Source organism: Lygodium microphyllum, chromosome 15, assembly GCF_053477565.2.
Source record: "Lygodium microphyllum isolate KBCC chromosome 15, Lygodium_microphyllum_v1.1.10, whole genome shotgun sequence".
NCBI classification, from domain to species: Eukaryota; Viridiplantae; Streptophyta; class Polypodiopsida; order Schizaeales; family Lygodiaceae; genus Lygodium; species Lygodium microphyllum.
The window spans coordinates 45209105-45281193 of NC_141149.1; the positions used below are offsets into that span (position 1 = coordinate 45209105).

The 72089-nt window shown below is 40.5% G+C and overlaps 1 protein-coding gene across 1 annotated transcript; it reads right to left on the reverse strand.

Annotated features, from left to right (window-relative positions):
• Positions 1–5805: 5805 nt before the first annotated feature.
• On the reverse strand, positions 5806–10902 carry LOC148024475 (SEC12-like protein 1). The gene is made up of 10 exons (XM_087694112.1): positions 10387–10902; positions 10118–10209; positions 9910–10045; positions 9713–9804; positions 9501–9606; positions 9097–9169; positions 8895–9015; positions 8703–8819; positions 6856–6926; positions 5806–6421 (listed from the first exon to the last, which is right to left on the reverse strand). The coding sequence occupies exons 1-10, from the start codon at positions 10594–10596 to the stop codon at positions 6234–6236; spliced, it is 1206 nt and encodes a 401-aa protein (XP_087550238.1). The 5' UTR covers positions 10597–10902; the 3' UTR covers positions 5806–6233.
• Positions 10903–72089: the final 61187 nt, after the last annotated feature.

The window sequence follows — 72089 nt, forward strand, 5'->3', positions numbered from 1 at the left end:
TTCTTAGTGGCTTAATTTGCAATTTCTGTACCAAAACCTGCCATATTTGAGATTTTCAATAGCCATAGTTGGTGCCATCCAACTTGGCAATCAATGTTAAACAAAGCTATATCTTTGAGATGACAAGCCATAATGAGTCAAACAGAGACATACTATGCATAAAACAACTTGATGTAATTAGCAGTAAACATGTCAAAATCACTACCAAAACAAGCTAAAAATAAAAGAAACTACTAGAATAACTAGCTACCCACTAGATAGTACCAAGAGTACATCAAAAGGGCATGATTAAGCTCAATAAATACATCACAATCTGCATAAAACAACTTGTTGTAATAAATGACAACATTGAGTAATTGAAAGCAAACAATGAGCTAATAGAGATCTAATGACAACAGTGATTGCCCAGTCCAATCCTGCATCAAGTAGGCATAACAAAGGCACTATGACAGCCAATGAACATGAGCCAAACACCCAAATGTATCAAGAGAGTTCCTCAATACAACCAATACATCCCCTGAGTAATAAGCAATATGTACACACCACTAGCAAGACCTGACAAATATCGATGTATGCTCAATGAAGACGAATCAAATCAGCTCATAAGCATCCAAGAGCAAACATGGAAGCATCTACCAAGAAAATATCATAGTCAAGGACGTGTAAGAAATCCCAGTCTCAAATCTCAAGTAATAGGTCAAATGCATAATCCACAGGCTCTAGGTAAATCCAAGACCATAAGCATAAAGCTCCCACTAGCACAAAATTTGATAGCAAATGAGCAACCAATCTCAGAGATAGCATGTAAATGCATAAGACATCTCATAGCCAAGATTGTACATCATGAGGACACTAAGAGCATGTAAGTGATCAAGCATTTGATAGCATCCAAGTACATCATGGATGGACCTAAGTCAATCTTTGACAAGCCAAGAAACATCCAAAAGAGATTCCAAAGTATCAAAGTACAAGCCCAACTGAAGCTCCAAGTGACAAAGAAGCTCAAACAATGTAGGTAGCATGCATCACTGACATATCCTTCAAAGCATATACCAACATGTTATGCATAGACCATAGACATAACATAACCTGAGTTAAATAGCTTTAGCCTTGCTTTATTGATGACCGACAACTTTGTGCAAATAAAGAAACAAAAATGTGCTCAACATGGAAACATCTTTTATGAATTGACACTTTGCTTTTGTACTCTCTTGTAAAAAATCAAATATGTAGCAATGTAAAATGTGTAGTCCAAAAGAGACACACTATAAAATATTCCTAGGGAAATGAAAGGTCAATACCTTTTGTCTCATTTTCAAAAATAAAGGGTCTTTAGACCTTAGCCAAGATGTATGCAAATTCAAATTTATAATATCAAGAAAAGGAAGAGGCTTGTCAGGTGATTTGAGGAGGTGGGAGATTGAGGTGGTTACACCTCTCTCTTCCTTACCTTCTCCTCTCATGCTTCATTTCCCTCTCTCCCATTTTGGCACAACTCTCATCTTTCTTGTTCTTGCTTTCCTCTCTTGTGCTTCATGCTCATTTTTAATGGAGAATGAGGAAGAGGAAGAGAGTGAGGATGGTTTGGATCTCTCAATTTCTTGTGTGCCTCTCTCTTGTGTGTTTTCAGGCATGGTTATTGGTGAGAAGAAGAAAGCTTTCTTGCAGGTTTTCATGGCCAACAATATATTTGCAGGCTCTACCAGCCGGTTTGTGGTTGTCTTTGTGCCGTGGCAGGGTGCTGTTCATTTGGTAGACTGGCCGGGAAAGAGGTGGCTATGGAACTTGCAAGAGGTTCAAATGTTTGCAGTCATATTTAGGTCATAGAAAGCTTCATTTGGTGGTTGCATTCTCACAAAGAAGAAATGGATTTGTATTAATGAGAAGATGGAGAAGAAGAGGTCGTTGAGAGCTTCTATTCCTGATGTTCATTCCTCACCAAGTTTGCCTTTAAAAATAGTTATGAAAGAAAAGAAAACCACACCATGTTTGCATCTCCCTCTTTTCTTTCTTCCCCTCCATCCTTCACCCACGGTTAGCAACAACATCTACTCGTCGCTTGACTCCAAATACCTACATCGTCTTCCTTCTTCCTGAGCCTCCATATGCCACCATGACCAACCCAGAGGAGGTGTTCATTGATGAGGTCTGCCATGACCTAGTATATGACAAAAAGGAGGTCGTGTTCGTTGATAATCAGATCTTCATCCCAGAATTCTAGTCCCTCATCAGCGCTGCCAAGACGAACACTATCAATGCCTTCATGTTGAAACAAACTTACTACTAGTTGTGCACGACCTGATCTGACAACCTCTGCAACAGGAAGAAGAAGGGATGCCTCCAGTGTACAGACGACCAGCTCCTTGCCTTTCAGCTAAAGGCGATGACCTCCACCATGCAACTTGCGGTTTGGCGTCTGATGCCAATGAGGCTATAATAGGCATGGCGTTTTCATTCCACTTCACCACAGACCTATCCCATCCCCTCGCCTCACATCATCGACTATATCTTCCTTCTCCCTTCATCATTCGCGTAGCAATAGCAGGCATCGGGATGGAGCACTTTCCTCATCCTCTTATCTTCACGACAATAACGGCGGCCATTCAATCTCCATTTTCTTCTTGTTTTAATCCTTTCAATCTTAAATATGTTAAAGCAAGGATTTTAAACATTACACAATCAAAATCTTCTTTAAGGCTTCTTCAAATACCTTTATTTTTCTATCCTAACATGACCATGACCCTTCATTAAGATCATCCTACTCCAATCACACAATTTTTGGTTCTTTCATTTCTTTGCTTCAATAAAACCTATTATCCTTTCCGTTTATGTAATCCATAAGTCGGGTGGAAGAACTTCAATATTATATCCTTTGCAAGGGATGCACTTCATTTTTATATATTTTTGGGATTTCTTCATGAGCTTCATGGTGTGATTGTTTTTCTGTCTATCTTAAGTGTGGAGTTATTCTTGTGTGCAAGTTGGTTGAAAGCCCTATCTTTTGTGTGCTCGGTGAATTTTTCTTGTGGAGTGTTTGTGACCTAAGCTTTAACGTCCTATATGTGATTTTATTTTTGTGTGTTATTTTCTTCCCTATCCAATGACAATTCAAAGATCATGAAGAAAAGAAATGAAGATTGAAGACAAAGCTAAATATGAAGATTTTTCAAGAGCTGATCGTGGTTCTTTTTCCAATTTGTTCACGAGGACGCTTCACACTTAAGTCTGGGAGGAATGATAACCAACAACTTTGTGCAAATAAAGGCACAAAAATGTGCTCAACATGGAAACATCTTTTATGAATTGACACTTTTCTTTTGTACTCTCTTGTAAAAAATCAAATATAAAACAATGTAAAATGTGTAGTCCAAAAGAGACACACTATAAAATATTCCTAGGGAAATGAAAGGTCAATACCTTTTGTCTCATTTTCAAACAATAAAGGGTCCTTAAACCTTAGCCAAAATGTATGCAAATTCAAATTTATAATATCAAGAAAAGGAAGAGGCTTGTCGGGTGATTTGAGGAGGTGGGAGGTTGAGGTGGTTACCCCTCTCTCTTCCTTTATCTTCTCCTCTCACGCTTCATTTCCCTCTCTCTCATTTTGGCACAACTCTCATCTTTCTTGTTCTGCTTTCCTCACTTGTGCTTCATGCTCATTTTTAATGGAGAGTGAGGAAGAGGAAGAGAGTGAGGATGGTTTGGATCTCTCAATTTCTTGTGTCTCTCTCTTGTGTGTTTTCTGGCATGGTTATTGGTGAGAAGAAAGGTTTCTTGCAGGTTTTCATGGCCAGCAATATATTTGCACCCTTCACATAGCCAGTTTGTGGTTGTCTTTGAGCCGTGGCAAGGTGCTGTTCATTTATTACAATAGTAAATTCATTGTCAAACTGAGCATAAATAAAACCAAAAGCAGCATCAAATCAATGGCGTATCATATGCATAGCTTCTCAGAACATCCGAGACATGATTCAAGTACCAAATGGTATCAATAACTAGTATCAAGCAAGTATAAATATCAAATGCTAATGTAACACTCTTTGGGGCTACCAATGGACTGTTATGACAATCCTGTAGACTGAAGTATATCGAACCCAAATATCAATGCCAAGCTCTAAGCCTTCAATGCCACGGTTGAAGTATAGTCTTATGCCTCAAATGAGACCTTTATGTAGTGCCAATATCCTAAAGAGATGCTGGAGATGGCCACATTTTTAACAGGCTGAGAAAATGGTGTGACTTGCTAAAATCACATTTTTGATGTTATTGAGGGAGTTGCGTACTACTTTGATCATTAGGCAGCTCCCAAAGAAGCTTTCCAAGAGACCTCAATAGGTATAAAAGAGAGAGAGCTCAATTCCAAATCTTCATGGACTGAGCCATGGTTGCCGTGTTCTTCAAACCTTGTGAACTAAGATAAAGAGTAGAATGAGAGCTTCAATACCTATAGATGAATGCCTTGAGCTTATCCAAGAAGGCCCCATGCTTGCACGAGAAGGATGAGACTGACTAAAAGCTCAAAAGGTGTGGCTATGGCTACCAAGAGTGAAAACAAGAATATAAGTATTCAAATGAATTTGAAGGAGTACCTAACCACGTTCAAGTCCTTGAAGAACCAAGCTCTAATACAAATTGAAATGTGAGAAGGATTGAGCAAGAGAGCACAATGGTGAGAGCTATAGTAGATAGAGCAAGAGCAAGAAAGAGAGAGACTCCAAATATGAAAACTCCAACAATCATAATGTATGACCGACCTTCCCTTTTTTCAAATGTTACTGAAGCAATGAATAATGAAGTAACAGTGATAGACGCCCACCACGTGCAATGTGTATGTGCAGATACTATCAATGTAATAACGCACAAGCAGCTAGGCGAAGGCACCTTTACTTCCAATAGAGGTTACTTGTAACCCCCTCCACATGGTTGTTTAACAGTCTTCTCCATAGATAGCTTTAACTTTTTTTTTCTTTTTTTGACAACAATTTTTTTCATTTTGTGTTTTCTTCAAGCAATCCCACATGAAGTGGCTTGCCTTCTTGCAAACATAGCAAGCATCACAAAATGGGAAAAACCTAACTTCACACAATCTCCAATTCTAGTTTATCTTTAATCTCCAACACCCCAAAATTTCATGTTAATCCCAAAGTACATACGCACACATGAAGCACTTTTTCCAAGGTGTTTGCAATTGCACAATTTGTGTCAAACAAGGTATACAAGGCTAAACAAGAAACCAATATTAGGTGCTTAGAGAGCAAGCGGTGGCTTGAAGAGAAACCTATAATCCAAGCATTGTGCGCACAAAGTCTTCTTAACCAATTGAGCAACTACACACCAAATCTTGCTTTCCTTGACCTCAATCCTTTGCTATGTGTAGGATTGAAGAATTTTTATCTTACATTTGGAGGACTTTGTATTAGAGCTTGGTCTACAACTATCTCAATTGTTAAAGGTTTCCTACTCAAGTTCCCACTCTCCACCAATCAACTCACTTGAGTTTGTCGATGAGTGGATTCTCCTAATAGCAATTAAGTGACTGATTTGGGTATACAATTGTGCCAACAATGAAATAATTACCAAGTTGATCTTTAATTGGGTACAATAAGTGAAACAAATTTTAACATCCCATTAGACCTGTGTGGCAATTGGTTCAAGAAACCACAAAATATAATGACATTCTAGTGTGGCAATTGGTTCAAGAAACCACAATATACAATGACATTCTACACCAATTACTATAACGAGAAAGCAATAGCCTATCATTGTCATCCACAATCTGATCAATATATGGGATATTAGGTTAACTTTCAGTGAAGTGCTCTATTATCAAAATTGATAGTTTTGAGTGATAATAAAGGACAAGAGGGTGAGATGCACAAAATGATTAGTAGTCAAGAACCCATCGGCAAAGGTAGTCCATATCTGATTGCTGAAGCAGATAAGCTGTTGAGATGAAATATCAGTACTTCACCTTCAGCCTACTAATGTATAGTCATCCTAACAAATCAATTGTGAATGTATAGTCATCCTACTAATGTATAGTCATCCTACCAAATCAATTGTGAATGTATAGTGTCTCTTTGGACAAACACATTATGTTTTAAGTCCTGCACACTGCTGCTCCCTGTTACGTCAATTGAATGGGCTAAGGCAGCCCAATAATCACAAAAGTTGAATGAAGTTCTTCTATTTGAATGATAATGATTATCAACCATGTCCCAACATGGCTACTATCACAAGAATTCCCCTCCATCAAAATCAGCTGCAGTTTGACTTCCATAAATAGCCTCCAAAGGAGGATTAGCAGGCTGGTTCCGACCTAGAGGGAACTTCCAGAAATTGTCTGAATACTCAAAGAACACATAAAACAGAACAGCTGAACCCAATATCATTGCTATCAACACCATGTAGATTTGCCACTCTGTTGAGAGAAAAAAGTAGTTCATTAAGATAAAGGATGCTGATCAGATCTCCAATTTTCAAACTCTAGATAAACAATGCTAATCAGATCTTTGATTTCCAAAAAAAAAACACACACACATCCAGCAACCCCCACCGACCCACTCACCCACCTATGCATCCAATCCCAAACACCACTACTTTGATTAAGAAGCAAAAGTACCTTTGGATCTCCAATATTCAAACTTCAGATAAACAATGCTGATCAGATCTTCAATTTTCAAACACACACTGACACACCCAACAACCCCCACCGACCCATCCACAGTGCATGCAATCCCAAATACCAACACATTGATCAAGAAGCAAAATACTTTTTGATTACAGCTTTATTAAAGTCTTCCTATCCACAAAAACTAGGTCTGTGAATCCCTTTAGATGTAAGATGAGCTTCACCTTTCCATTCCTTGTGAGAAGCAACTTTGCTTACTCTTGCTGTAGAATCAACAGATGTGGACAATAATGCTCTGCATTGATTGAAGAGGCAACCAATAAGAAACGTCAAAAATTGAAAGCACAATAGCAGTAAACACACACATTAAAAGAAATACAATGAACCGCCAATGTAGTTGACAAGCTACAAGTAAGTGTGCTGATGCAATCCAGATAGAAAAGGCATGAAGTCTTTAGCTGATGCAGTACCAGCAGTTTCTTTAATTAATTTATTAACTGCATTCCAACATCCAGTGTGACTGACAAGTATGGATCTTCCCACTTTTCTGGCAAAAGTTCCTGCTATTTTGTATGGCAGAAACTGTTGCTCTTCTTAAACACCCTTCATTAAGGAAGCTGCAAGGAAGTATGTACCTTCCTCACTGAGGAAGCAATATGGTTAGCAATTGGCATTTTGAACCATCCAAACAATCTCAAGAAGGCAAAGGACCTTGCAGTTTTTTTCAATCTGTGTGAGCTGTTATATGTGCAACAGTCCATGCTGTCTATATATAGGAAACCCTCAAATGTCAGATTACATCTCAATGCATTGTTCATTTCTCTCAAATTTCTCTTTCTTTTATTATGGAGTTGATTCTCTAATGAGCAGAATGATATTAGCGCTCTACAAAGTAGGGGGCGTCAAGTGCCTAGACCTTCGGGTCACTTTGGGCCAATGGTTGGTCAAATCCAGCTTTGGGTCCTTGAAAGACAGTCATAGGGTTTTTGATTATAAGCATATGCAGTGATCCACAGCATATCAATATATTAAAAAACCTCCAATACCTCACATCCCACCTCAATACATTTTTAATTGCCAATCTCAGATCTGGTATCAGGACTGTAGGTCCTATTCCCTTCATTCTATCCTTGGTGGCTGTCACATCCAAGAGTAGCATTACCCTTTCTGGTTGCTGCATTTAGGTACTGTTGTGGAGCTGCTGCTGCTGCTGCCTCAAAGCCTGCTTCTGTGGCACTTCATCTAGGTGCTCTGTTTGGCTGACCATGCTTGGCAAGTGGCTTATGAAGTATCCCCCACAGAAGGAACTTAAACAAACATTTGTCTTCAAAGCTAAGAAAGAAAATCTGTGTATGTTACGTTTCATTTCTTTGAAGATCTGCCAGGCTTTCATTGCTATAAGTGCAAACAGAAAGCAGAAATCCAGGAGGCAGCCTCTACAGTCAAATGACTATTTCATGTGCTCCAGCCATAGCTCTACTGAAAATTGTCGTGATAAGAGTGCTCAGTAGTACCAATTCTGCTTGGATTTGCTTATGGTCTAATCAACGCTTTAATTGAGTTGAGTACGAGATTGCAGTCCACATCTGAAAGCAATGCAACTGAGGAATGCCATAGTTCTAGTGTGAAAGGGTGTAACCCACTCACCTCAATGAAATGAATGTGGTATAGGGTGTATGGGATGCAGGAGGATCGTGTTACACAGGGCTAGAACTTTTCCAGAAAGGTGTCTAGCATGTACTAAACATAGCATCAACCCAATTTCTCTCACACTAATTTGACAAAAAAGATGATACATGCTTCTCACAACCTAAAATTAATCATTGCCATGCTGCTATGGTGTACTATCTAATTTGTAAAGCTCTTTAGAAAAACAAAGTTTCTCAACCAAATGGAGCACATACACACTAACTTGTATAAACATATAATATAATAGCCCTTGTGCAACCCAATATAAGGACAGTCAGTTGAATAAATGCAGATTTAGTTGACACATTCCTGTAGTTAGAGCTGGCTGTTGCATATAAACTGCAACCAAAAGCTGGAAAAATAATGAGAAACAGGGCCCAACCTGCCATTGGGAGAAAATTCTAAAGCTGCAACGGAAGATGGCTGTGCATCTTTCACAAGTTCGACCATTGCCATTTTCTTGGCCTCAATGATGTAAAGATCTCCAACTGCAGTTCCACTGCACCAGACAGAAAACTCTCAGAACAAAACCCCAACAAGCACACTTTTATTATCAGGATGTAGTGCCACGTACAATGCCAAACGCCTGCCATCATGCCGGATGGTAAATGTTGTAATTGGTTCCTTGGAGAATTGTTTAACCCCAATCTTACTCCAGTGCTCCATTTCCCATACACCAATGAAACCTTTGCTAGCTATTTGATCCAAATATAAAAGGGTAAGATTGTTGCCATCATATGTTGACTTATGTTATCTTCAAAACTTCAACGCTTCACCTCTTGTGAAAGCTATGAATAGGAATGGCATAGTTCCATCCTTTGAAAACCTGCATGAGCCAAACACTTCACCCTGTGATGAGTCAGAGGAATGTCAAAATGGTCAATCAACTTAATCAAATTCACACTGCAATCAAAATAAACAGCCATGTTATCACCATTTCATGAATGTGAGGCACACTTCACATGCTATATTATATGCAAGTTTTCATGTGAATGATGAACGGAATCAATTCAAATGCACAGACTGACCAATTCAATGGAATGTGGAGTGCACTTCACAAACTATGGTATATTAAAATTTCTTTGGGAATGAAGACAATCAGTTTATCCAAAGTCTCCATGCAAGGAAAAACAACAGACTTGAGCAACCTAGCCATCTAATGTGAGATGGCTCTACCAACCTTTTCACTTCGTGCTATTGTTGCTAAAACAGTTGACTTCTCAATGTCCCACACTCGACATGAATTTCCATCATCAGGTATGGCGGCCAAGAAAGCCCCATCTAAGCTGCCATTATCAAAAGGAAGTGAATTAGCTTTGAACTTGCAGGTGTGTAAGCTAATCAGCATTGCTCTCACTGTGCTCTAGTAACACAGCTAACTTCGTCAGTCACCTTAAATCAAGGCTCTTCAAGAATTTGCAACCTTGAGGCTGATCAAACTTGATCTTCAAGCTAGGCCACTCGAACACTCGTAAATGTCCATCCTGCAAAAGTGTATTTTGGTACCACTCATAAACAATTATTGTTTTTCTCTAAGAATATAAGTTGCTCCTAGAAAAGTTCAGAAATATACAAGTTTTGAGCTTTACTTTTCCACCAGTTGCCAGAGAGGAGCCATCGACACTGAACAAAAGACTATTTTGGGGCCCAATACCTTGTAAGGGTACAAGGCTCTCTTCAGATGCTCTGATCTCTAAAGGTCCTGTTCCTTGTAGTACATAAAGCCTGCATTCGATAGCATTTTCTTCAATAAGCACAAGTGCAGTCACTGATGCTGCAATCTTAGCAAGGCTTTACCTGCAAGAGTCTTTAAATGAACAAACAATTCCATCTCCACCAGGATGAGCAGCAATACACTCTGGGACTTCTTCTGTGTCGATATTATGAGTCTGCCAGAAATCCATTGTGTATAATCAAACAGTAAAGGCATTACTGCAAGCATGGCTACGAATCATAAGTCCACATACTGCCAAATGCACTTCTGTGTAAACACATGGACCTACTCGCATATGAGAGCATTATAACCAAATAGGCATTTTGCACAAGGATGCAGTAATCGAGCTTACGGATTCATTAAGCAAATCTTGTTCGAATTCATAGCGGGCTAACTCCAAGCTACCCTTGGATGTATTCTGCGCTGCCGCCGCTTTCCCGAATACGACGTGGCCAATCTCTTCTTTCCGCGATCCAGGACCACAGGCCCACACAGCGCAGGACAAGGGGGAGCCCTCTCTCTTAAGACCTCGCAAATGGCTTGCTCTAACTCTTTTGCTCATGGTAGAATGGACCTGGTATTGTGCACGAAACCCTAGCTCGTACCTGGTGCTCGAGTCTTTGGCTGCAGCAGGGACCTCGAATCGGAGGACCTTGATAGAGGAAGCTCTTCGAAGAAAGCAGAAGATATCCTCAGAACCCTAAATTGGTATGGAAGGCGGGCTGAGCGATCGTCGTGTTAATCGATGAACGCCTGCAATCGACTGTGGTTGCCTGTTGGGTGATCGTGATTCCAAAGAGCAAACATTCTCGGTATATTCTCTTCTGGTTCGTTGACTGGCCTCTGAACATCACTATAATCTAGATCCTATACTACCACTATTATATCATAATCGCCATACTATAATGATAATGACCATATAGTATCACCATACTATATATCATTCTGCTATATAACTGATAACTTCCATATAGAAGTATGATGATGATACTACTATCATATGGTAGTATAATATATAGTATCACCATACTCTATATCATATTACTTTTAATCATTGGAAGTATGGTGATTATGATTATCATTTACTAAGAACATACATAGTGCACCATAATCACCATATTGCTATAAAGTAATGATAATCACCATACCTCTCTAATAGACTAGAGCACAAAGGGTAGGAAAACCAAGGGTGCAAAATTGAAATTAGCATCTCTCGATAGCTTTTGCACTCATATACACTTCGTCTCTTAGCGTATGTGCAAGCTAAGAGGCCTTCGGAAGCTCCAATGCAAGAAGGCTCTATATAGCCCAAGGTGAAGAAATAGTATGTAGATGGGTACATGGATGTTGAATAAGATGTTGTTTGGCTAAAAGAGAAAGTTGTGGATGTCCACATTATGGCATAGGCTCTGCTTGTGGACGTGCAAAAAGTCAATCATGACTGGAAGCTAGACTACATATTCATCTCCAAATAGAGTGCATAAGACAGTCATCAAGCTGCCCATGGGTTCCTTTGGCTAGAGGTGTTATGATTTCACAACTATTGGTGTTTGTTTCTCATCATGGGGTTATTTCTTTTTTATGAAGAATTTTTAAAGTGGATTCATGTGTGTTGTAGCTAGCCGTGTTTCAGGTTTGTTGGTAGAGGTTTCTACCGAGTTTTGGTTGAGACTCTTGTAGCTTAGTATATTTCAAGTTCATTGGTAAGTTTTGGTTGGCAAAGGAAAATTAGCTCTATGGGGTTCAAATGGAAATGTTGGGGGTAAAGGTGCCTCCGCCTAGCCGCCCATGTATTACTACACTGACAATACCCGCCACTGCACATTACAGGTGGCGAGCGCCCGTCACAGTCACTTATTCTTTATTCTTTTAGTGACAGTTTGAATAAAGGAAGGCCCAACCACACATTGTGGTTGTTGGAGTTCTCACTTTCGAGTCTCTCTCTCTCTTGGCTCTTGCTATCCATCCGTCATAGCTCTCACTGCCAAGCTTCTTCCGCCTAGGTTCCACTTCCCTTCCAATTGGTATCAGAGCAAAGGCATTGGAGCTTACCTAGCATTCTCTTCAGTCGCCCAGATTTGAAGAGCTTCACCCTGAGCTTCAATGGCAGCCATGGCATCTTCATTTGCAGGTATGTTTTGATCTCCCGCCTCCTCCCCGAGCTTCCGAACCTTCAACGGCTTCTTCCCGGGCTACATCGGACCCCCCTCGACATTGCCAAGTGCCGCCAAGGGCTGTAGAAGATCCCCCAACCCCCAAGAGTAGCTAGCACAAAATGGACGCATTTTTAGGGGGCTGGGTTGATCCCCTCCTGACATTTCCAGCTCCTTCCCTGGCTTCCAAGCATTGTTTGCAACCTTGCTAGTCATCTTCAGACTCCCCGGCATTGGATCTTGGCTCCCAGTGCCAGATTCGAGTGCTTTCCCCTTCAGCCCTTTGCTGTATACATAGTCCCAGGACTGTCAAAACATGGCAACACTTGACATTTATTGTTTAATGCTTCTTGGCATTGCCCGTTTGATGCCTATTGATGCCCAAATGTTATGGGATACTATGTCTATGCTTTGGGACCGATTTGGAATAGATTTGAGCACCATTTGAGCTTCATATAATAGTAAATTGCTTGTTTTAATACAGTGGGCTGAAGCTCATTTACTTGGTGTATGCATTGGTTCATGGATACGGGGTGCTCACTGGAGGTTTGAATGATCATACCGATGTATTTGGAGGTTGTTAAATGCTTCTTCTTGGTTCCAGAATGCTTTTGAGCTTGGATTAGGCTCCAACTCAGTCGTTCTTTACTGGCATTTGGCTTCAGTTGGCATGCTTTGGACCAGTTTAATGCCTATTGTCACTACTTGACATTTAGGCCCCTTGCATTTATGCTTTGGTCAGATATGGATGCCACTTGGTTTGCCCATGCTTGACAGTTACTTGGAGCTTCGTCTTCAGATGTATTTGAGCATTTTGGACCTATTCGCAATTACATTTGGTTGTCGGTTACATGCTCTTTGAATGCTTTCAGGCTTATGCTTTACGGGTCTAAGATAGCTTGGGATTTATGCTCCGGATGTACCCTACTGGGATTTGGCATGTCTGATGCTATGTATTTGATGTATTAGAGCATTGTTTGCTCTCTTTGCATCTGACTTCACTTCCAGTGGGAGCCTCTTGGTATATTCGGATGTACACAGAGTCATATTTACAGATGAGCTTGAGCTTGTGGGATAGTTAGATGCATTTGCTCTCTTGAGAGCTTTATGTCTGCAGTTTGTCTGTAGTGAGCTGATTCGATACGCCTATTGGGGCAGGCACCTATCTCTGTCACATGTTTGTCAGTTTTGTATGCATCTTGGATGGTTATGTATTGAGCTTCTTGCTCTATCAGTTGTGCTTGTGCTTGGTCTCTTCTCTTACCCCAAGACCCATTACATGCATGACTTCTGGACCTATGAGATGTTTCTTGCCTGACAGGTTATTGGTTTGACAGTTCTTGGTACCTTCTTGCCCTTGGAAACTCATTGTTAGATGTATCTTGCTACATGGTAGTTGCAGTGACATATGTATCAGTGATTGCTTCATTTTGGGACAGTTTTACATACCGCTGTCATTTATTATAGCAAGCTGAAATCTGTAGATTTTGAGCACTTCTATGAGGGTAATGCTTACTATTTGATGTCATATTGGTCATATCTAGTGGACAGGTGCTTCTCTTGGTGAAATCCACCCTTACAGCTAGTTTTAGCAGTGGTTTTAGTGCATATTTTGCTAATTACAACAACTTGTAATTTGACTTTTTTGCTTTGATTTGGGACAGTATGGCTAGTCATTTGAAAGACACAGCTCTCTTTAACATTGCCAAGTTGGATGGTACCAACTATGGGTATTGGAAGTCCCAAATATAGCAGGTTTTGGTGTAGAAGTTGCAGATTAAACCCTTGTGTTTCAAGGGTGTTAAACCTAAAGATATGGATGATGATGTTTGGATGGAAGTTGATGAGCTATGCAAGTCTACCATTATTTTGTCACTCTCAGAAGAGGTCCATCATAATGTTGTTGAAGTTGAGAATCAGAGTGCATGGCATTTATGGGAGAAGATTCAGGAGCTTTATGCACAGCAGAGTTCTGCGTCACAGATGTATTGGTTGAAGCAGTTAATGGACCTTCGCATGAAGGAGGGGACCTCCCTTTCATCTCATTTTAGTCAGTTTCATGCTATCATGAAGAGTCTGTTTTCACAGGGTATTGAGTTCAAAGACAACTTGCACCCATTGTTTTTGCTTGGCACCTTGCCTGAATCATGGGATGTCTTCCGTACTGCCATATGCACGAACAAGCTTGATGGGCTAAAAATCAAAGATGTTGAGAGTGCTTTATTGACTGAGAAAATCAACAGGAGAAACAATGATACTTTCCGCTCTTCACATGCATTGACCGTTAGAGGTGGTAGAAATGGCAGGCATGATAATGTTCATAAGGGCAAGGACTCTCAAAAGTCCATGTCCAAGGCACGTGGTCGCAGTAAGTCCCATGGACAGAAATCTGATCTTACCTGTCATTATTGTGGAAAAGCAAGAGATATTAGGCCGCAGTGCCATAAAATGCGCGATGATAAGCTCAAGGAAAAGGGAAAATAAAAAGTGCATGAAAAGTCTTATGAGCGCAGTATTGTACCTGCAAAGTCTAGTGTGAAGATAGAAGAGGTTAAGTCATGCAGGCCATTGATTCAGATGATGATTACATAGTTGTAGCTTCTTCATGTGATGCCTTACAAACTTCTGAGATACATTCTATGTATGTGCAGTGCTGGCTCTTGGATTCAAGTGCGTCCTTTCATGTGACACCTTGTAGAGAATGGTTTTATACCTATCGTATAATGTCTGGTTTTGTGCGTCTTGATGATGACAGGTCTCTTGACATTGTGGGCATTGGAGATGTTAGGGATGCAGTTTCCTTTTGGCAGTTCTTTTGTTTTGCATGATGTACGCCATGCACCTACGTTGACTCGCAGCCTTATGTTAGTTGGACAGCTTGATGATGTAGGGTATTTGATGTCTTTTGGAGACTCTACATGGAAGATTACTCGTGGCAAGCTTGTACTTGCAAGAGGTGCCAAGTCTGGGAGTCTCTATCCCTTACTTGTATCAGGAGCTATATTGGATCATTTTTTGTATGTGGGTTCTATTCCCCATGTATCCCTTTGGTATGCTCGTTTGGGACATATGTCTCTTAAAGGAATGAAAATGCTTCGTACTTTGCAATATCTTCCGCCTTTCGACTCTTCACATTTTGATTCTTGTGATCATTTTTTGTATGGCAGGCAGACTAGAAATACGCATAAAAAGTCTGGTAAGAAACACATGGGTGAGCCCTTGGCTATTGTGCACTCAGATGTATGTGAGCCCATGCCCTGTCAGTCACTTGGTGGGGCAAAGTACTTTGTTGCTTTCATAGATGATTACTCACGTAAGGTTTGGGCTTATCCCATAAAGAGAAAATCTGATATCTTGGACACATTTCAGCATTGGCTTGCTTTGGAAGAGAACCAATCTGGGAAAAGGCTCAAATGCCTAAGGTTAGATAATGGGGGTGAGTATGTATCACGTGCTTTTGAGCAGTTTTGTGATGAGTGGGGTATTAGGCGTCAGTTGACCGCCCCTTATATCCCTCCTCAGAATGGTATGACTGAACACATGAATAGGACCATTCAAGAAAGGGTCTATAGCATGCTTAGCCAGGCTAGCTTACCGCAACACTTTTGGGCTGAGACAATTACTACTACAGTGTATCTCATTAATAGGTCGCCTTGCAGTGGCATTGACTTTCAAGTTGCAGAGGAGGTATGGGCAAGCAAGCCCCCCTCTTATGATCATTTGTGTGTCTTTGGATTTGAGACATTCTGCCATGTGCCCAAGGAGAAACGCAATAAGTTGGATCCTAAAAGTGTCAAATGCATTTTCATTGGCTATGGAGATGCAGGAGAGATGGGCTATTGTCTATGGGATCCACAGGCATGAAAAGTGATCCATAGCCATGATGTTATCTTTCATGAGGACAAAATGCATATGCAGCCTGAGAAAGTGGTTGAGGTACACAAAGTTATATTTCAGGAGGAGCCACCTACTCCCGTTCAGTCCGCTCCATAGAAAGCTAGACAACGTGCAGCATCACTTGATGCTCATGGCCCAGATGCTAGACATGCTAATGTTAGACAGGATGTCGGTTAGGCCAGCAGAGCCTGGATTGAAGCGTTCTACTAGAGATAGATGACCTCATGACCGTTTTGTGCCCTCTATGGATTATGTATTGGTTACAGATGCAAGAGAACCTCTCACATATGATGAGGCTATGCGCAGGGGTGATTGTCACTCTTGGGAGAGGGCTATGCAGTCTGAGCTTGACTCATTACATAAGAATCAGACTTGGGATTTGGTTTTCTTGCCTTAGGGTAAGAAGGCTTTGCCATGCAAGTGGGTGAACAAGCTGAAAAGTACCCCTAGACATCCCAAGCCGGTATACAAGGCTCGACTGGTTGCTAAGAGTTTTAAGCAGGAGCATGGTGTTGACTTTGATGAGGTCTTTTCTCATGTGGTCAAGATGACCGCCCTACACTTAGTCTTGGCCTTGGTTGCACAGCTTGACCTGGACTTGTACCAGATGGATATTAAGACGGCTTTTCTACATGGGGACTTGCATGATGAGATTTACATGGAGCAGCCTAAGGGCTTTGTAGACCCTGGCACAGAACACCTAGTGTGCAAACTAAAGAAGAGTTTATATGGCTTGAAGCAAGCACCTAGGGAATGGTACCATAATTTTGATGCATTCATACACTCATAGAGCTACAGCCGCAGTGCTATGGATCCATGCTTGTACACGAAGAAAGCCCATGACGGTTCTTTATTGATTTTGGTACTCTATGTGGATGACATGCTTTTAGTAGGGACAGCTCATGAGGAGCTAGATGCTCTTAAAACTCAGCTCAAGAAGAGCTTTGAGATGAAAGATCTGGGACAAGCCTCTCATATACTTGGTATGCACATTACGTGCGATCGATCTCAGGGACTACTCTATCTGTCCACAGAGGGAGTACATTCATAAAGTCCTTGAGCACTTTCACATGCAGGATGTTAAGCCTATTGGTTGACCATAACCTTCTCATGTGAAGGTTTCACAGGCCGATTGTCCATAGATAGATGGGCAGAGGGCCGAGATGGCCAAGATTCCCTATGCATCAGATATGGGCAGTCTTATGTACGCCATGATTGCCACCCATCCAGATATAGCTTTTGTAGTTGGATTGTGGTACATTATATGGCTACACCTGGCAAGAAACATTGGGATGCCGTGAAGGGTATCATGAGGTACCTGAGGGGCACAACTGATATGTGTCTTTGTTATGGCAGCCAGGATACAGGAGTTGTGGGGTATACTGACTCTGATTATGTAGGACACGCAGATAGTAGGAAGTCCACTTCTGGCTATGTCTTCACTTATGCTGGAGGGGCTATCTCTTGGATGTCCAGGGCGCAGAAGTGTACGACTCTTTCTACTACAAAGGCCGAGTATATTGTAGCCATAGAGGCTTGCAAGGAGGCTATCTGGTTAGGTCGTTTGATTGCAGACCTTGGTATGACAGATGCTATGCCTACACTGCATTCGGATTCTATGAGTGTCATTCAGTTGGCCAAGAACCCTGTCTTCCATGCGAAGACGAAACATATTCAGGTGAGGTATCACTTCATTCACGAGGTTGTTGAGGACAGGTCTATTGACCTTGTCAAGATTCTGACTTAGCAGAATCCTACAGACTTGCTTACGAAGATCCTCACTACTGAACACTTTGCCTTCCTCAGGAGATTGATGGGCATTGGATGAGATGACGTCTTTTTCCTCATCCTATTCTACATGTGTACATGTAATTGTACTGTCTTTTCTTTTTTCTCTCTCACTGGGGCAGATTCGCCTTTAAGTGGGAGGTTGTTGGGGGTAAAGGCACATTCGCCTTGCCGCTCGTGTATTACTACACTGACAATACCCGCCACTGCACACTGCAGGTGGTGGGCGCTCATCACAGTCACTTATTCTTTATTCTTTTAGTGACAGTTTGAATAAAGGAAGGCCGGTCGGCCACACATTGTGGTTGTTCAAGTTCCCACTTTCAAGTCTCTCTCTCTCTTGGCTCTTGCTATCCATCTGCTATAGCTCTCACCGCCAAGCTTCTTCCTCCTGGGTTCCACTTCCCTTTCAGGAAATTGGTTCATAGTCCTCATTGGCCTACTACCTTCTCATCCAATGATGTTCTTATGTTGAATTTCCTATCTAGGTTTCTTTGCCTAGGTATCTAATGTTTGGCAAGAAAATATGATGTTTTGAATAAAGGTTGGAGTTCGTAATACACTTCCTTAGAAATGGATGCTGCTTGGAGATAGGGAGATCTTGATGATGAATTTTTAAAAAAGCTTAAAGTGTAATTAGGGCCTTCATGATCAAGGTTGCCTAGAATGCTTAAAATGACTTGATATTTGGGAGGGCTAAGAATGCTAATGGTATTTTAGCTATTTCCAGTGTTATAGCTTTTGTTGAAGCCCAATCATTACTTAGGAAATTAGCTAGTAAGGGGCCCTCATTTAAGCTCATGAGTAAGCTCCTCAAAAAATCTTTTTTCAACTTGTAAGATCCTTTTTTGCATCTATTAGTGTTTTTTTAATAAAAAAGTTAATTATTTCATTAAAGTTGATGGCCTAAAAGTCACTTGATTTTTAAAAGCAATCGACATATGTTTGCATGTAGAATGGTGTATTGAATTGGTTTAAAATTTTATTTTTTCTTAAAAGGTTTATATGTATAAATTTATAAGTTCTTACTAAAATCATTAACTTCTATCAATTGAAAAGTGTCTTAAGATTTTTTCTTCTCATTCAAAAATTTAAGCAACACTAAAACCATGTCTCTAGTGGCATGCTCAAAACTTAAGACTTATTCAAGAATTTAATATCTTTCCTATTAGATCTCCACCAACATATGTCATCCCATTTTACCATAAATGGGATTAACTAGCAAAAACTTAGTACATGTTTCCAAAGATCGATGGAACATACAAATGTCTTACAAGACCAGTGAGTGGTAGAGTAGTGTGGCATGTTGCCTTGTTGATGCAAAACTATTGGGCTAGCTTGTTACTGCTACCTTCTTTGAGAGTGGAGTAATAGGACTTAGGCACTTTCAAGAGGACTAGCTTTCCCTCTTGGAACTCCAAATGCCTTCTTTTTTCATTAGCATAAAGCTTCATGTGGGTTTGTGTTGTTTAAAGATTCGCTTTACATTGCTAAAGTAGGACGTGCATGTGATCCAACTCGGCTTTACTCTTAGGGTTGATCTTATCATTGAACAAGATTGTCGGGAGGGGGACCTTATACTCATATAATGCCTTACAAGGGGAAATCCCAATGCTAGAGTGGGTGGAGTTGTTATATGCATATTCAGCCAAGTGGAGTCATGTATCCCAAGTGTGTTGTACATTATGGAAAAAGTGCCATAGGTACGTCTCAAGCCATTTTTTTACCCTTTTTATTGTGTAACTATTTGTCTATGGGTGGTATGCAATGGATGGAGCAAGCTTGGTGCCAATAGATGTGAAAACTGCTTACCAAAAGTTGCTCATAAACTTGGCATCCCAATTATACACTATGACTTGTGGTAATCCATGCAACTTGAATACATACTCCATAAATTGAGTGGCCACCTAAGAGGCAGTGTATTGGGTCTTAGTTGGGATAAAGTGGTAGCCTTGGTGAGATGATCTACTACCACATATATACTGTCCATCCTTTCTTGGTAACGAGGAGGTTAGTGATGAAGTTCATGATGATATGTGTCCATTCCCCTTCAGGAATAGGCAGGGAGGACTGCAAGAGGCCAGTGGGTCTAAGCATGTTGTCCTTGTTCAGCTAGCATGGAACGCATTTGATCACAAAAGCCTTGACATCCCTCCATAAGCATGAAAGCTCTTGGCAATCCTACCGTATGTTTTGAAAACACCCAAGTGATCAATAGTGGGAGAAGAATGCATCTCTTCCATGATCTTTTGTGTAAAGGGAGAAGTGTGGGGGGGATGACAATCTTGCCATGGGACCAAATAAGGCCATATCTAAGCTGATATTGGGAGTTTTCAGCCATTATCCCTTGCTATAATTCCTAAAATATTTGGTTGAAGTCCTCATTCAACAAATGAGCTTCATGAAGTTTCTCAATCCAATTACTATGCAACTCTAAAATGGAGGAGACTCTACATGCCCACATTTGTGAGAGTGAATAAGCTACAATGTTATCTTTGCCCCAAGTGTAAGAGATATCAAAATCATAGTTCTGTAAGGTTGCCACCCATCTCCTTTGCTTAGGAGTCAAAGTAGATTGAGTTAGGAAGTACTAGAGGACTATATGGTCTCTCTTCACTCTAAAATAGTTGCCAGATAGGTAGTGGTGCCATTTCTCATTAGCGTGGAGGATAGCCAACATCTCTTGGTCATATACATTCATTTTCATCTCCTTGTCATCAAGCTTATGGCTCTCAAAAGCAATCACACCATGCACTTGCAATAATACAATACCAATACTTGTGCCATTGGCATCACATTGAATGGTAAACTCCTTGGAGAAAGTAGGGCATATAAGGATGGGGGATGAAGTAAGAATATTCTTCAATTGCATAAGCTGTGAGAAGTAGTAGCATTCCAAAAGAATGATTTCTTCTTTAACCGATCTATCAAGGTACTACAATGGTGGCATAATGATTAATGAAGAGAGACCAAGGAATCCACATAATGATGTAATGGTGGATGGTGTGTGGGCCAGTCCTTTACACATTGCACCTTCTTAGGGTCAACCTGTGTACCATTCTTGTTGACAATGTATCCCAAGTACTCCACTAATGTTCACATGAAGATACACTTACTTTCCTTAGCAAAGAGCCAATGCATCTCTCAAGATATCAAACACCCTTCTAACATGTGCCATGTGCTCCTCTTGTGACTTGTTGTAAATGAGAATGTCATCAAATAAAATGAGCACAAACTTGAATAGGAAGGAGTGGGGGATTTTATTCATGAGCCTCTAAAATGTGGTGGTAGTATTAGTCAATCCAAATGGCATCACTAAAAAATGATAAAGTCAATGATGAATCTTGAAAGTTGATTTAATCTCATCACCCTCCCACATACGAATCTAATGGTAGCTAGAGAGCAGATCAATCTTAATAAAGAAGCATCCCCCTTTCAACTCATTCAACAAGTCATGAATCTACAAGATGGGGTACTAGTTTTCTTAACTGTGATTTTTCTTGTAGTGCCTCTTCCAGCATTTGAGTAGAAGACAGTTTCTTTTGAAGTTCCTCCTGAAGAAGATGCACCACCATTTCTCTGCTCCTCAAAAATTAGAAGAGCAATCAACTCCTCAAAATTAGGAAATCTTTCACGGACGGAAATGGATGTTCGGAACTATGCGTAATCCTTTCCTAGACCATTCAAGGTCACAGAAACTAAATCATCATCTTCCACTGGTGACCCAATGGAAGCAAGTGCATCTGCAATCTTCTTCACCTTCATGTGGTAGTCATTGATGCTCATACTTTCTCTTTGCACATTGTGCAACTCTTGCTTAAGATGCATTTTCCTGGCTTGCATATTTGTGCTATACATTTTTGACAAAGTATCCAACGCCTCCTTTGGCGTACTTGCATCCTGAATATGCACAATCATAGAGTCTGAAATACTGATAGACAGTCAGTACATAACTTTTCTAGCTCTCTCATGCCATCCTTTAAATGCCTGCATTTGCTGTTGATTGGGAACATAAGGAAAAACTGGTTCTTCTTCATTTCCTGCAACAAATTCCCAATATCCTTTTTCCATAAGGAAATTCGTCATTCTAAACTTCCATGCTTGGAAGTTGTTCTTGTCAAGCTTTTTAGTGACAATCTGTGAAAGAGAATCAGACGCTATTACAGAACACTACAAAAAATTCTATCACTACAAAAAACACAGCTTCAGCCTCACAAGGGAAAATCTGCAAAACTGACGAAAGTGATACTTGGCCACACAGTCACTTCCTATGTGACGATTTTACATCAACAGGAAACAAGGATGATTATGTAACTCCCAATGTCTCTGCACACAGGCATACGATGTAATTTCTGTGGTAACTTTTCACCGACCTGTAGAACAGTGGTTGCACAGCAAAAACAGGGCCTTTTCCTGAGTGTGTGCGGAAAACTTTTGCCTCCAAAACAGGCCCCGAAATGGCCTCGAATAAAAAAAACAGGGTAACCAAGGGCTAAAGCCCTTACCCGTAGCATATACTGCCGTCCTACTACACTGCAAAGGGCGTCTCAATCTGAGACAATGCACTCTTGTACTTTTCGGCTGTGCTACTTGCAAAGACTTGCTCCCAAAACAGAAAAATGAAAGCAATACTGGTCCTCTTACCAGAACACCGCAAACTTGGTTTGCTTTCTTGAGCTCCTTACTACGAACAAGGCTCTGATACCATGTCAAGATTGTGGGAGAGATGGAAGGAGTCTCACTTGTAGCTTTCTCGCTTGCACAATGGGGGAATACACACACAGGTAGAGGCTGAAAACAGTTTTTCCTCTTCTTAGTTGTGTAAGCCAAAAAGAACTCTAGTACATAGATATAGAAGAACCCTATATATGGGTCTCAAACCAAACTCAACTAACTAAGGTGGCATACTACTTGAGCCACGAACTAGAGTAGATAAGGATAGCTTTCATCTAGCTATTATTCATGGGCGGTGTACCAACATCATCTGCAACTAACAAGTCGGTGACATAAATGCACAACGGTCACCCTGGCATATCACGAGTGGAGCTCGATATCTCAACAATTACAACAATAAAAAAATTCTATAAAACTGATTAAAAGAATGCTCAAATCAGTCCCAAAGCATTCCAATACATTGGCATAACATCGTCATATGATTTGATATCAAATATACATCTCGGGAAGCATAGGTAGCCTCTAGACAATGAATGAAGTGTTGTCTTGAACTATATGACAACACATTGTCACAAATTGTGAATCAATGATTGATCTCATGAGCTCCAACAGATGCCCAAACTCATGCTAGAGATGTTGGGGAAGTTTCTAATGATTGCCAAGAGCCGAGTGGATTGCCAGGATACTGGAGAATGGGGCAGGCTGATCAGGAAGGAGGGGCTAGCAAATATACACAATTCATGCTGATGTGATTGCCCCTATTGCTACTCCTAGTGCTAGGGTTGAAGCTTTGGAAGCACTTTAAGGTGCTCAAATGAACTAAGCAGTGCATGGGAACAAGTGGCAGAAGGGGGGGAAGATGCTGGGTAGGAAATAGAGCTCAATACATACACTGGGTGAAGAATCCATGGCTGCTATTGAAATTGTGGGCTGAAGCTTTTCTCCACAAGATGAAGCAATGCGAAGTCAGCCTCAAGCTCTCAAGAAAGACGACTCTAATAACAGTTAAAGGGAGTGAGCTTTGAAGTGGAAGCACAGAGGGAAAGCAAGAGCTATGGTGGAAGGAGAGAGAGAGAGAGAGAGAGAGAGAGAGAGAGAGAGAGAGAGAGAGAGAGAGAGAGAGAGAGAGAGAGAGAGAGAGAGAGAGAGAGAGAGAGAGAGAGAGAGAGAGAGAGAGAGAGAGAGAGAGAGAGAGAGAGAGAGAGAGAGAATGTGGGAACTCCAACAATCACAATGTGTGTTCGGCCTTCCCTTTATTCAAATATCATGGAAAGAATAAAGAATGAAGTGACAATGATGGCACCTGCCATACTTGCATTGTACAAGTGTGTGGGTATGCAGGTACTATCAATGTAACTAATACATGGGCGGCTAGGCATATGTGCCTTTACCCCCAATAGGAGGGGTACCAAATCTTGCACGGAGAAGGGCTACCCAAAGAGGTGCAACCATGTGAACTACTACTTGTGGGGCTACCTCAGGTAGTGGCCTTAATGGGCCTTTGTGGCAATGCTTGATGGTCTCTAGCAAGGCCCTATATCAATCTCCTCAAGAGAGGGAAAGAAGCAGATAAGAAGATAGGGTTCAATGCATACCTTAGGATGAAGGATCCATAGTTTCCAATGGTGAATCCCTATTGTAGGTAGCTTGAAAGGAAGTTGATGAAGGACCTAAGCTCATGGAGAAGAAAGCTCTAATTACCAGTTGAAGAGACTAAACCTTGAAGTGGAAGCATGGAGTGGAAGGAGCAAGAGCAAGTGAGAGAGACACACACAATGTGGGAACTCCAATAGTCACAATGTGTGACTGACCTTCCCTTTATTGAAATGTCACTGAAAATAAAGAATAAAGTGAAAGTGATGGGCACCCGCCACCCATAATGTATAGGTATGCGGGTGACTAATATGTGGTGTGGGTACTATTAGTGTAACTAATACATGGGAGGCTAGGCACAGGTGCCTTTACCTCCAACATTGAGGAGGATAGAAAGAGAGAAAGGGCAACAACATAATTTGTGTTGCAAATTGTGGGATACTCTCTGATGGCATTGTCTGGTCTCACTGAGCCTCTGGGGTGCTCTACTAGTTGTTGTTGGGAGTACAAGGGATCAAGAGGGAGTGGTGGCTGATGCCTTGGAGGGAGTTGATGCAAGATCTTGGAGCTTCTTGTGGTTGGCAACCATGCTAGGTTGCATGAGAAAAGAGAGAAGGGAGTTGGGACAAAAATTAATTGAGATTTTTACACTCTTCTAACTTTCGAGTCTCCAAATTTGGTCTTGGAGCCCATAAAATTTGCATTAAAAGGAGTGACGACCTGCTAAGTTAACCATTTTACCTCCAGATATGTATGAGTCCCCAACCATAGCTCCTACTTGCTCCAAAAAGCTATAACTAACTATGGTTCTTCTTGCTATACTTGTACTTGTGATCTGCATAACTAAGGTTTTAGATTTGAAAAGGGAACTAGATGGAGAAAGAGGAAAGGATCAAAGCCTAATGCTCTAATACCACTTGTAATGAATGGAGTTGAGAGAAGAGAGGAGAATGAGTTGAAGAGAGAGAAAGAAAGGAAGAAGAAGAAGAAGAAAGACTAGAAGGGGAGAGAGAAAGATAGGAAAGAGGGGAGAAGGAAGGAGGAAGCCATGGAAGCTTGAGATGAAGATGAAGAGTCAATTCTTAATGTTATTTGGATAAGAATTTTCATTAGTGGCACTTTCAAACATCAAAGATTGGATTTAGGGGGTCCTACCAATAATCCTCACACTAAGCATTTGCAAGTGCCACATATAGATCATGGAATGCTCATTGCTCATAAAGAAGAAGAAATCCATGAAGACACATATACAACCATAGGCGTTATGAATAGTATTCTTAAGAGTACTCTAGCTACCACAAAGGAGCTTAAGAAATGGGAGACGGATATCAAGATTTCCAAATAAAATTTTCAATACAATAATTGATATGATAGGTTTTAGTTGATGTCAAAGGATAAATATGAAAAATCCATGTTTCAAATTTGGTTCTTGAGCATGAATGGTCTTATGGGCAAGGAGGGCATAATACAATATCTAACTTTATACACTCAAATTTTAATACAACAACTCATTAGTATTGACTTAGCATATGTGAGAAAAAAAATCAACATAATTAATGCATTGAGGTTACAAAATAGACAATCATGGTTAAAAACAAAGAGAAGGTTAATGAAGCAATGGCAAGTGTTTATAGCTTGGGAATAGAGAACAATGTGATCTTTGATCTTGTTTCTAAGACTTTTGGGGACTCCACATGTTTATCAAACATGTTCATAAAATGAACTTTGGATGATTGATGAATACCTTTGTTTCCAAACACTGGGTCACTCCATCAAGGCATGGTCAAATATGCATGTGAGATCAAAGCTTCATATCCAAGTTGGCAATAGAGGGTTGAAGGAAAGAACTCTAAAGGTTTGTCATCTAAGAAAAGCATCTCTTGAAAATAATAAGCAAAAAAACTTAATTGGTTTCTAATATAATAAAATGTCTATATTCTTTATATCATGATGGATAGCTTATATTATTATATTTGGATATAGTTTACTTTATCTTTATATAGGTTCTTCCAACAAGACTATTCCAAGGGCATCACATAATCTACCAAGCATCATGTTGTGTACTCTCCATATTATCTTAATTTTATTATGTTTAATTAAACTAATAAAACTCAAAAATGATCGTAGGCTTATCATGTGTGTTTACATCTCCATAAGAGAAATCGATTACTACTCTTTATTGGGGGTATTGGCAGAAAATATATAAAGTTTAAGACAAAATGATTAACTTAAAGCCTTTTATAGTCAGCTATAAAGGAGGTGCAAGTTGGAATTGTGAGCCAATTACAATATCAATGTTCAAGTTTGGAGGAGGTCATGGAAGTTTATGGAACATTCTAACATAAGGATTTCAAGAGAGTGAATGATCATGGGGTTCCTCTTGATAAATTTCAATGTTCAAAGTGTGCTAATTCGACTTTTGCATATGTTTGTATTAATAGAACAAGACATTGAAAAGTAGGAGTTCTTGAGTACTAATGGTGGTCAAATATTGGACTTCATGATCCACTTAGAAATATTGGGTATTGCAAGATCCAAGGAGCAAGATTACAAAAATTAAAGAAGAAGGTTTGGCTTATAAAGACCAAAGTCGCATTTTGAGTGCTAAGGCTCAAAATCTTGAAGAAAGTACATTTGAAGCCATGGAAAGAGGATATGTGAGAAAGTTTTGCTGTGACATTAAAAATGCCCACAATTTTGGTTTATTTGAAGGTAATAAAGCATTATGGAATTTCCTTATTGACTTCTCTCAAAATATTGAAAGAACAGGTGTAGGTATGAGGCATTTTGAGTCAACAAAGAATATTTAAGAAGTGTTAAGGATTTAAGGAGGTAGACGATTGCACAACTTTCTCTCTTTAAATCTTGAGGGTCCATATTTGTCAACTACCAAAGAGAGACACATAAAAAACTATTTCCTATTATTTGGGACTTAGAGAGGACATATTCAAGCATGTGAAATAAATTTGGACTCATTGCACGATAAAGAATGGGCTTTGTATGGAAAGTATACCAATCATTATTGTAGAAGATGAGACTGTGGTGAAAAGGATGATTTGGTGGGTAGTAAAGGGATGATCATTTGGTGGGTTTTTGTGGTAGAAAGCTAGATTATGTTTGCATTTCTAACCTTATAGTGCTTTTTGGTAATGGTGAGGAGGGATACAATGCTATTATGGATGCCTTTCATAACAATGTTATTGCCCATTATGCAAGAGTCTTATTAGCAAATCTCTTGGTTAAGTGCTTACCTAAGTTAGTGGTTTTAGTTTAGTTATCTTGCAACAAATTTTATTCCTTGATTTGTCATAGAGCAATGGAATGGAGTCTCTTTCTATTGAAATATGTTTGCGAAAAGGTATTGTGGGTCCGTTACTTGGGCATTCTTCTAATGGATATAGAAGATAAATAAATATTATGCTACGCAAGACTATACATCAGCCATAGGTGATAGATTCTCAATTTCTTGAAAAAGTTGGCATTTCATAGCTTCCTTAGAGAATGATAGATACATTTCACATTTACATGATCAATACTTTATCCTCAAAGGGAAAAAAGTTGATTAATCCTCCAAATAATGCATCTAAAAGGTTAATTCTTAGAGGTGATTTAATCACTTTGAACCATGTAGCATTTGTGCACCAAAGTTTCAAGGTGGAGGAACATGGCTTATAAGTAGGAGATGTTGAAAGATAAGGTTGACAAAATTGGAGGTCTAGACAGAGAAGAGTGAGTCACAAAATCCAAAAAAGTCTAAGATAATTGGGAACAAGTTTCAATTCCAGTCAAGAGAGAACTCTAGGAACAAAAATGTACTTGTTAGTGGTTGCATCATACATTGATATATTTCTATTCTTTAACTCTGAACTTACATTATCAGATCAAAGCAACTAGAAGTGTCTTTCTTCTATAGGCTTTGTTTATATGTTGTACATCTTTTAGAGCTCATTCACTTAAGATTAAGCAATGAATTTAGAACTATGTAGTATAACTAATAAGCTTTACTTTGTATTTGTAAATAGACTTTGGCATATGTGGATTGTCAATCATGAAGTGTACTCATTAAAGGAAAATTTCATGAGCAAAGGAATGTTTTTAGACATCCAATTGTCTTGTCGCTTTGTTTTCCTCTTAAATATTAGTGAAGGTCTTGGATAAGTTTGGTTAGGTGTGTTTCTCTTTCTTTCATGGGTATTATGCTTGTGAGAATTTATTTACCAAAGTTGGAGGCATGATTAGAAATGAGAGATGTTATGATGGTTATGATTTGTTGAGCAGTGCAAGTGCATTGAATGTGATTTTTGAGATGCAATAAAAATCAGTCCTCGTTTTTCTAGTTGCTCATTAAAAGAAGAGAATATACGACTTCAAATGAATCATGTAGTAGGTTTACCCTTGGTAGACTTGAGTGATTATAGTAGTTTAAGTTCCAATGAAAAAATAACTTTGGCTCTAAATGAGGGTTTATACAAAGCAAATCACATGTGCACATGACTAGGTATGCAACACAAGGATTGGTGTCATGATGCATGGGCAAAAAGAGATCTTTTTGAGATTATTAATGTTATTGAATTTGATAGCAAGGAAGAAGAGGATTCTATAATCTAGGATGAAGACCATGATAATGATGATGAGGATGTCATAGCTCAAAGTGAACTTTGTCATACTCTTGATAATCTTGTTGATGAAGAGGAAGGTGTGGAGAGAGAAGTTTCACCTTTTGTGAAAGTTTATAAAAAGGCCATATGCAAAAGCACTCTTGCGAGCTAGTTAAATGAAAATCCTACATTGTCAAAGGATACATTGACAAGGATGAAAGGTGAGGTCCTCTTTTTATCAAAAAAGAAAGTAAAGCTTGATACTCAAACATGTCTCATAATCAATCTTGATTGTGCCATTTTATTTGAGAATACATGATCAAAAGATACAAAAAATGAACAAAAAAGAGATAAATTTGTGAATACAAGTCAAGAAGTAAGCAAAGGCATATGGTGCTTGGGAAGAGTAATAAGCATGAGCAGAAAGCTAAGAGGTGGTTTGAAGGAGGCACATGTTCCTTTTGTTCTTCTAGATGGTCCTTCAAATGTGGAGGTCTAATTATCATGGTATCAAGTGGCCAAGGGTGTAAGAAGTTACACATACAATCTTGTGGACAGTTAATAAATGTCCTTGAAATCAATAATTGTAAAGGCACATTTGAAATATGATCCCATAACAAGTAAATATACATTGGATGCTAGTGACTATAATATCTTCAATGACTTGGGTGATTATAGTACTTTAAGTCCCAATGAGAGAATAATTTTGGCTCTAAAAGAGGGTTTGTATAAAGGGAAGAACATGTGTGTAAGACTAGGTATGTAGCACAAGGATTGGTGTAATGATGCATTGACAAAAAGAGAGGATGTCAAAGATCAAAGTGAATTTTATCATACTCTAGATAATATTGTCAATGAAGAGGAAGGTGTGGAGAGAGAGGTCTCACCTTTTGTGAAAGTTGATACAAAGGCCATATGCAAAAGCACTCTTATGAAAAAATTAAATGGAAATCCTACATTGTCAAAGGATAGGCTTACAAGGGTGAAAGGTGGGCTCCTCTTTTTATCAGAAAAGAAAGTAAAGCTTGATACTAAACAATGTGTCACAATCACGTCCAATTGTGGCATTTTGTTTGATAATACATTGTCAAAAGATACAAAAAATGGCCACAAAGGAGGTAGATTTGCAAATACAAGTCAAGGAGTAAGCAAAGGGATATGGTGCTTAGCAAGAGCAATAAGCATAAGGAGAAAGTTGGAAGGTGGTTTGAAGGAGGCAAACTATCATGAAATACTACTTTTGGGGTGACACGACAACATATTGCCTTTAAAAGTGCAACATGTAATTCTTGTATTAGAAATGTTTCGGTATTTAAAGCTTAGTCAATATGAAAAATTGAAGAAAATACAAAATTTATATCGAAAAAAGGGGGTTGATACATCATATAAGTGTGAAAAGTGGGGTTCATATGACTCTTACATGAGCCTTAGATAGGGGGTTTTCCAAGGTTCTTCGCTCACAGGTGATGTGTCTTGTTTACAAAGAGTGAACTCTGCATGGTATTTTTGATATTGCCAAAAATAGTACTGGTAAAGTAAAGGAATTCAAATGCCCCTTTATTCTTAGCAATCACCAAATCTACTCTCTTAATTGCTTTTGAGTGGTCATTCTCAATAGATCAAGAAAGCACCATAGGTGCTCCTTTCATAAGCACAAAAGATTGATTTGCCTTGGATTTGCAGGATCACCTCATAACATAGTAGATAAATTAGCCTGTAAATTCAGAGTACTCTAGGAGTACCTAACTAGCCAATTTTACCTAATTTTTCCCTTGGGGGTTCCCATCAAAGAAATAAGAAATATCAAAGAATAATACTCACTAGAAGCCATAAGAGCATCAAAGCTTGAGGGCCATAAAATAAGGTCTTGCTCTCATTGTTGACATGTCAACCACTACTTTCTATGAGATTGTACCTATGATAAAGTTTCTCAATTATAGTAGTCAAATCTGGCCTTGAATTGATGAAGGATATATGATAGATGGCATCCAAAAAAGAGTTGTAAGAATCAACATCAAAGTTTGAGTGCTACAAAATAGGGTCTAGCTCTCCTTGTTTACATAGCAACCATAATTTTCTATGAGAGTGTACTTGTGATAGAGTTTCTTATAGTAGTCAAATCTGGGCTTGAATTGATGGAGGATATATGATAGATGGCATCCATTGAAGAGTTGTAAGAACCAACAAGGATAGTGTTGTAAGTGGCACTTGATATATCCATGTTGTAAGCGCTTGGTGGAAGCTTTCTACTAAACATTTGGTGTATCATAATGGGATAACAAAGAATTGGCAATAGATGACCAATAACACATTATACTTTAATCTATTTGCTCATCTTGAATGCATGCCTTAGGTGTTTGAAGTAGTCTTTTTAATTCAATGATTAGGAGAGTTGCATATTTTCAGATAATAGTTTGTGTTTTTTAAAATGACCAATAGTTATCGTCTCAAATATGAAGCAAGGCATGCTTGAGTAGTGTTCATGCCATAGTTATAGTTTACTAATTTCAATAGTGAAATATCATCTAGAGAGGATGGATTGAGAGCCTGTATATGAGCAACTAGGAGTAGCACAAGTTGATCTTGGAAGGCATGGGCATTATGGATAACTGCAATATGATAATGGGAATAATGATCATTGGTCTAAGAAGCAGCATTGGTATCAACATTCATATAAGTAGTAGCATGCATATGTTAGTGATGTATATTCTCTTGAACAATAGGAGTTGCACTTTGTTTAAAGAGAATGAGAAATGAAGGGGAGTGCATCATGCCAATCCTTCTATCTATAGGACATAGTTTCATTTCAATCCCCTAAAACAACACAAGTTAGGGTCCTACTTAACCTCTTATGTTAGGGTTCTATATGTAGGACATAGTTTCATTTCAATCCCCTAAAACAACAAAATTTAGGATCCTACTTAACCTCTTAAGTGGGTCAATGCTTAACGTCTAACTATTGCATTTTGAAGCTCTTAGCTAATAAAGGCTACCTTGCCTCTTTGGATAAGTTTTAGTTATCTACTTACCTAAATATGTTTATGTTTGGATACATAAAGAAAACTTTTTTAATTAGGACACTAGGTTTGTTTACATAAGTTAATCCACAACACAAAAATAGTATCAAACATTCATTTGAAAATAGTTGCAAAACAAGAATATTTGACCACACTTTCTCCAAGGTACAATATCAACCTAGCATTCTATCCCTTAATTTGGTAGTCTTGTCCAAAACTCATATTACACAATCCACCAATCCACTCTCATAGCATATAGGCCTTATAGGAAGTCCATGGGCTCATAGGGTCAAAAACAACCCCTTGGTGAATGGTCCTGCCACTAACCTTGGGGGAGGTTTAGTGCATAACTAAAAATCAGCTCATGAGGGCACAAAAACTTTTGTATAAATACACAACCAAGAAGTCAACCTGTTAGCTAGAAAAACATTCCTTTTCTATAACATCAATCCACACAATCACTTTGAACATTCCATACGAATCAACTAACTTATCTTGGTTGGAAGGCCATGTCTTTCCCAAAACAATAAGCTTATCTTAAAAAGGTCAAATCAACATTAATACGTATCTTGGTGAGGAAGGTCATCTCTTCCCTAGAATAGTAGACCTTATCTTAAAAATACCAATTCAAAAAACCAAACAATGTCCTTGAATACTTTGTAAGAAGATATAAACCACAACTTATCCTTCCTTAGAGTGTAATCACATAAAATTATTCATCAAGTAATTCATCCTATTTAAGCAAATCATGCTAGTGATTATATTGGTTTAATATTTACTTTTACCAAATTGTAGCTTATCTTTCGCTACCAGATCAATTATCCTTCTAAGGGTTGCTTAGATAAAAGGAAGTCCAACTCTATAAAAGGCACCTAGACGGCTTGTGATAGGGGTGGGACACATGTTATAGTCACAATTGCATGCTTTGAGTCCAAAGTGCTTCTCTTGAATGCCATGCTTGTCCTTCTCCTTGGGCTTTAACTTTACATATATTGGTTGTCAACTCTTTAAGCCGAAATAACTCCACTAATCCTTAAACATGGAAAACATAAGGTTGTTGGAGATGGGGTTGTTGGATCAAGTCCTCCTTCCCTCTTATAATGACAATATTGAGGATTGGGACTTATGAGAGCTCTCTTCTCCTTTCCCTATCTTTGTATCTCTCACTTTTTCTCTCTATCTTTGTCTCTCTTTCTCTCTATCTATATCTCTCTCTTCCTCTCCATCTCTCTCTCTCTCTCTCTCTCTCTCTCTCTCTCTCTCTCTCTCTCTCTTTTTCTATCTCTCTCTATATCCCTTATCTCTAAAAGATTGCTCTTGCTCCTTTTTCCCATCATCACTATTATATTGTCATCATCATTTTCTTCATTCTCCTCAATCACTTTAACAATTTCAATATCAACAAGCTCTACAAGTTCTCCTAGTTCGTTAGATAGAGGAGGTGTGGGTTCCTTACATGTAGGCATGACCTTCTCAAAGTCTACTATGACCTTTGCACCTACTACTTGATCCTCATCTAGCAATTGAAGGATACCTTGAATTGGCATCTTAATAAATGCCACTTGAAGGCCATCCTTCTCCACAGCAATACAATGTCTTCCTCTTTGAATAGTGTATGTGATTGTTGTTCTTGTTGTTGATGATATAAAATTTAAATATATCATTTACATATCTCTCTCTATTCTCTACATATCCCTCACAAAATGTGGGAGCTTTCGCTCAACCGCCAAGATCCACAGACCGCTTATTGTTCAAGCGTTCCAAGCTAAGCACTAATGGCGCGTCGGGTATGATGCCAGGAGGCATATTTCACGGTGGATTCCGTGAGGTTTTACGGTGGATTTCGTAAACTTTGATGACCGGGGCTCATACACAAAGTGGATTCTTTGTGCGAGAAGTTAATGGGGACGCCTATCCTTTTTGGGCGTTTCATTAATTTAGTGTGTACATGGGTGATTCCATAGCGGGTGATTCCGCAAAATGCATATTAAATTAATAAACGTTTGTGAGTTTAGAGTGCGCACTCGTAATAAATTAAGGTTAGGATTGATTTCTAACCAGTTGATTTATTTATGTAGCTGAAGACTTCTAGGTATTCACTTTTGTCGGTTTAATTGTATTATTTTACTAACGATTGTGAATGCTTCAGTTGATGTGTAGAGATAGCAGCAGTGGCGGAGGAAAGCATTGGAGGATAGCGAGTATTCGATTTATCATTTATATTTTGATGGGTGCATACCTTAGGCATGGCGCCTATATTTTGTCGCACCTATTTATTGAGGCATTGGATATTTATTTATTATTTTGTATGCGCATGGGCGCACGATTATGTTATTTGTACTTGGACATTGTATTGGGCATGCCAGACTCTTTGGGCACCGCCCATTAGCTTTAGTTCTATTTGTGCTAAAGCAAACTCAAAAGCTAAAAGCTTGCTATTTTGTAATTTGGGCTATTATTTGAGCTTGAAGATGATTAATACATAAAATACATGCTTTGTGGAGCGCTCGCACAAGGCATGGGGGGGAGATTGCACCCAATTGGTCTCTTGTTCATGTCGTGCATGCTTTTTACCTTGAGTTTTGTGCAAAAAGTAGAGTTCTTTTGTTCTTGGGGACCTTTCGGCATTCACTACGCGAGCGTACAGCATCCGATCTGCGCACCAGTTTGCTTCTTTTTCTTTGTTTTTTCCTATCCTAAATGCATACAAATCACAAAGCAATCACCTACACTACTCCAACATGCTTTTCCAAATCCAAAAAACCAGAAACCTTCTTGCTAAGGAGATCGAATACCTCTTCAAACTCCCTCGCTTCCTACCTATCTACCTCAAGCACCGATTTGGGGAAAACCCTACTCCAATGCTCGATTCGAAGCGCGCAAGCACTCAAGGCTTGAATCCGTTGGTCCCGGCAACGGAACCAAAATGTGGGAGCTTTCGCTCAACCGCCAAGACCCATGGACCGCTTATTGTTCAAGCGTTCCAAGCTGAGCACTAATGGCTACCTCTCACATAACCGACGCGCCATATCTACGGGTGTAGTGAGCTTACCTCTGTGCCGTTCGAGTTACCTCCTCTCCCGCGCACTCCGGTAGCTCCACGATCCAAGTGCAAGCTTCAAGAAAGCTCCATCCTCAAGCTCCACACTCCAAGCTCCACTGCCGCGAGCAAGACAAGACAAGAGAAGAGAAGAGAAGAAGAGAGGAGAAGATGGAGAGCTTCTCCTCCTCGGTCCCTCACCCTCACACACTCACTCTCTCACACTCTCACACTCCCTCTCTCAAGCACAAGCTCAAGCAAGCAAGAAGAAGAAGAAGAAGAACACACAAGAATGAGCTTCTCATTCACTTTTCAACTTTATATACAAAACCCTAAATCCCTTTTGGGCAGTCATCCCCTTTTCCCTTTTTTACATGGCTGGCCGTAGCCTAGGCCCTTTTTCCCAATTGTCCTTCTATCTTCCTAGCTTCCTTTCCACTGCCCATCTACATTTACAAATTGCACGGGTGAGAGCCCGACGCTCCTTGAATCAAACCATGATGCGATTGCGCTCTTTTACAAAAGTTTTGACTTGCGCTTTTCCTTGTGCGCCTTTCTTCCTTATTTAGGACTCTTCTCCTTGTGCGTCTTTGTCTTCCGTTTCTCTTTTCCTTGGCCTTTGTCTTTGTCTTCTGCTTTAGCTTTTCCGGATTTTCCACCTTCGTTCATTTGAGGGTTAACACCCTCACACACACACACACACACACACACACACTCTCTCTCTCTCTCTCTATATATATATATATATATATATATATATATATATATATATATATATATATATATATATATATATATATATATATATATATATAACTCTCTACCTATCTCACCTTCTCTATCTCTACCTCCCTATATTTTTCTCTTTAGTCTTATCTATATCTTCTTTTTTATATTCTTTCTCTCCCTATCTCTAATCTCTCTCCTCCCTCCCTCCCTCTCTCCCTCTCTCTCTCCCTCTCTCTCTCTCTCTCTCAATAGAATCCTTTCTGCCTCCAAGTTTAGTAATTTGATAGCCTAAGACTATGGTTTTTTTTTATAAGCCTTCCTTCCTCATTATTTCTAATGCTTGTCTCTTCTTCTTGATCATCGGGGGGGTTTCCAATTATGTGGTAGCATGGTGGCACTTGAGAAAGCATGGCAGCTCATTTGCATATGGATCATATTGAGGAAGAGAGACAATAACTTGTGGGCAATAATTCATGTGATGGCAACAAGGACAACGGTGATCAATGTGATGTAATGGTGGTTTGAGTTTGAGGTGGTCGCATTGTGAATAATCATGAAGGAGTGGTGGTACTCAATGAAAGTGATGATGAGTTTGATTAATTCAGGGTTAAGGTTGAATTTGTATTTTTTTAAGCCTTTACAACTTCCCTTCCACAAGCATGAGTTGGCACATTAGTGGCTATATTACATCTCCCTCAATGATATAATTTAATGGTCTACCAATAGATTTTTCTAAGTTATGCCACCCAATATTCCTTGGAATAATATGGCATTTGTCACCTAGGTCCTCTTGAGTCCACTTCACAATAGAAGGTTCAAGTTGATCCTGACAAATTCCATGTTATTCCAAGGAGTATTAGGTGGTGCCACTTAGGAAAATCTCTTGATGGACCATAAAATTGTGTTTTTGAGGGCTCCTCTGTCGGGCATGTTACACATTTCTTGTTCCATTTACTTATTTTATAAAATTAGTTTCTAAAATAATTTGTTTCTCCTTTGTTTTCTCATTTACAGTGACAATCCATACATTCCTCTTCTCACTCTTCTTTCTTTTTTTTTCTTAAAAAAAAGAAAAGTAAAGAAATGAAATAGATAGATGAATGTGTGTTTCCTACCAATGATTCATTGATGTGTTAGAAAAAATAGAAATAATCTCAATCATTTCATGTCATCTAAGGAAAATAAAAGCCTAACCAATCACTTGTGTTTTGGAATTAGTACTTACATACCCTTCATATTCCACAATGAAAAACAAAAAATAAAAAATCCTAAACTATACTTTGTATATGTTTTCGAGTTAATGCATAAGCATCCCTCCTATTTCGCAATGAAGAACCGCGAGTGACTTTCTAATGTGTCATGCAAGAGATGTGTGTGAATTTTAAGGTGTAAATTGTCATTCATGTGTAACTAGGTTTTGTTGAATATAGCCTTAGTGGGCCTCATAAAAAGCTAAAAGATGTGACTAAATTGAACGAATATTCTTATTACCTCCTCTAGCTTGAGTTGCAACATCTATGGCCATTGGATTGGGAGATAGAGCTATTGTCACCTTGCCAAGCTTTGCTAGCACACATTAGGGAACAAGGGTTGGGATGAAGTTACAACTTGCTCCTAAAGTGTTGTTACCAAGCTAGTGATAGAAGGAGAGGCTACAGGGGTGGAAAAAGAGGGTGCAGTGGCTTTGGGGTTAGTAGTTGACAGGGTAGGAGCTATCAATGTGGATTGAGCCAAAGGATGGGATTGGGCATCGCCATTCAAATCATCTTCCGAACATGATAGGTCCAAAAAATGGGAGCAAGGATCCTTAAGGGTAGCCTAGAATTTTATGGCTACATCTTCCTAGACACTTGTCTATAAGTCCTAGAATGACTCCAAATCAATATACATTCTATTGTTCGAATTGGTGATAGCATTCAATCTCCCACATTGGGATGTGAAATCCATTGTCACTTGTAAGAACTTGTCCTAGATGGAGTTAGCCAAGTCTAAGCACTCCTCATGATAGGCATGGAGACATTTTTGTTACTCTTGAAGATCTACTTGTTGCTATTAAACTTGGGCTACAGGGTCTCATTGTCCTAATGTACCTACTCCATTATTTTTTGCAAGGTCTAGACTTGTTGTTGTAGTAGTTGGTATTAGTAGAGTCCTCCTAGTACATAGTTCATGTAGTGTCGGTCAATGTTAGGGTAAAACTCTATCTAAATGAGGATTTTCATGGCAAGGAGGTTTGATAGCTATTGGGACTACTTGGAATGGTAGTGGCGATGCTAATTTTAGTTGATTAGCTACTAGTAGCCTATGATTCTTCTTCTCTTGGGTGCTTTTGGGCCCAAGTGGAGGGCTTGAGTAGAGCAATGCAAGAATTAAGTCTAGTTTGCTCTAGTCAGAGTTGGATGGTCTTGTTTCTAAGGTGGTGTGGGGGGTAACCTAGTTAGTCCCTTGGATGGTAGATGTACCTTCTATGGCTATCTGTTAGGGATGTTCTGTAGAAGTGCGATCTGCCTCCTCTTGTACTACATTGGACTGTCCATGTATGATAGCTCATGTAGTAGTCTCTTGGGATAAAGGAGAGGGTTGGTTGGCATAAGCAGTACAAAGGGGGTAGGTAGGATCCACTGTGGTAGAGGGTAGAAGTAGAAATGTAAAGTGTTGGCTACACATTACCCCCCACGACTTGATGTCTAAGGAGTAGTGCACCACATACTTGCATTCCACTCGAAGGCTATCTAAAAAAATGCCTACCCACATAATGACTAGGGTGTTTAGCAAGAAGAACATGGAGGCCACCTTGCATAAGATATTGAAGGCCTTGGCCTACAGATACAAAGCTTCAAGAAAGAATTTAAATACCTCTTGCTTCAATTTGTGTTGATCAACGATACTGCTAAGGAAATATTCATTTTTCTACATCAGTGGCCTCCATCTCTTTGATTGGAAGTAGTGTGGGGGCCTCTAATGCACCATCCATAGGGAGGTGAAGATGCTCTGCACACATTGAGGGGTGAGTGTGTAGGCATGGCCATTGACTTAAACATGAGGGCCATCATGTAATTGCAGTAGGATGGACTCAATCTCAGGGTGCACTGGGGTTCTCTCCCATAGGAGTGCAATGCATCAAGGCACAAGCAATGCATCCATCCATTGATAGTCTCCTTGCACTCTTGTATCAGGGGGAGGGAGCCTATTGAGGTGAAGAATGGATGAAAGCATGGCTATTGCTAGTGAGAGGTGAGCAATGATAGAGAGGTGATAAGTATGAGAGTGCATTGAGAGAGCAAAGGGTGAAAATAGAAATCAGAATGAGGAGCAAGGAAATTAAAATTCTGCTTTAGACGAGTGTGGGGTTTGAAGGTGGCCAATGTATATTTGCCATGTCAACACATAAGACTATAAGGAATAACGAGTGTTGTCTAGTTTTTGATGCGATATACCACTATCTATAATAAGAACCATGTAATGGTATGATGAAGGCTAATTAATGAGAGACACATCACTATAAATAATGGTATCAAAGTCAATTTCAAGGTAGATTCCAACAATTAGGGGGGATTCAAAATTGGGTGTATGGGGGGGGGGAGTCCCCCCCAACCTGCAAGGTCGTTACGCTAGACACCATGCGCGATTTGAAGGACCGTTCATGGCTAAGTTTTGAACTACTTGCTCTAGATTTCAGTCTAGTGAGAGATCTAGGATGTGCTTTTGGCTATATATGGTCTTTGGTCGGTTTCAGAATCTCAGGTTAAAAATTTGAAAAAATCCCAGCCGCTCCAAATTGCAAGGGGCCGAATGTCCGACTCGGCCCGTTCGAATGGCCGAGGGCCAAATGAGGAAGGGTCGAATGCAATTGGTCTGAATGTCAAATTTGGACAGTCCGAATGGTAATGGGCTGAGAATCGACTGGGTCAAGGGCCAAGGGCCGAGTCAGGGATGTGTAATAGGATAGGTGTGTCCTCTCCATCAAATGTCTCAACTCCAAACAACCCCAATGGTACTGATGCTCATTTCCCACACTAGAGGGTGGTTTTTGTCTAGGACATTTGGAAAATAAGTGAGTGATTCCACACTTTGGGCACCTAAGATTGGCCTTTTCTCGATTACCTTGCTCACATTTTGGGGCAGCATGAGGAGATGTGTCTTGGGTGACCACAAATCTGGTTCTTGAGTCTAACCCCCTAAGCCTCCCTACCTCTACCTCTACCCAATGCCATCACCAACACTACTCAATAATCCATGAGGATTGGATTGCCCTCTTTTTCATACAAGACACAAGGGCTCACATAGGGCTTGTCGTCATTCGGCTCCTCCACATAGTGAACTAGAGCATTGCTCGGTGGATGGGTTACGAAAGGTCCAGGTGGCTAGGGTATGCCTTTGGGATTTATCTCCATCCTAGGAATGGCTGGTTTAACATCACTTGATGCCAGGAGAGCCAATGGGGCTCCCCTTCTGAAAAAATTTGGCGGTCTATTCCCTAGGTAAGACTGTTTGCAAGGTTGCGAGTATGGGAGTCATCTCGGTAGACTGCAATGCATGGCATCATGACCGAACCTACCGCAATTGGCACAAGGTCAGGACCTAGGGTCCTGACACTCGACTGGTAGGTGGTTTTCCCCATAATACATGCACTGGATGTGTGGGTGCCTTGGTCTCCTCACCATTTCTTGTAGCCTTGCTATCTCCATCTTCATATCCACAGCTCCCGGTTCTGTTCAGCATTCTTTCCCTTATCCTTGCTACTTAGGACTGATCGTTCCCTAGATGTGGTTTCCCTTTCTGAGGTTCTAGAGCTAGCCTCATCTCGATTTGAGCTCTTGGAGCTCCTCTTCTTGAGCTAGTCATCCACTCGAATGGCTTCTTCAAAGACCTAGTTAGCACATCTCACTGTAAGCTTGAGTTGCCTACCAAGGCCTTGTAGAGTTCCTCACTTAGTATTCCATTGATGAAGACCATGGACACGCTCTTTCCATAGGTCATTCATTTGTTGAGATTCTCTTAAAGAGACTTCTCACATGGGTCACATAATCCTTGATATCTTTATTTTCTCTTTACTTCATGTTCATGAGCCATACGATCAGATTGTCAGAGTACCCAGTCTCTGAGAATCTCTTAATGAAGAGGTTCTTGAGATGGTTGAAGTTGTTACATTCCATAACATCTAAGTTGGTGCGCTAAGTACTTTTCTTATTGCCTAAGCATAGGTCGAAGGCCTATGAGTGCACTGGGTGAGATTGATGAGGCCATTGGCCTCATAGACCTGCTCGAACTGCTCTACAAAGATGTAGGGATCATTGTTTGGCTAGTACTTATCTAACTGCTTAGCAAAAACATGGATTTTTTATTGGCTCTTCGAGCCTTGGTTGACTCCTAGCCCTATGAGCAACAAGATTGTAAGTGTTGTTGTGCTCTGCTCTGCGGATGTGTTGTCTAATAGTTGCTTCATAAGAAGCTCACTCAGTGTAAGGTCTCCTTCTAGTGCTCTCTCTTTCTCTCTCTCTCTCTCTCTCTCTCTCTCTCTCTCTACGTGAGGTCCTAATCAATTTCTATTTGCTAAGGCTAACACTCGCTAAATCTCCCACATTTCTACGTTCTGTCGCAAGCTTCTAGCTTGTTGTTCTTGATTGTAGGCCACTATGCCTTGCAAAGCTTCTTGCACTAGTCTCCTCTCCTCTTCAAAATCTGCTATGATATCCTTGGATTTCCTATCATAGTAGTCCATCCGGGTTTGCAAGTTGTACTTGCTCACTATCTATTGGATTTCATCTGAGAAATCTCCTAGATCGAGCTCTTTGTTGCATTTGTGATTCGTGCTGCTGTCTACCATATCCGCAGTCTCTTGTTCCATAGGGTAACGATGAGGTTGATTAAATTGGGTAGATTCACTCTAGCAATGATGTCAGACCTTCGATTCATCTAGCTCCTACTTTGTATCCTCCTCTTAGTCCTACCACTTGGGATTCTTGGTCACCTGTCTAAGTTTCAAGGTCTTCTCCTACTGGTGGGTTCGTTCAGTTTATTAAGTCTGAGTGAGTTCCTTGTTATTTACAAACAATCCTCAATTAATCATCACTCTATGTGTATGTATGTGTGTGTACGTGCGTGCTATTTTCTGTGCACTGTGTGAAATCAAGCTTTGAGCTTTTCTTCACGTGCACTTTAGGTGTCGAAAAACAATGTGGGGTACATTACAGAATGGTGAATGCAACTTCAACACTCCCATCTATGTTCTCAGCCTAATAGGGCTTTAAGCTTGATTGCTGGCCGCTCTTGCTAGTCTCTAGGGCCTGTGCTGCGTCCTTCCGCTCACTCAAGGTCGAGCTTAGGGTCTATGGTTCAATTTGGCACTCTTAGCGAGGTGGACAGCTAGTAAGTTTACTGGTGTTGCTTCTAGGTCAGCGATTTGCTAGTTCTCTTGTTTCTTACACCAGAAAGGTATTGTGTTCGTCTGTATTGCTCTCGAGGATTTTTCTGGCTATGATCCAGGTCAGTCAGGGTCTACAAATGTCAATTTTGATAGATTCTAGATTCGGTCCAATCAGTCCAAATTGTGGGGTCTGAGTGTCAGATTTGGCCCATTCGAGAGTGGCCTAGGGTTGGCCTAGGGTCGAATAATATTAGGGCCAAATTTGAGGGCCGAACGTAGAGCCATTCGAATGCCATGTGGCATGGTGGGCCTAATGGCCGATCATCCAATTTGGGCAAGCTGGATATGGTGGTTCGAGTGGTCAAGGTCGAGTGGGCCAAATTGGTCAGACCGAATATCCGAGTGAATCATCCGAATGTGACTAGGCCAAATGGTCGAGTGAGCAGGTTCAAGTTGAGTTGGACTGAGTGGGCCGAATGTGAGCTATCGAGGGTCGATTTTGGGGCTTGGCCCGAAGTGGTTGTCGTAATCTGGGAGTGACTAAATTCTAGGAATCGGACATCCAAGTGTTCATTTTGGGAATCAAACCCCTGTGGACCATGTTCGATTCTGCCGGCATGCAAAAAACAACAACAAAAATCAATTTGTGGCAATGATTTTGGCCATGCCCACAAGCAAGGTTCTCCAAATCCAAGGATAGATACACATGAAGATTTCCACATACTTGATCCAAGAGGTTGATTTGCCTGGAAGCTCAAAGTCTCACTCTTACTCTTAAGCGCTCTCTCTCTCTCTCTCTCTCTATGTACTGCAGAACAAAAAATGAGCCTTCCAACCCCCTTCCCTGGGTCTTAAGCCCTTGTCCTAATACTCAAGTGATGCCCCATTAATGCTTATGCCTTGTCAATGGATTGCAAGCCCATTTTTTCCCTGATTTTTCCTATTTTGGTTTGTTTTACATCAGAAACCCTAAAAACTTTCCCTTTGATTTCTTAGTCGTATCCTACTCTAAATGCAATAAAAATCAAAACACAAATACTAAAATGAATCCTCCTATTTGTCTATTATAAAAAACTAAAATAATTACTTGTTTTGAAGATTAAAAAGCCCAAATCTCCTGCCTATCTCAAGCTCCAGTTTTTGGGGATGAAACCCTTACTTCGTTGCTCAATTTATGCTCAAGCTTGAATCCGTTTGTTCTAGTGGCAATGGAACCAAAATGTAATGGGAGCTCATGCTCAACCGCCAAGACCCACAGACCACTTATTCTTTAAAGCATTTCAAGTGAGCACAAATGGCTATCTCCCACCTAATCAATGTACCTTCGATCGTACTGGGGTGTAGTCGGCTTACCTTGATGCACAAACGAGTAGCCTCCTCCCACAAGCAACCCGCTAACTCCACGATTCTATATGTGAGCTCAAGCAAACTCAAGCCTCCACCTTTGAGATCCATCCTCCATAGCTGCACATGAGACAAGAGAAGAGAAAACAAGAGAAGAGAAGAAGACATGAGATGATGGAGAGCTTCTTCTCCTTAATCCCTGACCATCACACACACATTCCCACACACTCTCACACTTCCTCTCTCTAGCACACACAAGCAAGCAAGAAGGAGAGAAGAAGAAGAGATCACTTTTTCCACACACCAAAGAATGAGCTTCTCATTCACTTTTTGGGTTTATATACAAAATCCTAATCCCTTTTGGGCGGTCATCCTCTTTTTTACATGGCCAACCATGACCTAGGCCCTCTGTCCTAGTGTCCTCCTATCTTCTTAGCTTTGTTTCAACCACTTGTCTACCCTTACAATTTGAAAGGGATGCACGAGACCCGGGAGAGAAGAGCACACACAATGTAGGTGATATCAACAAAGTTATGAAAGCCTTATTGCACTTTCATATATATATATGAATAAAGAATATGGGCGATCACTGTACACGGGCAGGCCCAAGGGCCTTTTAGCCCAACAACCTCCCACTAAAAGGCCAATGGGCCAGGGAGTGAAAAAACAAAATAAAAGAAAAGAGACAGGGTGAAGAATCATGACATCTCACCCAATGGCCAATCGGAAAGCGAGCTGTGCAATAAGTGGCGGGAACCTCCTCACAAGAAGACTCAAGCATCCTTGAGTCCATGACATCCAAGAGATAAGCGATCCCATAGCTCTAGACAATAGAGCAATCCATGACTGCTTCCCATGAAGCAAGTAGCACAACTCATAAGTGCACGACTGTAAAGCATCAGAGTGGCGCATAACATCAATGCAACACATAAAAGACAACAGAGAGTATACAAACTCTCCAAGGTCAATCATGGCCTCAGCAAAGCGGAAGATTGACATATGGTTGTAGAATCAGCCATAAAGCGCACTGAACGTCTAAATAGTAGCTCCATATACATTTGAGCATGCATATTCTTATGTTCACACATTGTTTTGTTAAATGCCCTAATTTCTCCTTGTATTTGAGGCTCTTCAAGACTCTCTTGAGGTATATTTTCCAGCATGGTATCTTTTATTTGCTAAGCATATTCATTATGGGCTGCCTTACTCTTTCCCTTATGACCTACCATAGTAGTGTGGTTAGGCAGTACCCCTTGTTACAAAATTGGCTATAAGTTGAGCTAGAAAATTATATTCTCAAAGTTTTTTATTCAAAATGGAGCCAAAAATATCCTCTTTAGGATGAGTTATAGCATATCATAACAAGCTTCAGACAAAAAATTCTACAACTCAATCTTTAATGCTGAACTGTCCAGGCCTGCACCTTGTTTTAATAGGTAAGTACCTTGTTTCCACCAATGAGAGAAACATGGTAATACCTAAGGGCTTCCAAAACCTATGGGGAGCTAGATAGGACCAGTGGGTAACTTGTAGTACTTGCATTTATACTTGGGGAGGTCACTCATAAATATATGTATATAACGTGAGTTCAAAATAAGGGGTTTTTAAAACATCATTTTTATACATTTTTTACATACAGAAGGGTGTCATATAAAGGGGTTACTTATAGATTGAATAGAAAAGGGTCGTCTTTTATTCAAGAAAAATTCACAAATCAGGATATTTATAAATAGGCCATGAATGCACGTTATATAGAGAATATATATATAGTGAACCCCCGAGCATTTATACTCCAATGATGAAAATGGTACCTATAGTGACTTGTATATACCCTACAGTGTTTTGTAAAAACTCTATTTCACCTTGTTTTGATCTTTAAGATACTTGAGTATTTGAGAGTGTTTCAATATTAAATTCTCCACTTGTGCTACCTATGTGAGGGATAAAGTTGTAGGATAGGCTTCCTACATGGGCTCCAAATCACTAGGAGGTGGGCAAAGTTCTCCCCATGTCAGTTGGTTGGGCTCCTTTGAGATCTTTAATAGTGGGGGAGGGTCACCTCTCTATTGTCCCACTATCTCCCCCAAAATCTACCTTTCTCCTTTTTGGGAATATCAACACGGTAGTGATATGCTAATCTAATCAATTAGCATGATATGCATTAGTGAAATTTCCATTCAACTCTTTCCATGTAATGCAATAGGATTGAAATTGGAAAAATGAATAGGGAGAGGGCCTTACCATGTAGTGACTCACTGCTGACTTACCCTTTACAATAGATTATGATATATTTTGCCATAAATAAAATAATCATCAACAATTCAATGGATTAGAGTAAGAAATTTAATCAATCAGTTGGGCTTTAACCAATGGGATTGAATGTAATGTTGAAAACTCAAGCAAGAGCTTCTAATTCATTATTTGAATCAAGTAAGCAATGCACTTCATGAATGGGTTGATTTAACCAATGATGGACTGAAGTTTGATGGAAATTTTTGAATTCTTTAATCTCTCAATCAAATGCATGAAGCTCAGTAATTGGATAAATGAGAGAGATTAAGAATTGAAAAGAAATACCTCTTATTAGCTTGATGAAGGCTTGAATGATCCAAGATACTTGATGAAGCCTCCAGTTGCTCAATATTGCTAAAATAACCTTCAATCCTTGTTCATTTGATACTTAGAAGCAATCTTGGAACTTTAGAAGCTCGAGATTGAAGCATTGAACCCATTTCTCCCAAATCTTGACTCTATAGAAGCACTTGAGGTTTAATCTTTGGCTGATCCTTGCAATTTCTTCAAGAATATTTACTAAAATGAATACCACAATTGAAATGATGGAGAGTCTTCAAGAAATTGAAGAGAAATTAAATCTTGAGTTGAAGATTTCCTGGTTGTCCATGGACTGCATAGTTAGGGTTTCAAGAGAATAAAATGATGAAGAATAGGAAGCTATATTAACCAATGTGACCCCTTGAAGCAAGTATTAAGTAGCAAAGATTGATTAGAATGAAGTATCAAGAAGAAATGATTCATTCTTAGTATGAATCAGGCTAGGCAATTCAACACATTTTACGCCAGCTGATGACTACCCACGTGGCATCAGATACACCAAGAAATGGTAATGAAAATGCTTTATGAAGTGTGAAAGAATCATCATGAAGCAATGGCTGATGTCTTTGATCCACAGAGGAAGAGAAACTTTGAGAAATTCACCATAAAACCTTCAAGCAAGCTCAAAAGAAGAAGAAGAAAGCTCTACCCTTAAAAGTAATTAAGATTTTAGTCTTCTCCAACTCCAGTTACCTCTTCTTTCTTAAAGTTACCTCCAAAATGACTTGTAATGGATGCAACATCTACCATTTTAGCCCCACTATTTGGTCAAATCTCTCCAAGATCTTTGTTATAGCCCCAAGTTTAGTCTCTACTCTAGGTAGAACACTTGCAAGTACTTGCCATGTGGCTCCTATACCTACTATCCAAGATTTAATGTTGGAAAATTAGAGAAAATATGTTTGAAATGAGAAAATTAAATGGACCAAAAGTCTATATTCTAATACCGCTTTTCAAGGAGAGAACTGAAAGGTGAGAGAAAGAAGAATAGAGAGAGAGAAAGGAGTGATGAGGAGAGAGATGTTGAGAATCATTAACCTAGAACTAGATGAGCTATGGTGGACGCAAATCAAACACACAATACATGATTAGAATGAGAAATCATAACTCGAGTGAATTAGGTTCCAAGATAGATTAGCTTGGACTCATAAACACAATCTTGAGTGACCCAAAATGATTGTTCCATTGCATTGAAATGAGGGTCAAGTACATGCCTTTATAGCTTTATGGATAGCACCACTTTTCTTCTCTGTACTTATGGGATTTTGGACATCTCTTCCTAGAGGTACTAGAGCATACATCTTTGTCATATATCTCATACAAAGCCACTTATGGGCAAGCATCATTTGCTATTCTCAACACCCCCCTCAAATGATGAGTTCCTAGACCTACATGCAAACATGGACCAGGAGACTAGCTCTTTGGTAGCCTTAGTTAGGTCAAGCTTAAAACTTTACATTTTCAGTAGGGTTTGTTACATCCATAATGGGAAACAAGATCCACTAAGGGAGATCCACTATGGGAAATTATTTGTTGTCTGCAGCGGAAAGTATCTTCTTCATCTTCCTTTGGCTTCTTTGCACTCTTTGGCATTTGCCCCCCCTACATGCAAACATGGACCAAGAGACTAGCTCTTTGGCAGCCTTAGTCAGGTCAAGCTTGAAACTTTACATTTTTGGTAGGGTTTGTTACATCCATTATGGAAAACAAGATCCACGAAGGGAGATCCACTATGGGAAATTATTTGTTGTCAACAGTGGAAAGTATCTTCTTCATCTTCCTTTGGCTTCTTTTGCACTGTTTGGTGTAGTCTTTAATCTTCTTGGACTCCTTCTTGGTCTTCATGCTCTTTGCCTTTGTTGTGATTCTTGTCCCTTTGTTGACGAGTGGTATTTCTCCTTTTTGCTTTATGCTTTTACAAATGGATACAATAATGAGTTCATGGCTTTTTCTTGACAAGATATCTTTGGCATAGATTTTGGGATACATAGCATTTAGGGTTCTATTGGCCTTTTTCAATGCAAACACATTTCAGACTTGAAGTATGAAAGTGAAGGTGTGAATGGGTTTTATCAACCTAGTTTAGTGTGGAAAGAGGTTTGATAGAGAGGGTGTGAAAGGGGGTTAAGGAAAATAGACTTTTAATGTTGTAAACCTTAGGATAAGGATTAAAAGAAACAAATGATAGATTGCAAGCGTCGGAGGATCTAATTCATCCATTGGAAGCAGGCATTGAAGGCGTAGGAGGCGTGGGATGTGACCGTGTCTGGGTTGAAGTACTGGTCGCCCTACGAGATGGGCCCATAGTCCACTTGGCCTTGGTCACTGTCCAATCCCCACACCTAGTCTAGCGCATTCTGCAAGTCCGTCGGGTGGTTGGTGTGCCACACACCAAACCACACTGCCACCACAACCACCTATCATCATCTGTTGCTGCATCACCATTACTACCCCCCCACCATGAGACTGGGAGAAGACCACCACTAATTCCAATGCAATAGCTCTTTGCTCTACCGTCACCATAGCTTCAAATCCAAGTTTCACTTCCTTTTCTTCCCTATACTAGGGTCGGAGGTGGTGATTTGGGTGCAGTTGTTGAAGTTGTAGGGGCTCATTTTCCTAGTTAGTGCCCACACAAACTAGAGCCCAATGCCGAAACAGCTTCCCTCTTGAAGATCTGGCTTTTGTCAATCCTTCCCAAACATAATAAGTAGTAGTTGACCTATTCAAGTACACAAATCTGGCCTACTTTAGACAGATCAGGGCGGTCTCCCTCCCTATAGCCACAAAGGCCCCCCTGTTTCTTTGGACAAGCAATGCCCTTGCTTAAGAAAGCCCTTAGCTAACCTCAAGGGCACACCAACATGAATCGTGAACTAGCCTTCAATGGCTGCACCGCAACACCTCCTTCCTGGAGCTCCTTTACCGAATACACACCAATGGATGTTGAATAGCTTGAGAGATTGGAATAGAAATAGACTGAAAGATTGTAGAGCTTGCAAGGAAGAAGAAAACACACCACTAGCTACCTAGCTTAGCCATGGCTCTGATACCATATTGAGAATCATGGACCTAGAACTAGATGAGCTATGGTGGACGCAAATCAAACACATGATACATGATTAGAATGAGAAATCGTAACTCAAGTGAATTAGGTTCCAAGATAAATTAGCTTGGACTCATAAACAAAATCTCGAGTGACTCAAAATTATTATTCCATTACATTGAAATGAGTGTCAAGTACATGCCTTTATAGCTTTATGGATAGTACCACTTTTCTTCTTTGTGCTTATGGGATTTTGGACATCTCTTCCTAGAGCTTCTAGAGCATACATCTTTGTCATATCTCTCATACAAAGCCACTTATGGGCAAACATCATTTGCTATTCTCAACAAGAGAAATACTAGAAGGTTAGAAAAGAAGAGAGAGAAGCCATAGGATCTGTGAACAAGAAGGTGAGGTAAGAGCAGTAAATGTATTAATGTTCAAAGACTTGAAAATCTACATGTCTCACCCCTTTTATACCTATGTTAGTGTGACATGATATATTAATAATTCCACACTAAAAATATCATCTTCCCAACTTCTTACAGGGAAACCAAGGGTTGGCAAATCCGATGTTCCTATAGGTATCACAATTGATTCCACCATAGTAATGATGAGGTTTGCTTTAGGAATTTGTATCGATGGGACTATACTCCCACTCAAAGTAGGCAGACTTTTTTAGAAAAGAGAGATGCTAGAAATACCTCCTCTCCCTAATGGACTAATTGAGATAATAGAGAGAATAAGACCTCTCCCTCTCAAGGATATTGGACTGCTATGCATAGAGGAATAGCTCATAAGGATCTTAATTCTCAGCCATCTAGCCCTTTTGGCTCTTTCTTGACATTGAATCTCGGCTTGGCAGTTTCTATCAAGATATATTGGATCTATCTCAATGTTCTTTGGCACACACTAACCAACTAGATCTCCATTAGCCAAGGTTTGAAAATTGTCACTTATTAGCAACTCTTGGCAAGAGCACAACCTATCAGGACTAAAAATGGGCTCGACACTAACTCTATATACTCTAGTCGGGGGCTCTTAGATACACTAGAAAACACCACATAGCCTCGCGGTCGTGAGCATCTAGGTACTATTATAATCAGGACTAAAAATGGGCTCGACACTGACTCTATCTACTCTAGTCGAGGGCTCTTAGATACACTAGAAAACACCACATAGCCTCGCAGTCATGAGCATCTAGGTACTATTATACACAACTCTTCTAAACATTGTGTCTGTAGATATCATTTTCAAATTATAGTGCAAAAAATCACCTTTTCCAACTCTAAGAAAAGGGAGATTTTTGCACACAGGTGACTACAGCACCTTGATTTACACATATAAAGTGTATCCCTAGTTAATTTTACTGTGGCCCCTATGGCTCTCCTACACCCCAAGGATTGGCCCTAGGATGCACTATCTTAGACATATAACACATCAAAACGAATCCCTCTCTTGGTGTTTATTGTTCCATGATATTTTTTGTATCCTCACATAATCTTTTCCCAAAGGACCCACTAACATATGGCTAGGGGTTCTCTTTTCCTTAGTGTGAGTTTTTGCAAATAAGTGCTATGCATCTAGGAGGTATACCATGCTTTTATGGATATGCAACATGCCGTGCCACATGGTGCTCAAACAATTCTAACTGATAAAACAACCACATGATGTGTGAAACCATTCTTTTCATGATTTGTTTTAGCATTGTACAATGTTGAAGAGATGGAACTGAGCTAACCCACACTTCCACTTTGTTAATATATTTGATAAAACCCTAAATGCCTACTACAGTGCACAAACATTTAATGGTTCTTCATTGCATATAGAATTTCCACATTTATCTAATGTTTGTGTCTTGTATATATCAATTTCTTATATTTTGTGTTATTTTTCATAGAAATTACCCTTTATTGGACCCCTTTAACACAAAAGTGAGTGTAGGCTAAGACTAAATCATGTGTCCCACTTCTCATTATACATTCATCGATGTTTCTCTAAATTTTCCTATTTTTCTAGGCTTAAAATCCATTTTTTTCAAAAATTTCTCTATTGTCTCCTTATTTTTCTTATTTATTTCTAGCATAATTACTGATATTCCATAAATTTTTATCATAAAATAGAGAACCACAGCCATGGCCACTTGCATGTATCATTTTTTCCCACATGCACCATTAGTTTCATCAATTTTATCGATCACCATCATATTTCTTAATTTTACTTGTTTTGTCTATATTAGATAATTAATTTATGCATTATGACAATCGCAAATTCTACAATTTTGGACTTGCAACCCTTAAACACAACACGTATCACTTTCCATATCAAAATTTAGCCCATATGTATCTCAATCTCATAACCAAAACAATAATAGAATTAAATTTCCTTTAAAATCGAGACTTATCACAAGAAAACCGCTTAATTCTTTATGATTTCAGGGGATGTGTAGGCAACCCACTGACACTTTACATAACTGCTACTGACCACCTTCATGCTCCCTTGCTTCATTTCTCGCATCTTGTCATGATCCAACATCCCTCTCCCCCTCAGCCCACATGAATTGCAATTATGGCGAGAGAAAGAGAAGAGAGAAAGACTAAACACTAATCTCTTCAAAGAATGTGTCATATTTAGTGCTTCTTGTGGCAATAGAGAGCATAGAAAATCAAGAACTCATGGCCAAGGCTTCTCTCTTTGGATTTGAACTGTTGCAAAATCATGGTTTCCATCCCAATTGAAGAGCCGCCAAAAATTTATGCCCCCTCTCCCCATGTCGTGAAAAATGAGCTATTAGAGCTCTTTAGTTCTCTAATCCCTTAATTACCTTAACAACCAGCTCACTCTCTTTGCATTCATACTACTTGCAAGTGGTTCAGCTAAAATCATATCTAAATGAACTCAAATTTCAAATCTAAAAGTGCATGTGCATTCATGGCATCATTTCCTATTGACTTGGCCTCTTTGACACTCTTTTCAGCTTCTGAATCAAGTAGCTACTTTGTAACACCAAAGTTGCATCTCTTTTATTGAGATTTATGCAATCACACTCTTAAGATAGCCTCTTTGTATGGAGTAGTAGGAAAAGGGACATGCAACAACCTAGGAGAAGCTGCTTGTATCCCATAGGCACAATGTGGGAAAGTGCTACCATCATGGAACTATAAAGCAATGTACTTCACTATAATTTAAACGCAATGCTATTGTACTTTGTACTTTCAATCTTTTCTCTCTATACTCAAGATTGTGTTTATGATTCCAAGCTAATCTATCTTGGAACCTAATTCACTTGAGTAACAATCAATGTGTCTAGTCTCAGTCATCACGTCTCTTGTCACTAACTTTCACCTACCATATCTAAACCTTGCTCAAGGATCCGGGTTTCCCAATAAGGTATTAAAACCGTGGTGAGCTTAGTTTAGCTTAGCTTAATTTTCCTCCATCTCCCAACAGCCTCAGTCTAGCTTAGCTCTAGTAGCACATGACTTCATCTCTCACTCCATTTTCACTTTATCTCCTTTGTCTACCATAGCTAGCTAGTACCTTTTTCTCTTGGAGATCTTGGATCTCTTTGTATAGGCTATGTCTCTCCACTATTTCTTCTAGAGGAACCTTTTACTACTTCAGGCACAACTTTCTATTATCCCACATCTCAACATTGAGCTCTCTAGTGTCCGACATTGCAAAAATCGTCACTCACTATCTAAATCTGCACCTCTCATGGTCATAGGGCCTGGTCATCTCCATGATTTGCAATTCATCCTGCCAGCATAGGCTTTTTGAAGCCTATCATGCGAGCCTTATTTCCATGAGATGGTTTGCAAAATGATGCATTATAGCTCCTATCACAAGTAAAAAACGAGCCAACCTATTGAAACCCTAAAGGAAGCCATAGCCCCTTGCCCTAAAGCTCATTTTCCCCTTCATTCTCTTACTCCATTTGGTTCAACCAAGTCATTGCCCATCTGATCTACTATTACACTCAATTTTTAGCAAGATTTACACATTAAGTCAATAGGAAGGGGAGAAATCTACAATAACATCAAGCTTCAAACATAGTATCCTTTGATACTCACTAGTGCTTCTTAGCACTTGTGTGGATAAATGCATTCATAGGAGGTAATACTGAAACTTCTCTAGGGTAAAAACCATCGCCAAGCACTCAAGCTTTGCCACTGTATAGTTCCTCTCCCTATCAAAATGACTTTTTGGCTTGCATAATAAATGGATTGGTCTAGCTTTGAGACAAATTTTGGCAAAAGACTATATCTAGCCCTTCAATAGATGCATTAGTGTTCACATGGAACTCTTTTGTGAAGTCAAGAGGTTGGAAGATAGCTCTTTGATTAGGAATTACTTTAGGGTGTTGAAATATTCTTCACAATCATTTGTCAAAATGAACTCTGCAACTTTCCTAAGAAGCTTGTGCAAGGGGCTACCTTAGTTCCAAAATGTGCAACCTCCTATAGTAGCCCACATGGCGCCAAGAAATAATCTCAACTACTTCTGATTGGTCAATGCTGCCACCACTACAATCTTCATAGGGTATGTTGCTATCCATTGTGTAGAGACAATGTGGCCCAATAAAACTCCTGGGGAGACTCCAAAGATGCATTTGTCAGTGTTGACAGAAATCCCATACTCTCAACATCACTCAAACCATTGCTCTAAGTGTCCCCAATACTAGAAAAGAAAACTAAAGATACAAAAATAATCTAGATATATCTCCATGAAATCATGCAAATGGTTTTGGAATGCAACCATCATGACTGGTTGAAAGGCAATAGAGGTGTTATAGAGCCTAAATGACATTACTTTGTAGGCATAAGTATCCCATTATGTTGTGAAGGTTGTCTTGGACTAGTCTTCTTCTGTACTATGCACTTAATTGTATCCACTAAAAGCATCCAACAAAAGAAATAAAGTCCATGTCATGCCATTGTGTTTAACAATTGATTTGTGAAGGGGAATGGAAAATGATATTTCTTGATTTTGAAATTTAGCTTACAAAATCCCATGCAAATATGCAATTTTCCATTCTTTTTAGGTATAACCACAATCGGAAAAATCCATTCACTATTGCCACCACTATGGGTTAGATGAATTCAACTTCCAAGAGGCTCAACAACTCTGCCTTCATCAAAGTTGAGTAATTCGAATTCATGCGCCTCTAATGATATATATATATATATGCATGCATGCATGCATGCATGTATGTATGTAGGTATGTATGTATGTGTACAAGCTTGGGATCAAGTTCTAGGTCATTATGATATTGATACACAATGGGATCAACTCTTTCAAGTCCTTATAAGACCAAGAAAATACATCCAAGTTCTCCTTCAATAGGTTATGAAAGGTCAACAGCTCCTCTTCTGAAAGAATACTCTCTACTTTGAGATGTCATTCCATGCCATTTGCATCAATAAAACTTGGTTTCTTTTCAAGTTCTACCTCTTTGATGGAGGTTCCATGGATTGATTCTAGATATTGGTCAGACTCCTTCAAGAGAGTGGTGTCTTCATCTGATGCTCTGTTCAAACCATCTGTCTTTACTTTTGGTTATTACAAGCTTTAGATCCACCTAGATGCTAAAATGGTATGAGGGTTGTCTCTAATTTGGATTGTGGGATACTCACCTCTTGACTTGAGGAATCATCTTTTGAGGATGCATTCATGAATGTAATATGAAAAGGACCTTCTAAGGTTCTTTATTGTTGAGGGGTTCGTACCTATTGGTGTGGTTCATCATCATCCCTTCTGGAAATTGGTGGTGTAGGGTGACAACACCCATTGGTAAAGGAGATTGCTGATTAACTTTTCCACTTTGTGTGCATCCTCTATATATGTTTCAGACCATTGATGAGTTTGAAAGGGACCATTGTCATTCCATTCAAGAGAAGGGGCTCCTCATCTTATGAAGCCTCTATCTTATCCTCCTAATGGGCATCATCTTTGAGTTATAGGGATTCTTACTCTTCATTAATTTCATTATCTTCATCTTTGGACTCATCATCTTCATCATTAGACTCTATCTTTGCTTCTGTAGTAGGGGCTTCAAAAGAGAAGAACATGCTTTCTATTTCATCTTTTGTTTTTGTCTTTGGCTCTATTGTGGCCATGTAATAGGGAGAACAATAATCCATGCTTCTATCTCACTATCAGAGTTGATTTTGAAAGCCATTCCTAGTTTAAGTAGGAGATATTCACCTATCGACAATGAATTGGTGTCTTTTGGGGATGGCTTACAATACCCACTATTAGGGATTGGGTTTCAAATTTTTGTGGGAAACTTTTCTTGACAACATCTTCTTTGGCCAATGTTCATTCATTGCTTTGTTGGAAGAGTCTAATGAGACTTCTATGGAGGTGGATCCATATTCTTTCTATGAACCATAGAGCTTTAGCACCACTTTGTTGGTTCCCTTCTTAAGGTTGGGGTCCCTTTGAATCATCCATCCTTGCTTATGCCTCAAATAGCCATGATCCTCTGAGCAATAAGGGGTAAGAGGTCCCATAAGAGTTTGGCTTTACCACTAAGTACATGAGCCAGTAATCTCTTCCTACAACTATGGTCTTGACATTAGGAGCATGCCTAAAGGTTTGATTCTACTTTGATATTCCAATCTCATAAGCCAAGATGTAATATCCCCTCCCCCCCTCACTACATGAGCAAGGGCTTATAGGGGGATTAAATAACTATAATCTTTAATCTTTTTAAAAAATAATAATGAAAAAAAGAAAGATAACATTATTGTCAATGATCTAATGTGTGTTGCTCGCCTCTCCCATTCTATTGCCATGCAAATCATTCCATCACTCACCACCACCCATATCAAAAGGAACATCCCCATTGCAAATCAAAACCACTACTACTTGACTCAACTCCTTTGCTAGCGTAGATTGACTAGCACTCGTAATCATGCATACCATAGTCATTGAATAGATGATGATGTAATCAAGGAAAATGAAGAACTAAGTATGCCTTGGAAAGACTATTTAAACCTTATTTATTGGTCTTTAGCCCCAATGAACACGTTGCTACAAAGAGAGAGAGAGAGAGAGAGAGAGAGAGAGAGAGAGAGAGAGAGAGAGAGAGAGAGAGAGAGAGAGAGAGAGAGAGAGAGAGAGAGAGAGAGAGAGAGAGAGAGAGAGAGAGAGAGAGAGAGGGAAGAAGTTAGAGATAGAGGAGCGAAGCTAGCAATCTCCTTTGCATCATCTTTTCTTATTGCTTGTCCTTTTGACCATTTCATAGAATAGTTAGTCGCTACTATGATATACCTCTTCTGTGTAGAGGAAGATGGGGTAATTGGACCTATGAAGTCAGTGCCACAATTCTCAAATGGTAATAAAGCCATAATAGAAGTCTATGGTGGGGCTTTTGATTCTCTTTACTATCATGTCTCTGGTGGCATATATCACTTCTCTTTACATATGTAAATGCATCTTGGAAGATGGACAACCACCAATATTTGGCTCTTAAGCCTTTCTGCACAATCAACCATTCAACAAAGTGCCCTCCACAAGCGGAGTCACGACACTCTTCCAAGATAAATGAAACTTCATCAGGCATAATGCATCAATGGTAAACATCATCTACCCCCCCCCCCCCCCCCCCTTTGCTGATATAGAGCTCTTGCTATTAAGGCAAACTTTAAGGCTTCATATTTAATTTTCCTTTTCTCAGCCTTAGAAAAAGAGAATCTAGTCTCTCCTGTGGATAAATAATGTGTTATTATAGCATAGCAAGATTGAATGGAGGCCGTGCCTATTTTAAATAGACATTCAAGGTTACTAACTTCAACCAATACTTCTTTTAGCTCCCTGAAGTCTACAAGACATTCTATGATGCCTTGCAATCTTCACAACTTACACTTAATCTCATACTCGAATTCTTGCAAAGTGATTAACCAGTTTGCTAGGCAATCAAGCAGCTACAACTTGTTCAATGCCTAAATTTTTTCATGGCAAAGACCATCCCAAGGCATGAATTTTCCATATACATATAATTAATTTTAAACACAACTAATTTGCAACTCGTGAATGCAATCAAATGGTACCATTTCTCATCCCATATCTAAGCTAAGCAACAGTTGATACTATACATCATTTGGCTACCAAAAACACATAGAAAGTCTCATCTCCTTGATGAATAATTTGGCAATATTTGAAGCTTTATAGTTTGTCTTGACTGGAATGAGGTGTGCAACCTTGGTGCACATGTCTACTATAACCATAATTGAATTGTATCCTCCTTGAACTAAGGGTAACCCAACAACAAAGTCCATGCTGATAAATTCCCACTTCATTTGGGGAATGCCAAGAGGTTGCAACTTCCCAGGCATCTTGACATGTTTTGCCTTAATGCGTTGGCAAGAGTGACATATTTGAGTGCGTCTCCTTTAAGCCTTTACCAATGGTAGCTCTTTCTAACCGTGTTGAGGGTCTTGACATAATTGGGATGGCCTGAAAAAGGGTAGTCATGGGCTTCCCAAAGTATTCTTTGTTTGAGTTTCTTGCTTAAGGGTATGCATAATCTTGTCCTAAAATAGACGAGTCCCTCATTGACAGAAAAATCTTGATACTTGACCTTAAGTCTGGGGTTTTGGTCCTTTTCCAAAATCTCTTTCATCATCTTCAGATATTCTGGGTCATGGTTAGCTTCTTCCTTAGCTAGTTCAAGGATAGGGTTGCTAGGTATTTACACCATAGTTGCCAATGATTCCACCATTGAGGGTTCCTCCATGATAAGAGAGTTGAGGAACGCCTTGCAACTTAAGGCATTAGTGACCACATTCTGTTTATTGGGTCGATACTTGATCTCAAAGTCATATTCTTGCAGAACCTCAATCCAAGGGCATTGCCTCATATTGAGGCTAGTTTGTGTGAAGATCCATTTGAGGCTCTTATGGTCTGTGACCAAAGAGAACTTGTTACCAAGCAAGTAATGTCGCCAAAGTTTGAGAGCATGAATAACTGCTAGTAGCTCCAGGTCATGGGTGGCATAATTCCTTTCATGGGTTTTTAGCTTCCTCAAGGAATAGGCTATAGGATGACCTTCTTGCATTAGTACACAGCCTAGTGCAAGCGACCTAGCATCTCTGAAACTTCAAATTCCTTGCTCAAGTCAGGGAGCTTCAGAATTGGTGCTGTCACCAAGCTATGCTTGAGTTGATCAAAACTTGATTGTTTCGTGGGCGTCCACACTATGGCAACCTGCTTTTTTAGAAAATCTATGAGGGGTGATGCAATTAAGGCATAGTCCTTAATGAAGATCCTGTACCATCCTGTTAATCCAAGAAAGCTACGCACTTCTTTGATAGTAGTTGTGTAATATTTCCGCACACTCCGTACCGTAAATATTAACTATCCGCACGCGGTGTAAACCCTGTGCAAAGGTATTCCCTACTTCGCAAGTTATTAGTAACTTAAACCATACCATTCACGAGGTCTCCACGTCGATAATTAAAAGCCGGGGTTGAAGACCGTATAACCGCAAGGGAACGACCGCTTGGGAAGGGCAATAGGATAAATTAAGGCAAATTTTTTTACTATTATCCCTTCCCCCAGCCGATGCATGGCTGGAGGAGAGGGAGTGTGGAGGGGGGATGGCCAAGTGAGGGACTGCATGAGGGGAGTCCTCCACGTGTGTGGAGGCCCTCTTTCCCACCCCCATGCCTATATAAACACCCCCCCATCAAGGGGGTGTGCTAGAGGGAGGACTGTGGGAGAGGAGCTGAAGGAGAGGACGAGCCGTGGAGGAGAGGAAGGTGAGGTCGCCGCCGACGCCGCGCTGCAGTCGCCCAGCCCTGTCCGCCAGCCGCCATCGCTGCCGCTCAGATCGCCGGCCCGCTCAGGCCGCCCCGCCACGCTGATCACGACCCCCCACGTGCTTCTGTGGAAGCTCAGAAGCTTCTTAGAATCTTCTTTAGAAGCTTCTAAGAGGGGGGGGGGCTCCTTAAGGCCCCTTCCCACCCCATTTCCAAGAAGATCTCTTCATACCCTTCCCGGGACTTTGAAGAGGGGACGGTGAAGCCATAAAGACCCCCGCAAGACCCATCGAAAAGGCTTTCGCAAGAAGATTTTAAAGCCGCAAGCCGTCTGAGATTAAATTCCGTGCCGATTCGAGTTTTCTTGAAAGACTCCTAAAGCCTTTGCCGCAAGCACCATCCCGAAAAGGAAATCTCCCGCATACAAGGATAAAGGCAGAGGTCGGAAGGCCGCATTCCGAGGGCCGTCACTCCGTAGACCACAAAGGCAAATCGGAAGTCGAATTTACGACTACGATGGCCCCAAAAAGATCACAAGGTGCGACCGCGGAAGGCTCATCTCCGAATGTACAAGTGGACATCTCCCCGAGCCCACAAGTCCAGGTTCTTTCGAGTTATTCTCGCATGATTAGACGCGCTTAGCTCATAGAGGAAATTGCATTTTTACGTTTAATTTTAATGCATACGGAAATTGGAAAGAAATACATGTGATAAAGCATCTCTTGAACATTAGGCAAGATTGAAAAATATCATGAATTTGAACGAGTGATCCACCTTAGAAGGCTAGTGGCATGTAGTTTTTTGGTGCATTATCAAAGTAATGAGTCTAAAATTAGGCAAAGAAATGGAATTTATAAATGCATTCTCTTTCGTCCTAGACATGGTAGGAATAAGTGTGTGCCGCACATTAGGCAACATACTTCTCGCAATGATTTCATAGGAAAAGGTTAGCACCATAAGGTATTATCCGGAAAGAAATAATAGAATACTAAAATGAACGTATGGTCTTGCAAATAGCATGTAAGATGGAATAAGTTAACACTAGCTTTGTATAAGTTTCATTAACTACTTCGTAGCTAGGAGAATGTTGCATATTGCATAGTCATCATGCGATAACGTCATTCATTAGAAACCGCATTTAGGAAAGATTGCATGGTTCGTCAAAGCATAGGATTCGAAAGTATAGACTACAAAGTAGTAGGCATGATTAATTGGTAAATCCTAGCAGGACCTAGGAAAGTTAGCGTACAGATTGGCAAGCATTTTACCTTACCAAGGAAAGATAAAGTTATCATGAACCATGTGATACGTAGAGGCAATCAATCGCATGTTTACGCGTATTGGTGGAATTGTATCTATTGCTCTCCGTTAGATTTAGTTTATTACCTTTAGAAGGATCATCCTCGTCGCAAGATAGGTATAATTGAAGTGACTAAGTAACCTAAACCACAAGGGACTCATATGGGTATGGCTCCGTCGGTATGATAGGTATTCCAAGTGCTAACTAGGATTTAGTGCAATAATAATTCGACCTAGCTTTAGACAAAAACCGTGAATCTAAAGATCCTACACACGTTCACAAAATGTCGAAGCAATTGGATGTTCATATATGAAATGATCTAAGGTTTTATCCTAAGGATCATGATGAAACTCCGACGGAGTTGCATATTTCTAGAACCATGGGTCAACCTAATTAGGAATGATTTGGAGGATACCCTAAAACCCTGTTACTCGGCTGGGGTAAATTCCGTGAACGGAAAACACTAAGCAATGGAATGATCCCGTGGAATTAGATGCAATACATGTGCAAAAAGCTGCAACATTGTATAGACTTGAGATTTGTCCACAAGAGAGTTTTGTCATCTCTCGAAATGAGGTTGGCAAGTTAATTTACAAGAGGATGAGTAATCATCCTATTACTCACTTTTCTTGGGGAATAATTGCCAAGGAAAAGGAAAGTTAGGTATTTGCGAATGACCTGACAATAAACTAAAGCGACATGGTTGCTGGATCCTGCTACCACAGAACCTTAAGCATTGGTAGGGTATGACCCTAACCCAAGAATGATAGGAATCTTGCCAAGTTGCAATTGATTCCGGATCGAATGCGGGTTGCATTCGGAGGAAAGGAGTCACTCCTTAACAGTTTGCCAGCCAAACGACCATTGGAATTTGATTGTGCTTGTAACAGTTTAGAAAGCACTGTTTGCATTGTTTGCTCAATGAACTAAAGGAGGAAAACATATCTAAATACTTCAGGTTGAAGCCTGAAGGGAGAGGCAGCTTCAGTTACCCCCGACTGCCTGCCTAACCCTAACCAAGGGGGTTGTTAACCGCGCCGGGAACGTGGACCGAACCCGCCGTGAGAGGTCTCTCCGTTGAGTTCTGCTTGGAGCAGGAGGACGCTTGGGTGCCAGGGGGGGCTCTGGCTGTAAATCCCTCGCCTTCCGGGTCCTGCACAAGAGACTAACGTGACTCGGGATTGGATCTCGAGGCCCACATACTAGTCTACGGGCGGAAACTTGGATTAGTGATCCCTGGTGGATTACTGGATAGCCTTCGGGCGGATTATGTATACGCCTACGGGCGGATTATGTATACGCCTACGGGCGGAAACTCCTTGTATTTCAAAGATAAAAGGATAAATGATAACAAAGAAGTTGTTTGGCATTGTTTTCTTTATGTCCTGTGATAGGATTACGTGAAGGAACCAGTGCTTAACAGGGTTAATCAAGGAAGCTGTTTGTTATATGTCAAACTAATGTGGTAGGTAATTACATAACTAAAACAAACTGAGGAAAGTGCGGAGGATGGACCATGGGTCCGTCCTACGGATGGGTGGTCCCGGTTAGCCGGGAACTTTTCTCAAGGTCTTCGACGGACAGAGGATGATCGTCATCACCGAAACAAGTAAGGAGAACGATGACTTGGAGGTACCAATTACCCAATTCAGGCTGTTTTAGGGGAACGGAATGGGACTATGCCTTTTGGCAGAGAGGTCGAGCCTTGCATCCCTCTCGTTTCCCATTCTCCTTGAACCAAGTGCAGCATGAATCCGCTTCAGATCGGGCGTTCTGCGTAAAGTAGTTCGATCAGGTCTGACGCTAGTCGCTGTTAGTAAATGACCAAACAATTCCGATCGATCCTAAGTGGGAAACGCCCAGGACACTTCCGTTACGTGGCAGACGCGGGAAGTCCTAGATTGCAAAACCCGCAACATTCCATGGGAGTGCCAGGTGTAGTTTTCTAGATAACCTTTCCGATGGACTGCTAAGACGTGTCCTAGACTAGAGGGTTCTAGTGACACGTTACAGTTGGTATCAGAGCCGACTTATAATGGAATTGTTTTCATAAGATTTCATTAGAAGTGAAGTAAAGAATTTGTTCCTGTCCAAACATATTCTCATCTTCAATACTGTCTTGCAGAATTACGAGGCGTGGAATAAGTTTTTGGTGTTCCGGATCATGTTCATGACTGCAATGCATTCTCCGCATTATAGGCAGAGAATTGAAATGATGAACATCTTGGAGCAGATTTATAACCCATCACCTCTATATATAGAGCGAAGATGGACTGGGTCTTTAGGAATCTACTACATAGCTGCCCACCGGTTCGCTTATCTACAAACCAACCTGAAGAGGATCAAGTGGTTGGAAGATTTGAAAGTCGTGAAGCTGTTCATTTTTGTGGAAGCTCACGTGAATTCAACTTTGCATATTCGAGGTCGTAGAGTTGAATTAAACTCATATGTTTATGAGGAAGTAACCCGTGTAATTCCAGCTGATAGAATTAAGGTATTGGGCCGCCATGGGAAGTATGGTTTCCAGCGGAAAGGATATCCCGAACTTCCGATGAATTATCGATTCCTAAAGATACATGACCCAAAACCCTACTATTACACAGTTCCTGTAGACAAATCCAATACAATGTTGTTCTCCCCAAACTAAATGTAATGATTGGATTATCTTCACTCGAGATGTTGTATGAGGCTACGCCATATAAATATAAATAAGGACTTCTTTTATCACTATCCGATTGTGCATCAAAGTTGTTGAAAAAAGTTAAGTAACTTCATGAGTTACGAAATAGTTGAACTAAGGATAAGCTAATGTCAATTATTATATAATAATGTTAAGAAAACTTTTACCCAGGCGCAACCCCAGGTACAGGTTCCAAATTCGCCCCCTACAGCAAGTACGACTGTGATCCAGGAGAAGAAGTTCCTCCTCAAACAGATTAAGCCACCCGAGTTTGACGGGAGAGGCAGATTCGTCCAGTCAGACGCTGAGATTTGGATTGAATCTATGGAGGACTACTTCGAAGCCGCTGGCACTGCACCTACCAATCAGGCCATGCTCGCCAAATTAAAACTCACTGGTGAAGCCAGACTATGGTGGAAACAATGGTGCAGGGATCAAGGGATTTCAGAGGGGTCCGTTACCTGGGAGAAGTTAAAGCAAGCCGTGCAAGGGAGATATTTGGCACCCGCATATCGTACTCAGAAAATGAATGAGTTCTATGAGCTAAAACAGTTAGGACTCACGCTTGACGCATACTACTCTAAGTTTGTCTCACTCTTGAAGTATGCGCCACAAATGGACACGACACAGCAGGTGTCCAAATTTTGCGCAGGCTTAAATCCACCTGTAAATACCCGTCTCGAATCTATGAGACCATCAGATCTTCAGGATGCACTCATTCGAGCAGCACCTATAATTCAGGAAGTGCAAGCTAAACCAAGGAGTATTAAGAACTGGACTTATAGCAACCCAAGCAGAGGAGCATTCAGACCTCAGGTTAAGAGAGTTCAAGGCCACAATCAGGGACAAAGGAAGAAAGCAAGGACAAATAACGTCAACAACTTTGTTCCTACTCACGGTAATGGCCGAAACATCCGATGTTTCCACTGCAATGAACTCGGTCACTTCAGAAGGGAATGTCCCAAGCTTAGCGAGGGACACCGTCAAGGTGCTGGCCGCGGGCAGGGAGCCGCCACCCGTGGTAGAGGAAGAGCTGCCTGCATTACCACTAGGCAAAGATGTAATGCGGAAGAAGAGGAAGACCCGACTATGGAAGCGGAATTCGAAAGAGCAACAGTCCATGCCGCTTTACACAGGAAGGGCCCGAATCGCCAGTTCTCGGTAATTCAAACGCCGTCGGACTATCAAGGTAAAAGTTTCAAAACCTTGATTGATTGTGGCAGTACGCATTCCTTTATCTCACCAGCGTGTGCTAAGAGATTAGGAATAGCCACAGTAGAAGCACCTATCCTACTTGTGGAATTGGCAAACGGTCGTGAGGTAACTTGTGCTAGGCAAACTGCTAAGGAGGAGTTCTATCTAGGAGGGAAGAAAACCTCAGTCAAATTCAGAGTCATGAACTTAGGCATCCATGAGTGTCTACTCGGGATGGATTGGCTTAAGCCCAATGACGCTCACATCCACTGTGAAAAGGGTCAAGTTTCCTTTCGAAACTCTGACAGAGAGTTTGTTACGACTCAAGGTGAGGCAGGAGTGCCGAGAATCCAATTAGCCAAGGTATCGCGGATCATAAAAGGGGTTAGGAAAGGATTACCCATTTATTTGATCAAACTCAACAAGTTGGATCAAAAGCAAGAGGCTCATGAGGGACCCTCTTGGCTAAAAGAATACGCTGACGTGTTCCCTGAGGAATTAACTGAACTTCCACCTCCAAGAGAAGTTGATCATGAAATAAGGCTAATACCTGGAGCTGCGCCAATTGCAAAGAGACCTTACAGAATGTCCATTCCAGAGGCTATTGAGTTGAAGGAGCAACTCAAGCAACTGTTAAACCAAGGCTACATCAGGCCTAGCAATTCACCATGGGGAGCTCCAGTCCTATTTCAGAAAAAGAAAGATGGGACACTTCGACTATGTATTGATTACCGTGGGTTGAATCAATCAACAGTCAAGAACAAGTACCCTATTCCTAGAATAGATGAGCTTCTTGACCGCCTTCAAGGTGCAAAGATCTTCTCCAAAATTGATCTCAGGTTAGGCTACTATCAAATCAGGATCAAGGAAGAGGATATTCCAAAAACGGCCTTCAATACAAGATATGGGCACTTTGAATTCTTGGTTATGTCATTCGGACTTACAAATGCACTTGCCACTTTCAATAGGTTAATGCAGGATATTTTTAGGCCATATCTTGATGATTTCGTGCTTGTCTTCTTCGATGACATTTTAGTCTATTCTAAACGGGAAGAAGATCATGAACCTCAACTACGGATTGTTTTGGAGACAATGAGGTCTCATAAGTTGTATGCAAAAATGAAGAAGTATGCATTCTTCAAACGGCAGATTGAATATCTAGGATTCATCGTATCATCTGAAGGAATATCAGTAGATCCAGCCAAAGTCAGAGATGTGCTTGAATGGCCAATACCAGTATCTGTCAAAGAGATACGTAGTTTTCTTGGCTTGACAGGATGGTATAGGATCTTTATCAAAAACTATGCTTTGATTGTAGCACCTCTTACTGACTTACTAAAGAAGCAGACTTCTATTACATGGTCAACTCCCGAGCAAAATAGTTTCGACCAATTGAAGCAATGTTTGGTATCAGCACCTATTCTGAGACTTCCTGATCTCAGTAAGGAGTTCGAGGTAGTAACTGATGCTAGCATTCTTGCCTTGGGGTGTGTTCTTATGCAGAAAGGTCATCCAATAGCATATTCTTCAAGGAAATTGAAGAGTCATGAAAAGAATTATGCCACTCATGACCTGGAGTTATTAGCTGTCATCCATGCTCTAAAGCTTTGGAGACACTATCTGTTGGGAAATAAGTTCACTCTAGTAACCGATCATAAGAGTCTCAAATGGATTTTTACCCAGAACGAGCTCAACATGAGGCAACGTCGATGGATTGAAGTATTGGAGGAATATGATTTTGAAATCAAGTATCGGCCAAGAAAGGAGAATGTGGTTGCCGATGCACTCAGTGGCAAGGCATTCCTAAACTCCCTAATCTTGCAGAATCCATCAACGGCCAGATCTCTGGCTACAAAGGTATCTATGCCAAGCAACCCTATACTCGAATTAGCTAGAGAGGAAGCATGCCATGACTTAGCTTACCAAGCAATGATAAAAGAAATATCTGCCAAGGACCAGAATCCGAAGTTACAGGCCAAGTATCATGAATTTGCTGTTGACAACGGACTTATTTACTATAGAACAAGGCTATGTATACCAGCAAGCCAGTCACTTAAGCAGAAGATATTGTGGGAAGCTCATGACTCCCCTTTCGCAGGACATCCCGGCTATGCAAAGACTCTTAATGCAGTCAGGAAGAGCTATCATTGGGAGAGGCTCAAAGGTGACGTCCTCAAATATGTCACTGAATGTTTGTCTTGCCAACGCATCAAGGCTGAACATGTCATGATGCCAGGAAAATTACAACCACTTGACATTCCCCAAATGAAATGGGAATTCATCAGTATGGATTTTGTGGTGGGCTTACCCCAAGTCCAAGGAGGATACAACTCCATTATGGTTGTAGTTGACATGCTTACTAAGGTTGCACACCTGATTCCAGTAAAGACAAACTATAAAGCTTCCGATATTGCAAGAGTGTTTATCAAAGAAATATTCAAGCTACATGGGTTACCTAGAAGGATCATTAGCGATCGAGATTCTCTTTTCACTTCTCACTTCTGGAGAGCTATCTTTGAAGCTATTGGAACCCAACTCTGTTTTAGCACTGCCTACCATCCCCAAACAGATGGACAAACAGAGCGAGTAAATCAAATCATTGAGGATATTCTTAGGGCTTACTGTTGTCGAGAGCCAAAGAGATGGATTCAATATTTGCCGATAGTAGAATTTGCTTACAATGCTTCTTATCAGCAGAGCATTCAAATGACTCCTTTTCAGGCATTGTATGGTCATGATTGTCGAAGTCCTCTAAATTTTTCAGATCCTACCCTAAGAGTGGAAGCTTCAAGACAAATGTTGGAGGACATGGATGACCAAATAAGGTCAATAAGACAAGATATACAAGCAGCCAAAGATAGACAAAAGGCATATGCAGATTTGAAGCGCCAAGAGAGGATCTTCGGAGAAGGAGACATGGTCTTCATTCGTGTACGCCCCAAGAGGAGCTCTTTATCTCTAGGAAAATGCAAGAAGCTAAGTCCAAGGTATTGCGGTCCGTATAAAATCCTCAAATGCCTAGGACCCAATGCTTATAAATTGCAACTTCCTGATAACCTAAAAGTTCACAATGTATTCCATATTAGTCTCTTAAAAAAGTATGTACCCAACCCAAATCATGTACTTGAGGACCAACAAAATTGTAATGCCTAGTCAAGGAATCCTTGAACTAAGGCCGGAAAAGATTTTAGATGTCAGGGAGAGACAGTTGAGATCTAGAACCTTGAGAGAATGCCTCGTCCAGTGGAAAGATTACCCCGAAGAGGATGCTACCTGGATGGATGAAAGCTCTCTCAATCTTCAATATCCCCAGTTTATCTCGAGATGAGGACATCTCGATTCTTCTAAGGGGGAGAGAATGTAATATTTCCGCACACTCCGTACCGTAAATATTAACTGTCTGCACGCGGTGTAAACCCTGTGCAAAGGTATTCCCTACTTCGCAAGTTATTAGTAACTTAAACCATACCATTCACGAGGTCTCCACGTCGATAATTAAAAGCCGGGGTTGAAGACCGTATAACCGCAACGGAACGACTGCTTGGGAAGGGCAATAGGATAAATTAAGGCAAATTTTTTTACTATTATCCCTTCCCCCAGCCGATGCATGGCTGGAGGAGAGGGAGTGTGGAGGGGGGATGGCCAAGTGAGGGACTGCATGAGGGGAGTCCTCCACGTGTGTGGAGGCCCTCTTTCCCACCCCCATGCCTATATAAACACCCCCCATCAAGGGGGTGTGCTAGAGGGAGGACTGTGGGAGAGGAGCTGAAGGAGAGGACGAGCCGTGGAGGAGAGGAAGGTGAGGTCGCCGCCGACGCCGCGTTGCAGTCGCCCAGCCCTGTCCGCCAGCTGCCATCGCTGCCGCTCAGATCGCCGGCCCGCTCAGGCCGCCCCGCCACGCTGATCACGACCCCCCACGTGCTTCTGTGGAAGCTCAGAAGCTTCTTAGAAGCTTCTTTAGAAGCTTCTTAGAAGCTTCTTTAGAAGCTTCTTAGAAGCTTCTTTAGAAGCTTCTAAGAGGGGGGGGGCCTCCTTAAGGCCCCTTCCCACCCCATTTCCAAGAAGATCTCTTCATACCCTTCCCGGGACTTTGAAGAGGGGACGGTGAAGCCATAAAGACCCCCGCAAGACCCATCGAAAAGGCTTTCGCAAGAAGATTTTAAAGCCGCAAGTCGTCCGAGATTAAATTCCGTGCCGATTCGAGTTTTCTTGAAAGACTCCTAAAGCCTTTGCCGCAAGCACCATCCCGAAAAGAAAATCTCCCGCATACAAGGATAAAGGCAGAGGTCGGAAGGCCGCATTCCGAGGGCCGTCACTCCGTAGACCACAAAGGCAAATCGGAAGTCGAATTTACGACTACGATGGCCCCAAAAAGATCACAAGGTGCGACCGCGGAAGGCTCATCTCCGAATGTACAAGTGGACATCTCCCCGAGCCCACAAGTCCAGGTTCTTTCGAGTTATTCTCGCATGATTAGACGCGCTTAGCTCATAGAGGAAATTGCATTTTTACGTTTAATTTTAATGCATACGGAAATTGGAAAGAAATACATGTGATAAAGCATCTCTTGAACATTAGGCAAGATTGAAAAATATCATGAATTTGAACGAGTTATCCACCTTAGAAGGCTAGTGGCATGTAGTTTTTTGGTGCATTATCAAAGTAATGAGTCTAAAATTAGGCAAAGAAATGGAATTTATAAATGCATTCTCTTTCGTCCTAGACATGGTAGGAATAAGTGTGTGCCGCACATTAGGCAACATACTTCTCGCAATGATTTCATAGGAAAATGTTAGCACCATAAGGTATTATCCGGAAAGAAATAATAGAATACTAAAATGAACGTATGGTCTTGCAAATAGCATGTAAGATGGAATAAGTTAACACTAGCTTTGTATAAGTTTCATTAACTACTTCGTAGCTAGGAGAATGTTGCATATTGCATAGTCATCATGCGATAACGTCATTCATTAGAAACCGCATTTAGGAAAGATTGCATGGTTCGTCAAAGCATAGGATTCGAAAGTATAGACTACAAAGTAGTAGGCATGATTAATTGGTAAATCCTAGCAGGACCTAGGAAAGTTAGCGTACAGATTGGCAAGCATTTTACCTTACCAAGGAAAGATAAAGTTATCATGAACCATGTGATACGTAGAGGCAATCAATCGCATGTTTACGCGTATTGGTGGAATTGTATTTATTGCTCTCCGTTAGATTTAGTTTATTACCTTTAGAAGGATCATCCTCGTCGCAAGATAGGTATAATTGAAGTGACTAAGTAACCTAAACCACAAGGGACTCATATGGGTATGGCTCCGTCGGTATGATAGGTATTCCAAGTGCTAACTAGGATTTAGTGCAATAATAATTCGACCTAGCTTTAGACAAAAACCGTGAATCTAAAGATCCTACACACGTTCACAAAATGTCGAAGCAATTGGATGTTCATGTATGAAATGATCTAAGGTTTTATCCTAAGGATCATGATGAAACTCCGACGGAGTTGCATATTTCTAGAACCATGGGTCAACCTAATTAGGAATGATTTGGAGGATACCCTAAAACCCTGTTACTCGGCTGGGGTAAATTCCGTGAACGGAAAACACTAAGCAATGGAATGATCCCGTGGAATTAGATGCAATACATGTGCAAAAAGCTGCAACATTGTATAGACTTGAGATTTGTCCACAAGAGAGTTTTGTCATCTCTCGAAATGAGGTTGGCAAGTTAATTTACAAGAGGATGAGTAATCATCCTATTACTCACTTTTCTTGGGGAATAATTGCCAAGGAAAAGGAAAGTTAGGTATTTGCGAATGACCCGACAATAAACTAAAGCGACATGGTTGCTGGATCCTGCCACAACAGAACCTTAAGCATTGGTAGGGTATGACCCTAACCCAAGAATGATAGGAATCTTGCCAAGTTGCAATTGATTCCGGATCGAATGCGGGTTGCATTCGGAGGAAAGGAGTCACTCCTTAACAGTTTGCCAGCCAAACGACCATTGGAATTTGATTGTGCTTGTAACAGTTTAGAAAGCACTGTTTGCATTGTTTGCTCAATGAACTAAAGGAGGAAAACATATCTAAATACTTCAGGTTGAAGCCTGAAGGGAGAGGCAGCTTCAGTTACCCCCGACTGCCTGCCTAACCCTAACCAAGGGGGTTGTTAACCGCGCCGGGAACGTGGACCGAACCCGCCGTGAGAGGTCTCTCCGTTGAGTTCTGCTTGGAGCAGGAGGACGCTTGGGTGCCAGGGGGGCTCTGGCTGTAAATCCCTCGCCTTCCAGGTCCTGCACAAGAGACTAACGTGACTCGGGATTGGATCTCGAGGCCTGCATACTAGTCTACGGGCGGAAACTTGGATTAGTGATCCCTGGTGGATTACTGGATAGCCTTCGGGCGGATTATGTATACGCCTACGGGCGGAAACTCCTTGTATTTCAAAGATAAAAGGATAAAATGATAACAAAGAAGTTGTTTGGCATTGTTTTCTTTATGTCCTGTGATAAGATTACGTGAAGGAACCAGTGCTTAACAGGGTTAATCAAGGAAGCTGTTTGTTATATGTCAAACTAATGTGGTAGGTAATTACATAACTAAAACAAACTGAGGAAAGTGCGGAGGATGGACCATGGGTCCGTCCTACGGATGGGTGGTCTCGGTTAGCCGGGAACTTTTCTCAAGGTCTTCGACGGACAGAGGATGATCGTCATCACCGAAACAAGTAAGGAGAACGATGACTTGGAGGTACCGATTACCCGATTCAGGCTGTTTTAGGGGAACGGAATGGGACTATGCCTTTTGGCAGAGAGGTCGAGCCTTGCATCCCTCTCGTTTCCCATTCTCCTTGAACCAAGTGCAGCATGAATCCGCTTCAGACCGGGCGTTCTGCGTAAAGTAGTTCGATCAGGTCTGACGCCAGTCGCTGTTAGTAAATGACCAAACAATTCCGATCGATCCTAAGTGGGAAACGCCCAGGACACTTCCGTTACGTGGCAGACGCGGGAAGTCCTAGATTGCAAAACCCGCAACATTCCATGGGAGTGCCGGGTGGAGTTTTCTAGATAACCTTTCCGATGGACTGCTAAGACGTGTCCTAGACTAGAGGGTTCTAGTGACACGTTACAAGTTGGTGGAGGCCACTCTTGGACATCCTTAACCTTTGTAGGATCTGTAGAGATTCCTTCATTTGACACAATAAATCCAAGATATTTTGGTCCACCTCTTGAGGAAGGCACACTTTTTCTTCTTAGCATAGCGCTTATGAGTCCTCATGGTCTCAAGGATGATGTGAACTTGGGATTCATGATCCTCCTCTTCCTTGGAATAAACCAAAGTATCATTCAAGAAGACAAGCACAAAATCATCAAGTTATGGTCTAAAAATGTCATGCATTAGCCTGTTAAAGGTGGCAGGGGAACTAGTCAATCCAAAAGACATTACTATGAATTTGAAATGACCATATCTAGTGTTGAATGTCGTCTTAGGAATATCCTCTTCTTTGACGCGGATCTGGTAGTATCCTGACCTCAAATCACTCTTGGAGAAGATTTTTGCTCCCTGTAATCAATTAAGTAACTTGTCTATCCTTGGGATAGGATATTTATTCGTGATGGTTACTTGGTTCAGCCCTCTATAATCTATGCAAATATGAAGTGTACCATTCTTGTTTTTTTGGAACAAGACTAGAGTCCCCCAAGCAGAATTTATGGGGCATATGTACCCTTGGTCCAATAGTTTCTTGAGTTGTTATTTTAACTCAATAGCTTCAGGAATGGACATCTTGTAGAGTCTTTTCGCAAAACCAGTACAGCTCCTAGCATTAGCTTAATATCATGATCCACTTCCCTAGGCGGTGGTAATTCAATCAATTCTTTTGGGAACATATCCACATACTCTTTTAACCATGATGGTTCTTCATTTGTGTCCTCTACATTTCCCGGTTTGTTTAGCTTGATCAGATAGACAAATAATCCTTTTCTTATTCCTTGAGCTATTCGTGTTGCCTTAGCTAGCTGGATCTTTGGTTTACTTGCTTCTCCTTGAGTTGTCACCTTCTCATCCTTAGGATTTTGAAAGGAGACTTGTCCTTTCCCACAATGGATGTGAGTGTCGTTGGGGATTAGCCAATCCATCCTGAGAAGGTACTCATGGACTCCTAGATTCATTACCCTGAACTTAACAGATGTGGGCTCATTTTTGAGTAGGAATTCCACCTTAGTAGTTTTCTAGTGCAAGTGATTTCTCA

What these genes read in the sequence shown, in the direction of transcription:
- LOC148024475 (XM_087694112.1), bottom strand. Translation starts at nt 10,596, where the DNA reads ATGAGCAAAAGAGTTAGAGCAAGCCATTTGCGAGGTCTTAAGAGAGAG. An exon ending in CAATAGCACGAAGTGAAAAG is followed by an intron (nt 9,170 to 9,500) that starts GTTGGTAGAGCC and finishes GACTCATCACAG; the next exon opens with GGTGAAGTGTTTGGCTCATG. An exon ending in GAATTTTCTCCCAATGGCAG is followed by an intron (nt 6,927 to 8,702) that starts GTTGGGCCCTGT and finishes CAATCAATGCAG; the next exon opens with AGCATTATTGTCCACATCTG.